The 60,948-nt window shown below is 38.3% G+C and overlaps 1 protein-coding gene across 3 annotated transcripts; it reads left to right on the forward strand.

The window, feature by feature from the left end:
- The first annotated feature begins 27,135 nt into the window (after nt 1–27,135).
- On the forward strand, nt 27,136–58,832 carry insyn2ab (inhibitory synaptic factor 2Ab). Of its 3 annotated transcripts, XM_058398393.1 has the most exons (5): nt 27,136–27,740; nt 28,245–28,380; nt 36,915–38,034; nt 45,895–45,969; nt 57,213–58,832. In XM_058398393.1, exons 3-5 carry the CDS (start codon nt 36,920–36,922, stop codon nt 57,394–57,396), a joined length of 1,374 nt encoding a protein of 457 aa, XP_058254376.1. In that variant the 5' UTR covers nt 27,136–27,740; nt 28,245–28,380; nt 36,915–36,919; the 3' UTR covers nt 57,397–58,832. The 3 variants fall into 3 exon arrangements, with proteins under 3 accessions (XP_058254376.1, XP_058254374.1, XP_058254375.1); XM_058398391.1 differs by having other exon boundaries at nt 28,245–38,034; XM_058398392.1 differs by lacking the exon at nt 28,245–28,380.
- Nucleotides 58,833–60,948: the final 2,116 nt, after the last annotated feature.

Consider the following 60,948-nt stretch of genomic DNA (forward strand, 5'->3'; position numbering starts at 1 on the left):
GATATATGGATTGATGCAGCTTTGGTAATGCTTTTCTGTAAGAAAGGTAACTATTTAGCATTTATGGAAGGAAACTCTAGTGCTGGCATCTAGGTTTTCCACCATGTAGAAGTCTTCCAAGCAGATCACTTATGTTTTTTCACAGTAAGAAGACAAACTGTATTTATGTTCTCAAGTGACACTTCAAAAGAGAACTAGGTAAATCAGTCTGCATTATCAGCATGAATCTTGACCAAACAGTTCATCTAAAATGGACTAAAACCACCAAAATACTTCATGTATGTCTGAAAATATGCTTGTTTCAACAGGACATAACACTGGCAACAATTTTTACTCAGAAAGCATACACAGTCACTCAAAACACAGTGACCTAAAATGCTAACAACACAGAGCGTTACAGAAATTGTGAACGTTTTATTTGATTTGATTTTTCACATAAATCAGTAATTAAGAATATCTTTTCAATTTATTGACTGCAATAAAGTAAATGTGTTGGTGCATGAACAGAGCAGAAATGCTGCAGTTTGCTTCAGTGTCCTGTGACTTTATTTCCTATATTTTTAAACAATATATCATTATCCCTCTCTCCATCACTATTCTTTTTCCATCAACCTGTGTTCCTTCAACCATGTTTTCTACCAAATCATTCCAACGCCAGTAGACCTTTAGCTGAAATTGCAATTATCTGTGTTGGAAAACATTTTCTATATATGTTCATATGGTTACTGACAAACTGTATAAAATTTTACGTCATTCTGTTTGGATTTTGCATTCTGTGTTTTTAACAATTTTGAAAGCAGTGTGTTAGTTTGTGCTGCAAATATACATTTTTGCAGGTGGTAGAGTGTGAATGACAAAAGAGTTCATGGATTTTAGAAGATTGAATGCATTTTGTGTGAAAGCATTGAAAAATGATTCACAGTTTGGTCTGCACTGACGTCTGTTCTGCTGACTGTGAAGAGTATTGCCAATGTGGCTTCAATTTTACAACAATGTATGCTAGCAATTGAAAAACACTGCAATTGCAAGGACTATCTCATTTCACAATAAAAATAGCAAGAAAAGCAAGTGTAACTACATGTCCACAAATGTAATAGATTATTAGTGAAGATGGCCATTCTTGATGGCCGTTGATTAATGAATGTTTCTAGGTCTAAGGACCTTGGGATATCACTCTGTGTGGCTGTTAGCATCAAAGCCTCTAGGTGTTCATGTGACAGCTTGCTCCTGTTTAAAATATGAACATGTTTGAGTGCTAGAAAGTGTAAAGAGAAACAACTTCTATTCCTTAATGGTGGTCAGCAAATTAAATCTTCTCAGACAATTTTTCTGTTGAATGGTTTAGTTGTGTGTTTGTAAATATTATGTTTGAGCAGTGAGGTATGGCTTTGGTTATGTGGTAAAAAAAAAAAAAAAAAAAAAAAAACTTCTCTCTATTTGCTTTTCCCTGTTAGTCTTAGTCCTAAGTAAGTCTTCAAAAGATTGGTAGCGTTCGAAATAAATTGGAAGATTTTAAGTAAAGCTTGAGATTTCACATTAAGTTTATCACATTCATTTTCACTAACATCTGTGGTCACAGTGAATCTGGAGTCTATCCCAGGACGTCTGAACAAGAGGTGGGAATACACCCTCCTTCACACATAGGGGCAATTTATGGTTGCTAAATCCAAATACTTGTTGTCATGGAAATCATAGAACCCAGAGGAAACCCACACAGAGCTAACCCAAGCTCAGGCACACTTTCACATTTATGAGAACAATTATCACTGTTTTCACAAAACATTGACAATGTTGTTTTTGTGTACATAAATTACAAGCATTGTTTCTCTCTAAAATCATGTAAATATGCTAAAGAAGCTACATTTCCAGTTGGACTGGAGGGCTTGATAGATTAGATTCAAGATTTTTATTCATGACATACACATATACATACACTACTCACAAAAGGTTAAGAATATTTGGCTTTTGGGTGAAATTTATGGAAAATGTATAAAGTTAACACTACAGTGATATTATATCATGAAAGTAGGACATTTAAGTAGAAGCATGCAATAGTTAATTCCTCATCTCAAACAATTTATTGAAACAAAAGCCAACATCAGTGGTGGGTATACCACAACAAAAAATGTCAATGTCTCAATAATTTGTCATGTGCCCTTGACCATCAATTACAGCTTGACAATGATGTCTCGTGCTGTTCACAAGTCGACTTATTGTCTGCTGAGGCGTGGCATTCCACTCTTCTTGAAGGGCGGCCCTCAGGTCATTGAGGTTCTGGGGTGCAGGGTTACGAGCCTCTACACGGCGACTCAGCTGATCCCATAGGTTTTCTATGGGATTCAGGTCTGGAGAAAGTGCAGGCCACTCCATTTGAGGTACCCCAGCCTCCAGCAGCCGTTCCCTAATGATGCGACCTCGATGAGCTGGAGCATTGTCGTCCATGAAGATGAAATTAGGCCTGTGTTGTTCATGCAGGGGCACAATGACTGTATTAATAATGTTATTCGGGTAGTATTGGCTTGTCACTGTACCATTCACAAGATGTAGGGCAGTTCTGTATTGAGTATTTTAAGCATGTTTCTTTTTTCATGCAAGTATTTGCAATTATTCTTGGTTTTCTTTAGGTGGAAATGGCTGATAGCCTTGACCACATAGATGGTGTTTTTTCAACATCATGTTTTTTTGGCACTCTTGTATGCCACACTTAGCATACAAGTAGAAAGAAATGCTCAGTGATAAGGTGGATGGTACCACTTGGAAACCATGGAGGTGGCTTTGAGGTTGTTTTTGCGCTTGGGTCTCCGTCATCAAACATTTGATGGCTTCGGCAGGAAGGAATTTATACTAAATCTGTAATGAATTCAGAAATTATGCTGATGCCCATATTTATAAGTTGTTCGAAAGTTTGGTCACACATTGTCTGGTCACACAATTCCACCTGACTACATAAAATTGTGGGGAGGAAATTATTTATTTATGCTATCCAGTGTCACTCTGGTTTATCTCAAGGTTTCTTCCTCATATCATCTCAGGGACATTTTGCTTGCCACCATTGCCTCTGTCTTGCTCATGAAGGATAAAAAAAAGTTTAACTTTGTAATCTTATTATGGATTTTTATATTTCTGTAAGGGTAGAAATGTCCATTGGTAAAAATGGTATACAAATAAATGAACTGAATTAAATTTAATTGAAAGCAGTGGCTGCATTCAACCCCTAATTCAAACACATTTAGCAAGATGGCATTTTGTGCTCAAATGAACTGAGCCTGACAGAGCATTTGGGCATCGTCATAGCTTTGATAGCTTTGCTGTGTTGAACATAGGCCTGCACTTTGTGTAAAAAAGTTCAAGTGGATGAGTGCAGGCTAGCACTGAGGTTAATGTGCTGTCTGTTCTCTTCTGTGATCGGCGTGACAATGCGCTGATTGTAATTGCAGAGCACTAATAACGAGGAGGTGCTCTGGTGCTAATTAACTCTCAGTTGCAGATTACAGGAGGAGAGGCGAGAGGCAAACAGAGAGGCGGCCCACTCTCTGCTTTCAAAACACACACACACACACAACACACACACACAACACACAGCACAGTTCATAAGTTCAGATGGTCAACTTTGAAGAAATGTGTATACTAGCATACTAAATACTATGTCACCTCTTCTTGTGCAGTCTCAATAAACATTTAGGGCATATATACAGAATCTATTAGAACCATATTGTACTCTATTAAACAGTATGTAAAATGCTCTAGACCTAATCATTCAAAGACAAAACCACTTCAGATGAACTGCTAGGATGAAATCATAATTGGTTAATTGCCCACGCTTACACTTCAACTTATCAAACAGTTTCTATAGTAACAGAGGACTTGCAATTGTACAGGTATGTATTTCTGAAGAGTTGACTGTATTTTGAATCTCTATAATCCACAGTGAGCAAGGCCGACGGCTACGAAGGTTCATACTTTGGGGTTCTGGGTCACATTTTCACAACACTCAAACTCATTTTCAGTAACTGCTTTGTCCTGGTCAGACAACACTGGACATGAGACACTCTGGCCTGCCCTCCTATCCAGGAGACCTCATGCCATGGGATTTTGCACACACATTCACACCTAGGGCCAATTTACAGAGTGGAATGTAGCTTCTTTCACAATGCTGTAGCTGCCCCCCTCCCCATCCCCCAAATCATTTCCCAATCTTTTACAGCAGTTATAAGGACTAAGGACCATTTTAGCTAAACTTACTCTTTGCTGTTATATGCAATACATTATACTTTCGATGGTTCACTTTGTCACTTTATACATTGTGCAATATGTCTCTGATAGTTTTATATTATGTGAAATATACACATTTTAATGTAAAATATATATGCACCTTATCACCATACGACATAAATAAACTCTCAATTCTCACATGTATGTGAAATATACGCTCTGTCACATGCCAGTCGATACCAAGCCTGATTTATTCTTTGCTTACCTGGTTTGATCTAGTTACTGTTTTTATCTTGCTCGTATATCACTTGATTTTGTCCACAATTAATAACACCATTGAAACCATTGAGTTTCCTGACAACCATGGAACAATTCATGTTCTACTTTTTGTATTTTAATTTTTTGGCCCAGTGATTCGGTTTAAAGTATGCTGGTATGCCGATTACACAATCATTGTAGGTTTTATTTTATGCAATAATGAATCATCAGAAAGGAATGATAGTCTTAGCTGGAGTAGCATTAATAAGCTGGCATTGACTGTGTCTAAAACCAAGGAGCTAGTGAGCCACCTTTGTAAAGTCAACAGCGCTCGTCCTCCTCAGACCATTAATGTCAATAAGAGTCTGAACTGGAAATGCAACTCAAATTGCACTGTCAAAATACTAAAAACTATGATGTATCCAGGCAAGAAGATCTATAAAGTTTTATAAACCTTTTTTTAAATCAATATATGGTCTCTCTCAGTAAACAATGTAAACTTTAAAGTTTTTTTAAAGTGGTATTTGATTTTAGTTGCACGTTATTCTGACACTGTATGGTTTATTATTACTCTATGGGTTTTTTATCCAGAGTGTCTTATTGCATTTCAAAGCATTTAATTCTAACACTTGTTTTTTTATTGTTCATGTTTTACTGTCTGCTTTTATGGTTGCATTATGTTTGTTCTTACTGTTTTATTGCATGTTTTCTATCTTTTGATTTTATTGCTCCGTTTCTTTTGAAAGGTGAAAGTAAATAAGCTACCTCTCTTTGTATGACAAAAATATTGAATCTAGTGGTGTCTTTTTTAAGTAACTCTAGAAAGATCCAGCATTCCTTGTACAATTACTCTTGCTTACCATCCACCCTGCCTGTGCAGACCAAAGTCTGATTCCAGTCCTGATATTCTATACCAAAGCTGGCAATACCTACAGTGAGTTTTAGCATAAATCATCATATGAAGTTTTTGTTACTTGCTTCTAGAATGAGAACAACAGCCTAGAAACGGCTGTATTAAGTTCACCTTAAAAGAAATTCCCAAAGAGTGATATGAATTTATAAAGCTGCAGTAGTTGCTAATGGGTATTTGTAAGTGCCCATGAAGTGGTTGCTAATGGGTTATTTTTTAAATACCCATGTACTGAAAATTGCTGTTTCAGTATAAACACATAACATGTTTTTGTACTAACACAAAACACTAAATTTAACATTAACACTACCATCCTAACAAGGATACCACAGATGCTTGTGGGTATATAATTAGCACCTGCTACAGAAATGCTGCAGTGCAACATTATTTTAATTATTATTTTAAAATATTTTTTAAATTATTTTTTTCAGGGAAAACTGAAAAAGATGACTCATACTGTACTCAGCCAATTTATCTCTAATTAAAGACTCTCTTGTTAGAACAACCAAACCCTCAAACTTCAAAGCTCATGATTCACCATGGCCTATAAAAATTGCTGTGCATGACTCTACTTCTCATAACATACCAGTGCTCATAACATACTTGTTCACACTTACTGGACTTCTGATCATACACAGTTGTGCTTAATTACACACACCAGGACTCTTTAAAAGACTCTCCCAGTCACCATCTGGTTTTTTAAAATCCTATTTTGACTAAGTTTCCATTTCTTGACATCTCTAGAATGCATGTGCCCCACTATACTATATGTATGTGTATGTGTACGTGGGCTCATTCCCTTTTCAAAATCTTGATACTGTACCTCTGATACTGTACATCACTAGTTGAATCAAGTAAATGTCCAGAAGGTATAACTCATTATAATTGCTGTGCTGTGAGGTTTCTGATGGAATTTCTCTATGCATGTAGGATGGAGTGGTAATGAGGTGTGTGTGAGATACAGAACAGCAGCCAAGAATCATCTTTTACTGGAAACAAGGTGAAGGAATCTTTTGAAGAAAAACTCATGGCATCCACCATCATGCTTCTATATTTAATTGAAATTGTGTTGCGTTTGCTAAATATAGATAGAATCGCAGTCTAACACCAGTTTCAGTATTGCAAATATGGGTATATCTTGTGGGTTGAATTTCAAACATGCCCATAGAGGCAACATTGGGCCAACTATTGGATTACTAACCAAAAGACTTCAAGACACTGTAAAATCCATTTTGCCAACTTTCTGCCAATAGTCAAAATAGCAAAATGTTGTTATGCCAATATAATTTTGTCCATTGAGCCAACAATCTGATTACAGGGGCCCACAGACTTAAAAGTGACAGACAGGGAGACGGATAGAGAAAGAGAGAAAGAAAAAATAGATTGTGAGACTTAGAGGAAGGGCTTATTGGAAAGAAATATGACAGATAGAGAAAGAGAGCTTTAAATCCAACTTCTGGTGGACAGTCTAAAATTGCTTCGTTCTTTTTTTTATATGTATATATATATATAGTCACTTCTGTCAGATTATAAAACAAGCCATCTCAAAAGCTTGTGATTAAGGTACTTATTGAAAATGTAAACCAAGGAAAACCACTCAGCTGTCATTCCTGTTCAAAATGAAACAAATCAAGATAGAGCTATGCCTTATTTGTTTTTGCATTAAGACATGCATTTAATCAAGTATACCCAGTGTGCCTGCGAACACTGCAAAAAAAACAATACAAAATATTGTGTGTGCCAAAAATGTCAGTCACTGACCAAATAGCCCACATTGCACAGAGAGAAACAGAAACTATTTCAACTTTTTGATCATATTTTACAAATATTTTTTTTTTATATAACACTTATATAAAAGAACAGATTAAACCTTGATTCCTAAATACATGTCTTTATTTGAAAGCTAAAAGGTTCTACTATTGCTCCATTAAAGGGCTTCCAAACTTTTTAAAAACACTGATTGGACTGCAACAAACACCACGATTATAGACGAGTATGTGGGCAGTGGAGGTGAGGTAGGGTCACCAATACAGAGATTATAGTCAGGCCAGTTTTTTTTTTTTTTTTTAAATATTACAGTATTATTTCTGAAACACAGTTCATACTCATTAAAGTGGGTTTTTATGATGTGTGAATCTTTTGGGATCTTTTAGCCTTTGCTGTGTTCAAACTGTGCAGTGATTTTAAAATGTGTATGCACTGGTAAATAACCAGGATACTGTGCTGTCTGTCAACATAAAGTCAGCATTAATTACATAATTGTCCTGTAAAATGGAGGTCAGTATTCATCAGTTTTAATTTCACTCAAACTCTGCATGAATATCTTATTACAGTTTAAATAACAGTAAAATTGTCCCCGGGGAAAAATAATTTGAGTACGATTTTGTATATCCAGTGACACATACTGCATCATATCAGAGATGTATTTAATCACACTTACATAAGCCTGGATAAACAATAACATTAGATAAATAAAAATAGGACAAGTGACCGAAGGCTTATCCCAAGCAGCATTTCATGCTATTCTACTCAATGCTTGTGGACATTTCCCAATGTTTCTGAGACAAGGTTATTTGAAATAATGGCTCATGCTGCTGCCATAGTTAAATATGATATTGCTATGCAGTTGAAAGATGATTATTGAATTTAAAAACTCGGCATTAAATTCCATAAATTCTCCGTCATAGACATTAGTAATGATTTACTTTGCCATGTTAGAAATTTGCCTAGGAATGTGAAGTTACAATTATATCATATTTACTTAAGAACATTTTATGTGTTAAATCAAAATTTCTTATGACTCTAGCAGCATAACTGTTGCTATATATGCTAAATGGAATGCTAAAAATATAGAACAAATACACAGTTATAAATATGTTTTTATTAAAGCAACAGTCCATAATTTGAGTGATAAACTACTTATACAGAGAGCTGTTGATTCAGCTGTTGAGCTGTAATTGTCATGCTTGTTGAGAGGTAAAGTGGTCGGCCACCATGAGCCACTAGAATGGCTTCAATGCATCATGGAGAAATTGAGTGATGAACACCATACTGATGGTGGTACTGAGTGATATCTAATACATTGGTCCAAAATACACCTATAAGTGTAACTGCACTAAGATCTGTTGACTGGGATGGGAATAGCATATGGTTTTATGATTTTCATACTCATCCAATCATTCAGTGAGTCCTTGTGTCCAGTGGATATCACAGGACAAAGGTGATCACTGAGAATAAGTTGAATTGCATTGAATTGCACTGCGTCTGCCTTCTAACGGTACATGTAGACTCCATAAGCAATATGAGAGCTGCAATTTCTTCCTTTATTTAATCATATGACTCAGTATCAGTTGCCATATTTGCAAAAGCTTCAGATCTATCAGGTAGATTATAATGTAATTGTTCTGTCATGGAGCACGCCAACACAAATGTAGATTTTGGTATTTTTGAGGAGGGACTCCTAACCAGACTGGAACCATATCCCATCCTTCCTACCGCCAATGTCACTTACACCACTCAGCTTTGGAAGTTTCCACTGCACCACTGAGAATATTTCCTCCTTGGTTCGGCTGAGGACATCGCACCTTTCCCCTGCTTTGCAGTGTACATTGCTCCCTCTCTTTATTAACAGAGAATATCATGCTCCCATCTTGCCCCATTTACACCTTGCACACATTTGAGATATATCTGGAAAACTCTTCACCAATAGCTTCTAGCAAGGCTTTCTAGCAGAATATCCTGAATACAACTTCCTATTAATAAGAATACCCAAAGAGTAGAAAAAAGTATGCATTTCCATCTGAACAGTAAAAAGCTGATTAGTGAAATGGTTAAAATACATTTTCCACTACTGCTTAATTTAAGAAACAAATCTCTCTCTCTCTCTCTCTCTCTCTCTCTCTCTCTCTCTGTGTATGTGTGTTTAATGTTATTACTCTTATTAATAAACACATTTTTTATAATGTAATGTAATTTGGTTTTAATCAGATCAGAGGGATTAGCAGTTTTACTCTGAATGCACTGTGCAATGAGAAGGGCTCTGAATCTGGAATAACATGATCTACTGGCCTATTAACAAACGGTGAGTAAAACATGCCCAAGAGGCCCTACCAGGCAGTAACATTACTACTGACAATGTACTGACACAGGCTGTGACAGATATTCAGGAGGACATGCAGGAGGTTTGATCTCATCATGAAGATTATCTCTAAAATTTCATCCCAACATGGGCAATGACATAGATATCAATACAGAGTGATTCAAGAAAAATTAACACTATATATCTTACTATATACACCAGTCAGGCATAACCTTATGACCACCTGTCTAATATTGTGTTGGTCCCCCTTTTGCTGCCAAAACAACCCTGACTGATCATGCAATGTGTATTCTGACACCTTTCTATCAGAACCAGAATTAACTTCTTCAGCAATTTGAGCAACAGTAGCTCGTCTGTTGGATCGGATCACACGGGCCAGCCTTCACTCCCCATGTGCATCAATGAGTCTTGTCAGCCCATAACCCTGTAACCAGTTCACCGCTGTCTCTTCCTTGGACCATTTTTGATAGTGACCACTGCAGATGGGAAGACCCCAGAGCTGCAGTTTTGGAGATGCTCTAATCCAGTCGTCTAGCCAACACAATTTGTCCCTTGTCAAACTTGCTCAAATCCTTACGCTTGCCCATTTTCCTGCCTCTAACACATCAACTTTGAGGACAAAATGTTCACTTGCTGCCTAATATATCCCACCCACTAACAGGTGCCATGATTAGGAGATAATCAGTGTTATTCACTTCACCTGTCAGTGCTCATAATGTTATACCTGATTGGGGTATAACACTTACCTATATTTATACTATATATATTGGTAGCTTAGTGAGTTCGAATCCTAGGTTCACCAAGCTGCCACTGCTAGGCCCTTGAGAAAGGCCCTTATCCCTCAGTCGCTCAGTTGGATGAGAGAAAATGAGATAAAAAAGTAAGTTGCTGGATAAGGGCATCTGCTAAATGCCATGAATGTAAATCTCTCTGTCTATCAGTTTAACTATGGTATGTCCAGCTTCATATAACGTATCCAATGGTTTAATCTTGCTTTCCCGACCTTCATAAGCTTAGTACACTGGCTCATAATCAATTTTACCAGCCTGGAATACCAGTTCAAACAGTTAAAGCAGGCTGGTATACCAATTTAACCATTTCAGGACCTAAAATAGATTTTGCAGCAGGGACTTCATTTATTAGCACATTTCTTTCTCCATTACTGAACTTGCATTTCCTCTTTTGCCCCAAGCTTTTTGATAAATCTGTGGTTCATCATTACCACTGCTTTATAGTAACTTTTAAAACTTATACAGAGTGCAGAAAGCAGTTCCATCTGCAGTTTGCTTGATGAGCCACGGCCTCAAAAATCGTTTGAATACCAATGTCAGGTGTATTTTATGAGGGCAGTTTTTGTGACCACATCCAGTCATGTTTTGTGTTGTAGATGTAAATATTCTTGCTGGGTAATTGAAAATTTCTGTAGCTTTGTAATATTACTTAGACAACTGTATAGAAAGTTCTTCAAACAAGTCAACTAAACTGGTATAGTGAAATTAATTTACTTTACAACTAAAAGAGAGGAAGACCACAGGATAAGTGGCAAAATCCATACAGGCTAAGACTAAGAACCTTGCCCATGGGTCCAGTAGTGGCTTTGAAGTAGATTAGAAAATAGAGTTATTTAAGATATATCCCAGCTGTGAGCAGATGAGCAGATGTACAGATGAGACTGTAGCATGTACACAACATAGTATCATAGTAAATGCTCATTACTAGAACTCTTTAAATGGATATTATTATACAGATATTTGTTGAGCTTGTAGACATAGATATTACATTATATTGCATTGAAAGTCACAATGACATTCTCATAAAATCCAACTTTCAGACACACACCATCATGTTAACCTGTGATATTTTTACAACACAGTTGCTGGGTTTAGCTTGGTGGGTCAGTGTGACACAAATTTGGTTGATAATGGGCAACCTAGCATGCTGGGCTGGGGATGTGAACCTGAAAAGGAACAGGCATGGGTCAACAGGCATGATTTTCTGGAATTTTCCACTGAGACATAGTAGCAAACAGAAAAATCTAAAGTAAAATAAAACAGATTTGTAGGAAAATTGTAGGAAAGGTTATACATACATTAAACAGAATATATCATTAAGTTTAGTCTGAAGTTTAACAATAATATATGTGCAACACTACGTAAGAAAATTTTAAGATTTAAGATTTTTTAAGAAACTTTTGCAGAACAGAATTGGGAAAAATGTTACAGTGATCAGTAATTAATCTGTAGTTATTCTAAGAGAGTGATAGTTTTTCACTATTTCGGCAGGTGAAATGGTAGATTAATAGCGAACTCATAATAACAAACTTATTTTATTATTCAAATGAATGACAGGTGTTAATGAGGAACTACTTTTTCAATCCTGCTTAGTTTCTGCATAGTAAGTGTTATTTTAACTTTTGAGTGGAAAATATGGTTGAATAAAATTTGAAGATTAGATTAAAATCCTGATTAAATTTACAGCTACGTATCCTCATTTTGACTTGCTACATAACAGTTAGTATTAGTTTTATCTAGTTAATAATGGCCATACTTTGTTCCCCTAACATTATTTGTGGACTATTGGCTAGCTCAGGACTTAGTTAATTGTAAAGTTCTATTTATTGTTCATGCTTTCAATATGTACATGGATGTGATATTAACATGCTTTAGTTGAGTAAGACTGCTTTCACACTGTGTTTTTGTGGAGAAAAAGAGCTGCCTCAAGCTTCTGTTGTGCTAAATAAAAATGGTGCTCACATAACATGCACACTGCAACCATAAATCCTGGGAGTCTAGAGTCCAGCAGTGAAGTCATTTCTTCCTACATGTTGGGTTAAAAATCAACACAGTATGTTGGGTCAACATCCTAACCTCCGGGTTATAAAACAAGCCATGCTGATTTGGTTCATACTGGCCCCAGCACTGGGAATCCAAATCAAACCAAACTGGGTTATTTTTAACCCAGCTTTTTTGGGCATGAAACTGGTGTAGAAAATGATCATGTAATAACCAAATTCTAATATGGAAATATAATTTATGCTATGATGAAATAAAGGTTATCTAGTCTCAAAAGTCACTTAATAGGTCAGTAAAGAAGCCTCATAATATATTTTTTGATTCTGTTATTTGTGCCACTAATCAGTGTGGGAAAAAGCCATTGACAAACTAAATACATGAATAAACCATCTAGAGAAAGCTTCAAAAAAGCAGCTCCATTTGAATCATAATGTTTGAGAGAACTCCACTCCATCTACATCCCAATCAACTACAGTCAGAAAGAGTCATTAAAAAATCATGTATTCTCCTTTCATTCCTGTCGACTGAAAAAAGCAAGGAGGATTCACTCCCCTGATGAGCAAATTACTAATGACACATAAGCAGAGGGATCTGGGTGTCATTAAAATAATGTTCATCATCACTTCATAAATCACTAACCTCGGTACACAGTGGCCAGGCCAGACCGCTTACTGGTGGACTAGACTCATCTCATTCAGTGAAACCCTAACCATAACCAGACACTATAAATATAATTTAGATGCATATAATGAAACCTTTTAGCAGGATAACAAGATTATATTACATAATAAGTTAGCTTATTAGTATATTAGTATTAGTATATAATGTTAGTATACATCTTATTTGGCTGTATTAGTCACTCAAAAGCAACATGGGATGACTGTGGTTACTACTTGTACCTAATATTTACAATTTTATTTGACAGGTTGCTTGTGCCACTATTAACATCTTCCAGTAAATGATTAATGAGGTTTTTTGAGATGGATCTGCTGGTGTTCAGCATGCTATAATTTTTATCTGTTTCTTACAGCATTACCTCTGAACAACATATACATAGACAGTAAAAAAAAACCCTAAGAGGACATGTTCAACCAGTACCTCTGAGGATACAGGTATCCAATGTGTAATTGCTCTAGCAGCCTTGAACTGCATTACAAACAAAATTAGACTGAATAGTTTTCTGTTGCTTGTTCCCCAGTGTAACAAGGGTACCTTGACAGCTGCATGCAGCTCTCCATCGGGAAAATCAAGCCTGGTGTATCCTCTGATAAAAGGATCTGTCGTCTCAACAACCTCAGTACAACAGTTTTTTCCAAATAGAGGGGCACAGAGATTCACCAGGATACACCATGTTTTACGTACTCAAGCATAGTAGGACATGTCACAGGATAGAGGATGCGTGGGACTGAATTGGAAATATTGTAGCCATTTGCTCCAGCAGTAAAAACTGAGCTTGTTACTAATATGTTCTGCCTAAATGTTAAAGATTTGCCCTAGATGCACAGCAGACTCCTGCAGAAATACGTTCCATTTACCCTACTTCCAACCCTAATTTATTTATCATTTATATCACAGCATAGCTGAATTGTTAAATCTGATTAGTCAAAAGAGTAGCTCTACATAAATCTAAATCTAACTCTAACAACAAACTCATTTAAAAGTGTGTTGTTTATAGCAAAGAAAAACCTCTAATTGTTGATATGGTGAACTTCTCTGTAAGGAGACATTTATTTGACATTTATGAAAGGAGTCTTGAATGACAGTGCTTTATAATGGGCCGGGTTTCTTTTCAGCACTGGAGAGAGGACATTGCACTTTATACCATTCTATAACAAACTGTAAAAGAGAGAGAGAAAAAAAAGAGAGGCCAGTGAGAGAAATCTATAACATAAGCAATGACAAACAAACTTGCTTCACAGATATTAGACAACATTAAATGTAACTATAAATGGATAAAAAAACTACGATGTGGTATTTTTCATTGACATGAATCTCACCGCTTACCCAATAGATCTTGTGTCTGGAAGAAAGCAAATGTAGGCCATATTATAGTATTATGCAGTGGTGGGCCATCAGGACCAGCAAGGCCTTCTCTGCTGGCCTAAACAGCGGTGATCTGAATCACTTACTTGCATTTTAATATATTTAATATATTTATGAATGTGTATTAAATTATTCCCAATAGTCTATTCTCTACATTTCATAGCTTTTCTTTTGGTTTCGCTACTTCCAGTAGTGTGTATTTATGATAAGAGTATTTATCCAATCATATTTCAGCCAGTGGCTGACATCATGTGTCGTCAGAGTGAAAATCTGCCTTAAGGCCTTCAGAATCAATAGTGCAGGCGCCCATAGCTTAAAATAAGTGGCAATGAAATTGTTACCTAAACCAGTCAGATTTCGAGTTGGTGTCACTGGGGCCATCTAGCAGGCATACGATTACGTTCGCAATTTCCTGTCCTTTGATTGGATAATTGGAGTAGTCAGAGGCAGCGAACCACACATATACATTGTCTCTATATTCACTGTGTCTCATTTCAGATGCTGCGTCCTCTGGAGATTAGAGTTTGCTGCATACGGCATCAGGAATGTCTTTTTTGAGAAAAGTAACTATCAAATTGACTATTCCTTGTGAGATGTGAAATACTGTAGCCTAATTTCTTTTTTACTTTGTTATTTAACAGTTGATTAGTTTCTATTCTATTTCTGGCACAATTTTTAAGGGGCCTCAGCCCCCAATGAGGGTATAATAGTAAAAAAAAATAAATAAATAAAAAAAATAAAAAAAATAAAAATAAAAATAAAAATAAATAAATAAATAAAATAGTTTGACTAACAGGGTAGGATGGTAAACTTATTGCAGCATTCCACTGTATTGCATAGATCACACACACTTGTCCTCTGATCCTCACTCTGTGACACCGCGGTCTGCAGGTTGAAGAAGATGGAGAGGAGCCGAAGTCTGCCACTGTTTTCATATGAAATTTAAAGGGGACTGAGGCGATCACCAATTTGTTTACAGTTTATGGAGAATCCCAGAATTTTAGGTGGGCTGAGTAGAAATGGTCTAGCGATGTCCATGATGGTGTCATAATGATGGTATAGAGGTGGATTAATTCAGGAAGGACACCAGTGAAGGCCTAGGTGTGAAATACACGGTTCGCCACTGGTATTATGTACTGTTTATAATTTTTATTATAAAGCACCTTTGGATTTCTTCTCAGCAGCCCTTTAACATTAGTGTCATGCTATATTTCCTCACATGTAATTGCACACACTTGAGATGTATATGAAATAATATTATTATGAATTTAAAAATTACAGACTTAATAAATCCCATGGAAGTAATGGGATTTATTAAAAAAAACAAAGGATTTATACCCAGAAACAATGTGACCACTCTCTGCTGAGTGGTGAACACAGAGCAACACAGAGGTATACAGCAGGTAATTAGCTCATGGGAGGACCTTGTATTAGTATGTCTCTGTATTTTACATTGAGCCCTCTCTCTGCCACCTCTTAAACATGAAAAATCTCTTTGTTTTTGATTGAAAGCTTTGAATCTAAAGAAACCACCAAAGTGACCATCCATTTGCTTTGCTCTCACTTTACAAACAGAAGACCTTGAAAAGCCTCCAATGCTAAAGTATTTGGGCTCAGCTGCTCTGGTGAAAACTCAAGGGTGGCATCTTGTCAGTTAGATATCAACAAAAAATATGTGAATGAGGGAACTCAATGCTTCTTCATGGCTGATGCTATGGGAACGCTCCTCGTGGAAGTGGTGTCACGGAAGTGCACCAGCAAGACCACAAAAGGGCATCTATGTCACAGTACTCCAGCTTCTTTGTCTTCAGAAGCATTCTGTATGTTGGTGTCTATTGTCTGTCTTATTGTCAAAAGAAGATATATAAAGACTAGGATATTTTGCTCTTCATCATGGCGAGCGGTTGGCTCTCTCATCCTCTCTGCTGACTCTAATGGCTCAGCTTCAGCTCCAGGAGCTCACTTTGCAATTTCTCATAGGACTCTGAGGAGGTAGATGTGTCTGCCACTGAACTGCTTGCTAGAAACAGTCAGTGGCATTCATGTGGTTGAAGGCAATTTTAAAAAAAAATCGTTGCTAAGCTCAAACTGTTTCTGAAACTGAAACTGTGTTTTCTGCCAAGCACCTGCATTGTGTGGCTCAAGCCCCGTGTCTGTTGAGGCAGTGGGCCAGCTTCAGTCAAGGAGGTTGCAGACTGAGTTATCGGAAATGGAACAAGAGACATGATGAATCCTTTCTTTTGTCCTCTCTGCTGACTCTAACTCCTCTGCTTCAGTGCCAGGAGCTCTTGATCAGAATGAGGAATTATTATTATTATTATTGTCTGTATTAGACTCTGAGGAGCTTGATCTGGGCAATGAGGAGCAAGCAGCAGTCGAATTACCACCACATTCTATGGTGTTCAAAAAGCTCCTGGAGGTGATCACAAATGCTCTTGCTAAGCTTAGCTTAGATTGGCCTGGTGAAAGGTTAGTGTTGTCTGCTCTGAGCTTGACAATCCCTACTTAACTGCATGCCTTCCCCCTCCATGCAGGCATCTCCCATATTTCCCAGACCTCCACACTGAGGTGTCTATGTTGTGGATTAATCCTTATTCTGCCCATTTGTTCTCCTCAGCCACTGCTAACTATTCAGCCGCTGAGGGCCTAGATGAACATGGGAATGTGGCAATGCCTAGGGGTGAAGAGACGCTTGTGAGCTATCTCTCCCCTTCATCAGCTGCATAGAGAAAATCTGCGCTCCCATTGAGGCCGTCAGGCCAAGTCGGCCTTTTAGGTAAGGCCTACTATCCCACAGGTTAAGATGGTGTGGTGCTGCACAAATGGCAGGTGGACCAAGCTGACCTACTAAAGCAGCTTGTCTGTGGGGAGGGGCTCATTAGGTGAGGTCTGAACTCTGCCAAGACACAGATTTAGCCCTCTGTGCCACAAAGCAAATGGCCGATGCATCGGCTGTTCCATGGCTCTATTGGTTGCCACAGAGAAGCAGTTTGACAGAGATAAAAGAAAGGGACAAAACCTTTCTTTTAGATGCCCTAATGTCTCCTAGGGGCCTGTTCTTTCTTTGCCGCAGTGAGGAGCTAGGCCCATCAATCATTAGCCACCAGCCCCAGCCTGGTCTGCTGAGGCAGGAAAAGAAGGCTAGCATTGCAGCCTTAGACCACCATGTCCTCTGCCCCTGTGGAAAATCTGGGTGGCCAGCCAGCACTTAGGGGCAGGCTCACCAGGCTAGAGACAATTAGGGGTTGGTCATCTGTGCCAGACAGGCCAGAAAGGAATCCCGATGGCAAGGATTACCCGATGGCAAGGGTTTTCAGGCCCTTAAGGGACATCTCCACTGCTGCCTACCAGGCCACCTCCGATGGTTTGGGGTTCAGCCATGACCACCCATGCTCCTGCTTCTTATGAGACACCACCTTCTAGGTTAGCCCTTGCCAGCTTGCTGTTTCAGGGCACTAGGCAAGGTGAGAACAGAGAGAGGCTAAAACCTCTTTCAGACCACCTGGCAGCATGGAAGCTTCTACCGGGTGTGTTGCTGTGGGTTCTGAATACTGTGGGAAAAGGCTACAGAGTTCAGTTTGCCTCCCATCCTCCTTCTTTTACAGTGAGCTGCCCACTGTTTCTGGCACAGACCAAACCTTTTTACTCCAGGGGGAACTTCTCTTGCATCTGGAAAAGTCTGGGCAGTAGAGAGCATTCCCCTCACAGGTTGAGCCTCCAGCTTTACAGCTGGCATTTCTTGGTTCCCAGTAATCATGAAGGATGCCTATTTTAACATAGGCTTATTGCCAGAGCATGGCAGTAGCATCTGAAGCTATTACTTTGGGTCTGCTACACATGAGACCATTTCAACTCTGGCTAAGGCAGGGGTTTTTCACCCCATAGACACCTTTCTCATGGTCACAAGGGTTATGCATCACAAGCTTCGTACCCTTCTTATGCGGACATACCCCGGTTTCTCACCTTAGGTCCCAGTCTTAGGGCATGTCAACATTGCAAGGCTCTTCCCACGTATGCCTCTGTCTCAGGTTGAGGAGCAGTCCTAGATGGCTGCCCTACCAGTGGCATTTGGGAGGGCCCCTGTCTTGGCACACAGATTGTCTGAAGATGGGGGTTGTGTTTCTAGTGCTGAAACACTTCCTCCTGAAACTTAGGGGTTACCTTTTTTGTGTCCCCTACATCAATTATTAGGGCAGCCTGTGTTTGCACCCTCTGCTCAAGTTTGATGCACCAGATCTTACCCTAGGTACAGACCAGATACAGATATATTGCATGTCATTGCAGATATATTGCATGAAATGTATTACTTAAACACACACACACAAATTCAAATTTTATTTATCACATACGAAATCATACACAGTATGACATGTAGTGAAATGCTTTTTACGACTGTCCTTCGTTTTGAAGAAAGAAGAGTAGAGAAAATTTAAAGTGTGTGGACATGAAAAATATAGGTGTCAGGAACTGCTGGACTGTTCCCTGCCTGGCCTGAGAAGGGCGCTGGCAGGTGAACCTGAGAAGCCTGCTTGTTCGTGTGATTACCTGTCCTATTGTTCTCTCCCCTGATTGTCTCACCTGTACCCAGTTTACCCTAATGTCTAGCCCTATAAATAGGGATCCTTTTGTGCATGTCTTTGTCTGTGATTGTTTACTGTTATTCGTTCCGTGGTTCCAGTCCGTCTATGCTCCTGAGTTGATCTTGTTACCTGTTCCATCTTTATTTTACTTTTTTAACCACGCCATGTCTCACATCCTGTTCGTCTTCCCATGTTGTGTCTTCATGTCAATAAAAGCAGCGCTTCGCTGAATCCTGTGTCTGGGTCTGTGTTCAGCCGCATCCTAGCCTGGGCACGTGCACCACGGACGGCCTGGGTTCGAGCCCCGCCTAGGGCGTGGATCCCGGCCGTGACAATAGGGATATAGATAAAATATTTAGAGAAAAATAGGAAAAAATAAAAACTCACATATTCATATAAATATTCAGTTATGACAATAAATACAGTATGTACAGTATGTGCATACATAAGATAAATATATAGAAATAAATGGCAAATATAGATATCCAGTTGTAATGGGAATATCAGGGAGTAAAGCAACGGTGCAGTGTGCACATAAAAAAGATGTACAGTGAGTGCGACCAATGCAGGGTAGTGTAGTTTATGTGTGTGCAACAATCAGCTGAGGTAGAATGTCATGAATGTCATGTGTGGGGGAGTCTAGAAAGTCCAGGTACTAGGTGTTCTGATTTAGGGCCCGAATGGCCTGTGGGAAGAAGCTCCTCCTTATTAAGAGTCCATTGTTGGGATGGCTACGGTCCTTCATTATCTTCCTGGCCTTGGTCCAGCACTGCTTGCTGTATATAGTCTCCAGGTCAGGAAGCTCGGTGCGGATGGTACACTCAGCTGATCGCACCACCCTCTGGAGAGCTTGCCTGTCCTGCTTGGTGCTGTTTCCAAACCAGGCTGTGATACTTCCCGTCAGGATGCTCTCAGTGGTGCAGGTGTAGAATGTCTTTAGCGCACACACACACAAACACACGCACACACACTTCTCCGTAACTTTTAAGACTGTGATTTAGTGTTTACCCTTGGTTAGTGTACACATTAGTTACAATAAAGGAGGATGGAGATCAAATGGAAAGCTTCTTTCCGTACAAAAATAGTTGAGTTAAAAGGTCTGACTATTTGAAAGGTATGACATATTGGCCAGTGGGTTTATATGAAAGAAAAGTCACAAATCTGATGTTCTAGACTTATTAAATATATCAGTAAATCCCTTTGCAATTATACATGTCACTTCATTGCATCTATAACAGCCTTCTTTCTTCTTGGAAGGCTTTCTACTACATTTTGTGGTGCAGCGTTGGGGATATGTGCTCAATCCACAAAATTTGGGCTCCTGGTAAGATAAGCTGGGGAATTTCAATTCATTCAAAGTTGTTCAGTAGAGTTTAGGTCAGGGCTCTGTGTAGACCACTTGAGCTCTTCTATACAAAGGTGGCAAATAATGGCTTCAAGGTCGTGCATTGTGCACCAGGGTATTATCATGCTGGAACAGCCCCTTTGTGGTAGTGAGGGGAAAATATATTTCTAATGCATTCAGTCTAAGACAGTCTATACAACTGTGCCTCAAACTTTGTGAGGAAGAGCCACATATGGATGTGATGATCAGATTTCCACATACTTTTGACCATATAGTCTAACTTAAAAGAAACCAGTATATACTTATTATTAGCTTATACGTTGTATATTCCTCAGTAGGTTTGATATCCTAGGTTTGACCTTAGAGAATTGTTGTAGTGGCTATTAAAGGTAACAAAAATCCATCCATCCATAGATATATAAAGCCATATAAATCTAGTTATATGAAATTAACTTTTTTGGTTTAATTCAGCAAAACAAAGTCTGTCTACTAATATATTGTACAAAAATGTATGATTCTATATTTATATTCAAAAGCATTATACTTTGAAGAGATAATAGTGCAATAGCACTAAAGGTGCCATGTAATATTACATCCTGTTTGTCTAGTCGAATCCCACCAATAGTGTGTTACAATTTGTTACAATAGATGGTTGATTTGCCCTGTCTGGACACCACACTCAAATGTCAGTGCATCTCCTGGGAAAAATTGGGGTCAGTGTTGCCATAAGTAGTACAGAAAACAATTAAAGTTTTGCCATTTGTGCAGCCACCATCTGTGTCTAATGATCCCTAAACCCCTGTTATTGCAAAGATCATTTTGTCTGGGTATTTGTGTACATGCCAGTGTGTAAACTGGTGAGAAATTGCTGAATATAGGGGCAGTAAAGCTTCAGTAGTTTTAAATGCACAAATGTTACTTTCCTCTCCTTTTCTCCATTACCACACAAACCAGGGGTTCTGCTTACCCTGCAAAAGAGGGAGTTAAGGTTTAAACAATCAGCAGTGATGCTGTTAATCACAGCCCATCTGCTTCACCTAGCCCGTACACTGCACTGTAGAGAACATTCAGAAGCACTCACTTCCTAAGGCCACATAACATCTGCCTAAACCACATAAATAAAGGCACACCTAGTAGTAACCCCAGACTTACACTAAAAGACCTGGAAACACCAATAAAGTCAAGCAGCCTAATAGACTGGGAGTTGTAAATTACTGTGTTTTCAAATAATAAGCTGATGATAATGTTTCTTTGAAGTTATAATAGTTATATATAGTTTTTGAAGTTATAATTGCTAATCTGAAATCTGCCTTGCCATTTTCCTGGTCTTCTGCCAATACATAGCTGTATTTTATGTACATTTTTTGGCTCATGGGCGGAACAGTGGTGCAGTGATTAGCATTACTGCCTCATAGCTTGAGGGATAGCTGTCGGGTTCTTGTCTGGTTTCTGGCAGGGTGGGTTGCTGTCTGTGCATGTTCTCTCTGTTCTCATGGGATTCCTGTTTTCTGGTTTCCTCTCACTTCCCAAAAACTTACCAGTAAATGGACTGGCTTCACTAAATTGTCTCTAGATATGAACGTGAGAAGATTCATTCATACCTAGCGGCAATTAAAAGTATCCAATCTACCCACCGGCATGTTTTAGAGATTAAACCCATGCGGCCACAGGTAGACCATCTAGTCCTGGGAACCCTGGAGCTAAGAAATGATAATGTTATCAACAGCACACACTACCATTGCACTTTACATAATACACAGAGAGAAAATAAACACATTACATAGACAATAATGGAATTGTGATAAAGCACAGCACTAAACAGCCGAAGGAAATACAATGAGGCATGAGTCAAACAAGTCAAGCATGAGCATCGAAGTAGAGGCTTTAGAGTAGAAGAGAGCAGATGGAGCAAAGAATTTTCCTTCTCATCTTCACCCTATTTTTAGTCCAGGTGTGTGGTTAAATATCGTTGTAATGCAACTGTAAAGAACTCAAAATCCTTTCTGTCTCTACACGTCAGCCATAATCTTCTTGGCATCTTCCAACGAGAGGATCAGCAATGAGAGCTAAGGAAGGATTTCCTCCTGGTAATGTTTTACTAGATTAGTTTACATCAAGGTCCTAAAATATTAGTATTTTACTCATTTTAAATCACTGATTACATTTTTTCCCTTTGCTTTATGTTCTTTTATTCTTGTTTGGCCATCACAGATAGCTTTAAAAAAATATAAATGAAATATTTACAGAACTGAACTGAGCTGAGCTGAAAGATTTGTTCCACCAGAGTACTTGCATGACCTCTAATAGTCACTTGTGGATCACTTCCTAGTTTAACCATATAAAACTTTTCATTCATATTTACTCAGTGCCTTTCTGTGCTGTTGTAAATCTTTCTGGATGACCATCAAAATACAGCTGTGTCATCATAAGCATGATGACTGATGAATCATGAGAATAAGAGCCAGGTTATAATAAAAGGAGACAGGTTTATTGCAAGGAGACAAGCTGAGAGTTCTATGGTTTAAAGTTCAGCACAGGTTGCTTTTATACTGATGTGTGCGTGCAAGAGGACACGAGCTAGACCACAGGTAATGCCCAAGGATAAGAGAAAAACACATGCAAGGACAGAACATTATGAGCCAAGAAACAGACCAGTGTACATCACAAGTGAACCAAGACAGTTACTGCAATCACATAAAATTGATTTGATCTTAAAATGAATAAATCATGTATTCATTACCAAATAATCTTGGAAAATAGAAATATAATCCCACAATACAATTGTGTGAATTCCAAGTATTGTTTGTTCTGATTGCTTTACCATGTTGACCACTTGCCTTGTATTGGATTTTGTCTCTAGATTGCCATTGAGTAATAATATTTATAACTGACCATGCTTTGATGTTTTGCTTGGTGGTTTATGGTTTATTTGCTGAATTAAACAAATGGATCCTCATTTTGCCTCATTTAGCTATATGTATAAAGATTAGTCTGTATTTTTGCTCTTTCATAGTCACCAACAATGAATATCTGGTTGAGGTGTGTTGAGCTAGAGAGAGAAAGGGAGAGAGAGAGAGAGAGAGAGAGAGAGCAAAAACAAACAAACAAATAATAAAAAAAACTAACCACTTGATGGGTTTCTAGAAGCAGATGAGGAAACAGTCATAAATCTTAATGTGCTGAGAAGGAATAAAAGTTTAATTAAAGCAATTTCATTTGCAGAGAACTAAGTGGCCTTTGTTAGCTATGTATCAATTACCAACAACCTTTACAAAATTATGTATTCCTTAATCACACACAAAATTGACATGGCAACATTTCCATTATATAAATACACTGTAAACACACTCCAAATAATAACACCAATAGAAATTCTATTCATGAGGAATTGTACTCCAGATTCTTCAGTTAGTGAAGAGATGACTGCACTAGATCTCTAGACAGTTCCACTCTAGGGGATTTTGCCGAAGAGCTGCTTCACAGCAATAACTTAATGTCCTGAGAGAAAACAATACCGTAAACATCTTGCTTGCTTTTCTTGGAATCACTTCTGGAGGTCCTCACCATGAAGTTCTTCATTTCCCATAGCTGAGCAGTTGAGACTGCGTTCACACCAACAGACAGACAGAGAAAAGCAGCAGAACCTCGTCCTCCGCCTCTAGCAAAAAGAGACGTTTGACAGACAGCATTGCTAAAACTCTCCCACAAGTCCCATCCAGATTTTTTTTCTTTATGAAGGTATAATAATTACTTTTTAATGCTTTGTACATACTATGATATATTAGGCCTTTATTAGCTATTTTGAAGTGTAGGAAATAACATATTTCTGGGAAACCCGTGTGTGAATATAGTAGATGCTTGGAAAAGCAAAACAAAACAAATGGTTCTTCCAAAAGTTAAGAATTTTTGTTAGCTTTCTACAAGAACTTAACTTCTCAGAGTAGGGCACAGTTTTCCCAAAAGAAATCTTTAAGGTCATAGATTTAACATCTTTCCCTTAGGACCATTTAGTTACACTATATTGCCAAAAGTATTCACTCACCCATCCAAATAATCAGAATCAGGTGTTCCAATCACTTCCATGGCCACAGGTGTATAAAATCAAGCACCTAGGCATGCAGACTGTTTTTACAAACATTTGTGAAAGAATGGGTCGCTCTCAGGAGCTCAGTGAATTCCAGCGTGGAACTGTGATAGGATGCCACCTGTGCAACAAATCCAGTCGTGAAATTTCCTCGCTCCTAAATATTCCACAGTCAACTGTCAGCTGTATTATAAGAACGTGGAAATGTTTGGGAACGACAGCAACTCAGCCACAAAGTGGTAGGCCACGTAAACTGATGGAGTGGGGTCAGTGGATGCTGAGGCGCATAGTGCGAAGAGGTCGCCAACTTTCTGCAGAGTCAATCGCTACAGACCTCCAAACTTCATGTGGAGGTTCAGATTTGCTCAAGAACAGTGCGCAGAGAGCTTCATGGAATGGGTTTCCATGGCCGAGCAGCTGCATCCAAGCCATACATCACCAAGTGCAATGCAAAGCGTCGGATGCAGTGGTGTAAAGCACGCCGCCACTGGACTCTAGAGCAGTGGAGATGCGTTCTCTGGAGTGACGAATCGCGCTTCTCCATCTGGCAAGCTGATGGACGAGTCTGGGTTTGGCGGTTGCCAGGAGAACGGTACTTGTATGGTACTTTTGGGGTTGTTTTTCAGGAGCTGGGCTTGGCCCCTTAGTTCCAGTGAAAGGAACTCTGAATGCTTCAGCATACCAAGACATTTTGGACAATTCCATGCTCCCAGCTTTGTGGGAACAGTTTGGAGCTGGCCCCTTCCTCTTCCAACATGACTATGCACCAGTGCACAAAGCAAGGTCCATAAAGACATGGATGACAGTGTCTGGTGTGGATGAACTTGACTGGCCTGCACAGAGTCCTGACCTCAACCCGATAGAACACCTTTGGGATGAATTAGAGTGGAGACTGAGAGCCAGGCCTACTCGTCCAACATCAGTGTGTGACCTCACAAATGTGCTTCTGGAAGAATGGTCTAAAATTCCCATAAACACACTCCTAAACCTTGTGGACAGCCTTCCCAGAAGAGTTGAAGCTGTTATAGCTGCAAAGGGTGGACCGACGTCATATTGAACCCTATGGATTAGGAATGGGATGTCACTTAAGTTCATATGCGAGTCAAAGCAGGTGAGCGAATACTTTTGGCAATATAGTGTATTTTTGACAGAAATTAGTTGAAGCTAGCAGTAAGTAAAAATTCAATAAACAAACACCGAACCTCTGTTCAGTGTTCTAACATCCTTTAAAAGGTTTTCTTTTGCATTCTCCAGAGTTACATTTTATCTCATAGGTACTGCGAAATGTTTGTACATATTAGATTAGAGGGAAGGGGCCACTACCTGACTGTAGTTAACTAGCTGTAGTTAGCTTGTATTGTGTTCTCCATGCGAGTGTGATGATGTAAGATGAATACCAATGCACCAGGGTTCTTAAAATAGAATCAAGTGAGTCTGAAATCAGAACAATGCTGCAGGGTCAACAGGAACAATCACATTCAGATTCGGACCACCAAAAGTTCCCCAGTTTGAAAACCCACTTAGTGAACTAGAATGAGGATGTGTATTTGATAGACTTCTGCTAGATAGACAAAGCACTGCTGCATATCTCTTTGGATAAGATCATCTGCTAAAAGCCATGCTTGAAAATTCCTTCCAGTCTCTTATACCCACCAGCTTATACCATTCTTCCAACACTTCATTCTAATTATTTTTCCTGTTCTTTGCTCCAGCCTGGCCATGGCCCTTTATTAGGAGACAGCAGGAGGATTTCCATTTCATAGAGGAATCCAAGGAGTTAATTGACAGGCAGGTAGAGAAGGCTCCTTGTCCTGATTAGCTAGATGTTGGTGGTCCATATAATCTTTTCGGTTTACAGAGCCTGGGGTGCTGCAGAGACAGGAGATTTTCCTTTGAGCAGATACTTTATTGACAGTTCTTGAAATCTGAGGGAAAGTTCGCAGAATATTAAAAATGTAAAAGGTATATAGTATAAAATAGGGATGCAGCTGAATGTGAATACATTATTTTATTCTGAATCAAAAAATGTTCTTAATGGGTATAAATACAGATAAGACTAGAAGATTTTTTAGAAAGCTTCACAGGGCAACTTGAGGTGTGCATTTGAACTGGGATCCCATAGGACAGAACAAAGAATTGCATAAGAGGGAGATTTTTACTTTCATGCATGTTTAAAAATAGATAGAGATACAGATATGATATGCATAGATAGATATACATATATACAAACTGGAATTGGGATACAGCCATAATGTAAGGTATTTTTCCTTCTTGATGTTCTTGATGATTCTTCATTGTAATCACAAATCCATTACCGTTAAGCTGCATTATATCAGTTCTTAAAATTATCATCTTAAAAAACACTAGGCTTTTATGAAGAAAAACAAAATCCTACAGTGAGGCATTATGTGATCAAAATGGTGTTGCAGAAGGTGAACAATGATATGCATGAGGTGTGTGTGTGTGTGTGTGTGTGTGAGAAGCAGTGGTTAAGAACAATGTTGATCCAGTCCCAAAGGAATGTTAATTACTATGCACATAAAAGACACACATTAATTAACAATCCAAGTAATGCTACGTCCACCTTTCTCCTGTCGTTTGTCCTCTCTTCTTATCCCTCTCCCTTTCTCATCTTCTAATAAGCTAAAATCAGACAATGCAGAAGACAAACAAACACACAGGCATCCACACACGCACACACATTTCTCTCCTCCCTGTTCAGTGATTATATAACTGCTCACTGATCAACGCATGCTGACTAGTCCGGACTTCCCCAGAGCGCTCTCTCTCTCTCTCTCACATCCACACGTCTTCTCCTCCTCCTCTTTCTCACACTTCCCCCTCTCTATCTCTCCATCCCCTAACCCTTTCCAACTCAATCTCCTGTTCTGCCTCCCTGTCCACCCCCCTTGCTTTTATACCTCTTCTCCTTACATACACATTCACAAGACTGCAGCAGTGGGAGACAGAGAGCCTCCGTGAATCTGTGCGTGAGTGTGAGTGTGTGTGTGTGCGTGCGTGTGTGTGGCGTGTGCCGAGAGCGTGTGGATGTGTGAGACACCCTCAGTGATGTGAGAACCTGAGAGAGATACGGAGAGAGAGATAGAGAGAGAGATATCCTGGACTTTTCTGGAATCTGGACTCTTTTCCCAAGCTTCTTCAAGCAGATCCTCACTCTGACACTTTCATCTGCTGTGGATGTGCAACAGCATCCGTGTCTTTGCACTCACGCGCATGCACACTTTCTGTGGTGTGTGCGTGTTTGTGTGTGTAAGACACAGTTCCGGCGTCACCTCGAGCAACACTGCGAGTGTCTCGGCTCCTCGAGCCTCCCCAGAGTGATGCGCTAAGTGAACGGAGATGTCCCAGCGCATCGGGAGGCTGCAGCTCTCGCTCTGCTCTCATGCTCCTCTCAGGGTAAGTGTGTCTGCGTTTCTCTTTTCCGCTCGCAATCAGATATGAGAACCGCGCGGCTCATGCGGACAAGCCGATGTCCGAGCAGTCAGTGAGTAAGTGCTTGATGGAGATCTGCTCAGCAGATGGTTACGTACCTTTTTTGGGGCTCAGTGAGTTATGCTTCTGCTAAATTGTACTTATTCTGTTTATATAGTTATTTTTTTTCATTTTTTTTTTTGCAGTTTTAATTTTCTTACGCATCAAAAAATATACAGCATTAAAAATTGCTGAATTAGTGTTATTAGCTGAAGCACTGATTCACTGTTTTATGTAAGAGGTTTCACAATCCATGGATTACCTGCTCCATCATTTCTTACTATCAGACATTTGATTTAAAAACATTTCATTTATTAATGTCACTAATACAAAAATATTCTCAGGCCCATTTTGGTTGCGTATTTTATTCTGTAGTCCAATAGGGTGCATTGTAAAACACCAAGTGTTGTAATGCTTTTGGTTCCGCAGTTTAACCCAAGAAAGAAGTGGTTGGATTCAGCAATATCCTGAAGCACCAAGGGGTTACTGGGGCCAACTCTGAGTGATGGCAGCTTTACTGGAACATTTACCAATACAGATTGGCTGTGTGTGTGTGAGTGAGCAGGTCTGTGTGTATGTGTGTGTATGAGAGTGTGTGTATGTGAGTAAGAGAGAAAAATTTCCTTCTTGTCACCGCCTGAGCATGTGATGATATCTTTTTCTCTGTTAGAGAATGATATAGTTCTTCTGTATGTGACAGTGGCTTACATTGTTTCCTCAGAAAAGAACTTTCTGGCTTGCTTGCTAGTGTAAAAAAATTCCCATATTACTTTTCAACCTTTTGTCCAGGAAGACATGAAACTCACCTCTATTTCTCCTTCTCCTTAACCATTTCATTTCTCTCTCTCTCTCTCTCTCTCTCTCTGGTGGTTTCCTGCTCATTCTCTTGCCCTCCAAAAGGTTGTATGTTGAGGCTTTTTTTTCCTGTCACACCTTTCAAATGTCCATTCCTGGCAAGATAACAAGGTTATATCACTGTCAAAACTCACCCAAGAATGCAGGGTTTTTTTTTTTTTGGTTCATTTGTCCATGAAGACCAGATATTTTAATTGCAGTTAGATGAATTAAACACAAAAATCAGTACTGATCAAGTAATTCGCTATTATATAGATAGCTACAGCCTTGTTCACTCTCACATTATTTGCTTTCTTCCTCGTTTATTCCATTAGTCTCTCTGCTAGATATTCATCTACGTCTATTCAGCAGGAATTACTGGGATTCCACCCTTGTCGTCTATTTCCATTCATCTGCTTTTTTAGCAGGATTAGCTCCTGCTTCTGATTCACATCCTTCCCCACTGAGCAGTTGTAATAACAGCCATTTGATCCTACTGTGCTCCTCCTCACTTTGAAACCGCGGTGTCTGCCAATAAGGCGGCTAATCCGGTGTCATGAAGAGCGTCTTCATGTTGGCAGCAAGAAGAAAAAACAAGGTCAGCTGATTCCTATACAGCAGGAATAGTCTGAGAATACTCATTCATCTCCTAGGCATAGGTATCCGCACAAAACCAGCTTTATAGTGAGCTTATAAACCCAGCTCTGCTGAAGAAGCAGCTAGGTTTGATCAGCTATCAGCTGCCAAAATACAGGCAGAACTGGTAAGCCATTTTAACCAGTTTTTAATCTTCCTTATTGCTTGAATAAATTGATTAACAAATGTTTGACATTTTCCAGTTTCCTTACTATTTTACATTGATAAAAATAGCTTGTACTACAAACTGCATCCCAAATGATGTACTACACACTATGCACTATGCACATACATGTCTAGTGTATGAATTTTAGAAGGGTAATATAATCTCCCTTGGAACATTAAAGTTTTTTCCTAACAGGAAGTTTAATCCATTTCCCATTTGATGGCAAATGTCGTCAAACATACATGTCTAGTGTATGAATTTTAGAAGGGTAATATAATCTCACTTGGAACATTAAAGTTTTTTCCTAACCGGAAGTTTAATCCATTTCCCATTTGATGGCAAATGTCGTCAAACACCAGTAATTTAGAAGACATTTCTATCCAGCGCCAGCCCCTGGTAGCCCAGCCCCTCTTCTGCAACGTAATCAAAGCTGCAGCTGTTGAGTGTATGAAGTGTCCATCATTCCAAACTTTTGTTTTTGGTTGAATAAGCACACGATTCAGATAAGCTTCATTTATGTCAGCCTAGCAGTGCCGAAGTGTGGTGGTACTCATTAGTACACAATACTTGCATTTCTACGTTTTGCTATTTTGAATACTTTTTCATATAACACTAATACTAATAAGATTATGTCTGAAATGGAAGTTTATAGCGTATAAGAGGTGTGATTGTGTTATTCATATTTAAGTGAATATATATGCGGATCAAAAATATTTCAAGTGAAAAAATCTTTATATTTATAGTGAACATATCTTCACGTGTGTGTGAGTGAAAAACTAGAGACAGCTACAAATTCAGTGTGTCACAAGGCCTTGCATTTTATCCGCCTCTAAGGCAGCTGGTGTGGAATGAATCGTTTAAAATGGAAGAGTAACTGCTGCATGTGGCACTCATCAGAAATGTTTGAATTGGCCTGAATGGAGCCAGAGGATGACATAATGTCAGCTTGGAATGAGAGTGACCCTGAATTCACCGGATGCGTCACATAAGGGCGGGTTTATACTTGCCTTTAATTAGGCATATGCAAAATGGTAGCAACATGTATCCGGCATTTTTTTTTTCTGTGCATTTTGTGCAGTACTAGTATAAATAAAAGTGGAGGCAGTAAAATGAGACAATGTGACACCAGATTAAACAAACAAGAGCTGTGCTTCAAACTGCACACTTCAGCACTATTACAGACTTTATAGATCTTCTATATTAGTAAATAAGTGTGAATGTATGGTCATGGTTCTTGTTTTGAGAAGCAGTTTAGGACAATTATCACAAAAATGGCATAAAGTTTTAAAGAGAAACTATTATAGTTCTTGCACTGTTTAACATTTATGCGTACTGCTGCTGCTGCTGCAAAAAAGTGTTGTGATAAAATCGATAAAGATGTTACACGCTTCTAAGGGTTGCAGCTGCTTGGTAAGAGTGGCGTGTCATTTCTATCGGTCCAATCCACATTTCACGTGTGCTACTGGCATGTGCTGGTTATCAGGAAAACTAATGCCCAAAGGCACAACCTTGTCAGTGAAACATGACAAACAGGGATATCTACAGCTGAAGCTGGTCCAGCACTAATTATAAAACATTATGAAAACATGGCATGAGACTATGAGACTGTTCATCTTGTTCTTTTACTAGATATTTAAGATTATTACTAACATGCAAAAACTACATCATGGCATTTTTTTAGATTGCTATTTTAAATAAAGCATATAGGAAAGTCGATTGTGTGATTGTAATGAATTTCTACTGAGCTAAGTGAAAAAGAAATAGAGATGAAGCCTAACTGGGATACAGCATGTTTTAGTTTGACACACCTCTAAAATCTGTCTTATAATTGATGTGTCACATGAGATGTGTGGGCCCTCAGGGTCAAAATGATGTTACAACAAAAGACACAATCCTGCATTAGGCTTTGTATGGTTGTCCATCACCGCTTTGTGCATAGGAACATTTGTGTATCTACATAGTAGTGGTACATGGAAAGCACAACAAAAATGGAGGGATTTAGAGAGACTGCTAGCAAAAAAATAAAACCTGAAAAACCACTCATCCATGAGGAACTATATAGACAATCCCATAACTTTTAGACAAAATTTTTTAATGTAATTACCAAAATCCAGTCAAATGCTCTGGAGTTCACACCAAGCTAACTTTTCAGCTAACTTCACTTTTCACTTAATGGCAGTGCCCTTGGGACTTTAGATTGGTCGACCATGTGGAATAAGCTTAACGCTACACTAGCTTCAGAAATCATTACACTTTTGGCTAGGCTAAGGTTTAGGGCTACTGCATCATCAACACAGAGTCCAGTGGAGGGGGAGAGATCAGCTCGAGCCACTCACACACCACCTGCAACCTGGGATTATGAAGAGAACGATAAATGAGGAAGAGGATTAGATACATTATGTCTAATGGGAAGGGGGGGGGTGGAGAGAAAAGCACCATGAAATAGAACTCTGTCAAAATGATTTTGCTTTGTAGAAGGATTTTTTTTAAATAAAACATTTAAGGGACTTTGTGCACAGAGATTGTAAAGGGAAATGATCATCAATGCCAGTAAATGAAATGTGGCAACAGCCTCCTTTTAAACAGATTCCATTCTTTTGTACTACAAGTATACAGATGTACAGATTAAAGCAGACTGAGGAATAGCATTTCACTTAACACACAGTAATATGATAAAATTAAGAATTGTAAAGATAATTGCAAAAACTCCTCCAAACAATGACTATTGTTATTAGCAAAAGCTTTTTTTTTTTTTTTTTTTTAGCAATAAAGCACATGCCAATAAATCAGTTAAATCAGTACAAAATCTGAAGTCATCTAAGTGTGCCTTCTAAATTTGCTAGCTGTAAAGGGCCATTCTGCTGTAAAATGTAAGGGTGGGGTTAACCTAGTCTAAAATGAATGGGTGGGGCTATTCTACTGTAAAGAGAATGGGTGGAGCTATCTGATTGTAAAATGAAAGGGCCAGGGCTATCCTGATGTAAAGGGAATGGGTTGGTCTATTCTCTGGTAAAGTAAACGTTTGTGGCTATCTATCACCTGTGAAAGGGTGGATGCAAAACTGGACTAAAGTCAGTGGGTGGGGATATCCTGTTATAAAATGAATAGGTAAGACTAACCTGCAGTTAAGTGAATAGGTGGGGCTATCCTGCTGTAAACAAAATAATGGGACCCTTTTAATGCCATATGCATGTCAAAATGTGTGTCTAGAAATAACCTTTACTTTTTAAATACAGCTTCATATGTAACAAAATACGAAAAAAAAAAAATCCATCCTGCTGATTTTTCTGTGTTCTAGCAAATACTCTCAAGTTTAGATTAGATGGCTCCTTTAATCTTTGCTCATGTTGCCCTTGCATGTAAAATGTATGTACTGTGCTGTCATATAATTATTATTTTTTTATTATTTATAATTAAATGATCTGTGATCCATGTTCATAAGAACTAATAGCAAGCCAGAACAATAAGTGATAAACAGTCCACCAGGTGTTGCTCAAATGAAAATACAGATAAATTATGCATAATGAGTACATAATGTCTTATATAAAGATGACAGTACAGAAAAGAATAACATAAGTAAGATTAATTTTTCTTTAATCTTAATTCAAAAATAGCGCCACCTCACAGGTGTGCCACAAGCATGATGTTAATTGAATTATCAAATCAATGAATCAATCAGACATTGCCATCTGTTTACAACAGATAACAGATGGCATTACCAAATGAGAGATAGGTGAGGCTGCAGAGGCTGATAGGAGCCTTGGGCAGATCTTGAGCAAAAGTTAGCGTCTATGTGCAATTCTGTTACAGTTCATACATCTAACTTCCATCACTAAATGTATGCTGTATGATCATATTATTAGATTTGGTCAGTATCATTTGCCATATCACATTTTGCAACGTATTTTGTGAGCAGTACATTAAATCTCTCCTTTCATATTTTCACTGGTTATCTGTTTCACAGAGCTGTCTGCTTACTATTTGAAAGGCTGAATAGAATTGATGGTATCAAGAGGACAGCTTCATGATATAGTGAGGATAAGTGTATTACTGTCTACTCAGATGAGCTTACACAGTGAAAATCAGACACCTAAAGACCCCGAGGCTGCTGGGCAGCTAAAACCATGGACATTAATAGTCTAAGTAATTAGGTTGTCCAGAGATGGTCTAAACTGATATTAATTGATGAATTAAGAGTGGAATGTCAAAAAATCTGAGAAGTCACCTAGCAATAGCAAACGTTGTACTGTGAATCAGTCAGAGAAATGAGACTGACATGAGTTTGCCATAAACCTATTTCTCCATTCACTGACATAGATAACATTGTTCACAGCATATCAAATCATATCATTTGGATGGTGAATTAGATCTTCAACAATGAGTAGGTAAGTTCTATCCTGATGTTTCTTTCATTTGTTTTATTTCAAGTTCATGCATAGTCAATTGTGTGATATTGCATATATTGCATGCATAACTTAACATAACAGAATAGTACACTGAAGGATGCTTTATTGATATTGGGCCTTTTTTTTATCATAAATGCTAGTGCACTCGGGAAATCTGTGGCTATGTTTTGTTTTAATAAGAAATACATAAGTGGCATCACTGAGCCAGTACAGGAATCATACCCTAAAAACATGCCGTTCTTGTAGTGCGACGATTCACTCTGAAGCCTTTTCAAGGTGCTTCATAGTAATGCAAGGAAACCATGTTTTTATAATTGAAAGGGAAATATGTGGCTCCTCACCAAGGAAGTACCAGAAATTTAAGTGAAATATACCTCCTCAAACTGGAAGCCAGAAATTGTATTTTTTAATTTATCATACAGGAAGCATAAAAAAATAGCGACTGTATGTACAGTGTAGGTCCTGTAAATCTATTTAATTAACCTGTCTCAACTTAATAGTCTTTCTAATGAATCAATTTAGTTAAATAAACAGTCTCAGTAATTATGTATCTTACATTTTATTGATTGATATGATTTAATTCTTAATCTTTAACTAATAAAATAAATAAATTAAAATAGTTTAACTTCCAGCAATATTCGAGTATTTAGACAAGTCAACAGGATTCAGTCTAGCTGAAACCTCTGGCACATTTAAGACTTTCTGAAATTTGGCCTGCCTTGACGTATTCTGTCTTCTTAAGGTGTTATCGATCTGTCTCAAACTGCTTACGGATTTTGTAAGGAAAAGTGTGTTCAGTTGACACATAACGTGATTTTCAACAAAAATTGCTCTGCTTACAATTAAAACAGGCTAAAAAATAGTGAGAGTCAAAATAAAATGCAAAGTGGAGTTTAGTATTGTTATATTTGCATAGTTGCACACAAAGATTTAGTGAAAACGTGCAAAATATTTTTTATTGTGATTCAAAATTTACTTGATCAGAAAAGCATAGATTTGTCCATTGCATAATTAATCAGAATGATCTTTGGCTGCAGCTTTTGGTAAAATGGCTTTTAGATGCACTTGCAGCTGCAAGTGTTCTGGGATTATGCCTATATCAGCTTTGCACATCAGTGTGCTGATATTTTTGTCCATTCATCCTGGTAAAATTGTGTAAGCTGTGTCATACTGGATGGAGATCTTTGGTGAACAGCAATTTTCAAATTTTGGGTTCTTGGTTTTTAACCACTTCAGTGTTGAATTATGCTTAGGGTCTCTGTCCTGTGGGAAATAGTCTTTGACCAGTTTCATATAATGAAACGCATCCCCACACCATGAGGCTACCACCACTATGCTTCAGGGAATGGTCTGCTCAAAGTGATGAACAATGTTGCATTTCTGCCAACTCCAAACAGAAATTTATATGAGTCAAAAGCTGTTCAAAGGACATAGTCTGAACATTCCACAAAACTGGACTGTATGCTGGAGTGGTGACCAAAATCCCATTTGATGTTTGCCAAAAGGCGTGTTGGAGATTAAGCATCTGGTGCTAATCTGATTACTGTGCTCTACATATCTATTTATATTAGCAACCAAACATGTCTACACCATAATATGAGGTGGTTGATTTAGATCTTGAGCAATTACTTCCCTTTTCCATACTCTTCTCTTTCCTTCATTCTGGCAAGTTGATATTTGACTCATCTGTTCACCGGATGTTGTTCCAGAACTGCTAACGCTTTTTTCTTAGAGGTTTGGCAAACTCTGGCCTTTCCTGTTTTTGATAAACCCTCTGTATATCATGCTGGTAAAGTGTTCGCTTGATTGTTGCTTTTGACACAGATACACCTACCCCCTTGACACAGATACACCTACCCCCTGGAGGGTGTCCTTGACATAGCCAACTGTTATGAAAGAGTGTTTCTTCACCACGGGAAGAATTATCATGCCATCCACCACAATTGTTTTATATAGTTTTCAGGGACTTTTCTGGGTGTTTCTCAGCTCATCCATGTGTTCTTTCTTTTAAAGAGTGCACTAAACAGTTGATTTCACCACAGATAACATGACATACTATATATACATGAAATGTAATTGCAGGTAAGCCCATTTCAATTCCAGGATCTAGCACGACAAAATATGGAAAAGATCAAGTGGATGAATACCAATTCAAGGCACGATACATCTCTAAGTTCTCTAAGGGACCATTACAGTGCTAAAATTTACATCTATTCTAAATCTTTCATGGGTAGCATGGCAAACAAACAACAGGCAGGCTGAGGTTCACGACTATGTATCAACTGCCATGTCTTCATCCCTCTTTTCTATAGTCTATTACTCACCAGGTTATGTGATTTTTTAAGCAGTCACTTTATATTCTCCTAATAACAGCGCTGTCACAAACTACAAAACTGACACATTTTGCCTGTGACAATTTGTCCAGTAAACAAAGTCTATTTTTGCAGCAACCCTCCCTAACTGCCTGGCTGTGCAAGTGAGTTTCCAACCAATTGTTAATTTTTGAAGCAAAGGCCAGGTGTTATGTTCTCTCCCTCAATAAATTAAGTCAATCAGAAATTCTGAGACATGATTATTTTAATGGTAGATGTTTTACTTGTGATACAGTTACAAATGTGGCAGTTTAATTAGAAACATATGAAATACTGTACTATTCAGGAAGATTTTAAACCTCATCAAGCATAGACCCTCATCTCTAATGCTACCAGATTGTCTTAATCTTAATTAATGTTTTCTGTTTCTGTATTTGTTTAAAAAAAATAATGGGAATAAATATTCTAATACCACAAAAGCCCTATCAGCATGCATGTATCTACTTCATTCAGCGCTTTTCTACACACCAAGCATAGCTATAGAGATGAATCTAAATTCAGCAAGCTCAATGTCAGTTGTGACTTCCACCTCTAAATAAAACAGGGAGAAAAATGAGCTTTGACTGCCAGGATGTCATGAGTTAAGCAATAAATAAAACTAGGCCATCTGTGCTGAAGCTGCAATCACTGTCATTTTATGCACTGTATTTCCCCATCTCCTTCTATCTCTCTCCCTCTCACTTAGGAGTGATGGTTAGTAAGGAGGCAGGCCCCTGCGTCCTGTCAAATTCAGAGTCGGACTCAGAGGCCGGAGGTCCAACCCTTGGAAGTGAGAGAAGTAAAAGTGGGGACGTAGTGCACAAAAGGAACAAAGCCCTGCAGGTCCGCTTCAAGGACATCTGTGAGGCCCAGAATGAGGCAGCACGTCTAGCCCGGGGTGCCAGGGCGCGCTCTGTTTCATGCAAGGTCGTACATACAAGGTACATGACCATGCCGGCACGCCGCTCCATACCTAATGTGACTAAGAGCACAGCAGTGCAAACCTCACCTGAATTAAAGAAGCATTATCAGACCTTCCCCTTTGAACGCAAAAAGGGGCACACTATCAAACACACAGCACTGGTGGAGAACTATGAGAACCAAAACAATGGGTTCTTAAGTGAAGTGCAAGCTACTGTAGAGGAAAGGCCACGTGGGGCAAGGGTTCAAAAGACTCGAGTGCTTCTGCACAGTATGCCACCATGTGCTGATGTGCAGGATTTGTGCCCAGATAGCAGCCTTGATTCTTCAGGTCAAGGCCGGGAGATAGATTCAAACCTGCACCAACCAGACTCAAAGGAAGAAGAGTGTGCCCCAGGAAGTAGCTCCAAGCACAAAGGATTAACCAATCAGGGTGAAGTGGGAGCAGAACAAGAGCCCAACTGCACCAAAAGTTCCTCCTCATCTTCATCAACACAACCTCTGCAGGACAGAGGTGCCATTTCAAAGGTCACAGGCCCCATTGCATGGACATCTTTGACACAAGTGGAATGTCTGGACAGTCCCTCAGTGCAATGCAAGCGTAAGAAAGAACCTGGGCCATTGAATGGTCTGCAGTCTCAGACCCTACCACGTGCAGCCAGCTGCCCCACCCAGGATACCAGTCAGGCTCACTTCCATGGTAGCTATGGCTTTGGTAGTACGGATACCCGAGGAGTCACCAGGAGTCATGTGTGCGGGCAGATGATTCCACTGCCTGGGGCAGATGGAGACGTGAAAGCCCGACTGCAGGCCATGGAGACTCTCATCAGCTCAAGCCAGGAGACCATTAAAGTGCTGCTGGGGGTCATTCAGGAACTAGAGAAAGGAGAGGCACAGCGAGAAGGGTGAGTCACACTCTATATATAAACACATGTGCCACTCAAAAGCTACACTTGCACAATCACCATATCACAGCAGTTTTCTGTGCCTTCTCAATGCAAAGTTTAGTGTTCATGGAAGGATAGATGAGTTTATGTGAATCTCAATAATTTGTCAGGGTAATACATGACTTATTGTTGTAATAGCCTGTCAAAAGAGTGCCATGGAGTGACAGCAATGAATACATTTGACTTTAGCTGCCAGAACACAACCATAACTTAACTTAGCTTGCTTATAACTTGATTACTTTCCAGAAAAAATGGCTGCATTTGAGCTATTTTTGCCTAGATTCCAAATGCCATTAAAAGACAATAAATGTAGCAGTCCACAATATATACATAACTGCGTAAACTCAACTAAATATGAACTAAAATAAAATCTTTGATGAACCAGTAAGGGTTCATAAAGCATGACCACAGTATCTGTGATTTTTCAATTATTGTTACATTGCTGGAAATCACAAACTACTACATGTATATCACAAGTGACATGTACTGTCATTACGGTGGTACACAGTGAAGACATCAAAACAGTGTCAATTTAGGTTATGGGCCACATTTCACTTACACAACGTCAAATAAGTTGGACCAAAAAAAAAAAAGGCAAAACAAATCAAAAACTTTTCTTAAATTTGTTTATTTAATGTTTTTCTTTATTAGCATTTACCAAAAAGTATATCCCATAATATTGAGGGAAATAAATCAGTATTATATAATGGGGGAAAATATGTATGTACAATAAGATTACACATAAAAGTTAAAAATATTGTATAAATATTTACCCTGTTCTTTTTGAAAGAGGCATGGTTACAGCATAACATTTTCAGCTTACTAATGAAGAACTGCATGCATGGTGCACTGATGCATGCTTTTTTGAATATCCCATTCCAGATTTAGTCCCTCATTGCTATTAAAATAACCTGCAATTTCTGGGAATGCTTTCCTACAGATTTTGGAAAGTGGCCACAAGAGCATTAGTGAGATCAGGCACTGATGTTAGACAAGGGGGCCTGGGGTGCAGTCAACATTCCAGTTCAAAAGTGCTTAGTGGGGCTGAGGTCAGGACAAAGTTCTTGCTTTGTGCACAGGAGCACTGTCATGTTGGAACATGTCTGAAGGGTTAAAGCTGCAGCACACAAAACTTTCTAGATAATTGTGTGCTTCCAACATTGTGGAAACAGTTAGGTTAAGTACCACATAAGGGTGTGATGATTAGATGGCCACAAACCTTATGTCCATACTGAGTATCCTAAGTACATTTTGTCAGTAGCTGAGATTATGGCCTAGTGGTTGGTGGTATCTTTTGCCCCCAGTGGAATCGACAGGGATTAGCTCTTTTTTTAAAAAAGAGAAATTAATTGCAGTTATATTCCAAGACAAATTTAATTTACACGAATACTATATTCATTTGGTTGGCCAGATTAGAAACTTTATCTAGGTGGTCCCAGCTGGGCAAAGACCTTGGGTATTGGTGCACCTTTTACCCAAAAATACATTTTTCCTGAAGTATATTAAATTGGCTACTCACCCTCAGCAGTGAACCTGGGCTGACTCCCCTTGAATCAGCATTAAAGGGCCATCAGGACTATGTGTGGGGTAGCTAATGGCTTTAAAACCTGCTCCACATAGACAGAGAAACAGTGGAGTACTGGCTAATTCTTCACCAAAAGAGAGGCAAAAGCCCTGCCTGGTCTTGGAAGCACAAAACCACCACTCAAAAAGCCTCAATTAGTAGTGCCTCATCAGGCAGGCCTTTCATCTTCCAAAAGAGTATGGCCCTCTGTGTGTATGTGTGTGTGCATGTTAGAGAGCCTTCCTACCATTCTGCAGTTATTATTAGAGTGACACCCTCTGATCCCCTACTCAGGCTTGTGCTGTGCTTAAAGCAGCTGTGTTCATGAGGGGAAGCAGAGCAGCAGGGGCACATAAAAGCTCCTGTTTGTCTCAGCTGGCCAGGAGAGCTGCCACTGAGGGATTTTCTATGTTTCTCAGACTGTGAGCATTGAATTGAACCAAATGGCAGCATGGCCCAGACAGGCAAAGTGGACACGGCTGAAAAAGCATAGAGTCCAGCAGTTTTGGTATTATTGTAGAATCCTACACAAGGGATGTGTCTGTTTATAGGGATCTGTTTTTATATTATTTGTCTCTCTCTCTCTCTATTTCTTTGTGTATATATATACACACACACACCACTGTCAGTATAATCTATCATTTTTGTTTGTACCATTATCTTGTGTTCTATTTCACAAACTATATACAGTGCCCTAATGCCACCCTGAGTAGGTCACTGTTTCACTGTTTCAGTTGTCCATGGGATCCCAGTCCGGCTACACACCCGTATTTGATACCAGATTCCATGTGAAACTTTCTTGCAAGTTAAAATTTAGTAGTGTGCCACCTGTTCATGCATCCCTAGTCCCAAACATCTCTAGTCATTAGTGTTTTATTTAGTGAGTACTTCATGATTTGTACAGTAGAAATTTGGCACTTTTATTTTACTGCACTGTTGTGCCACACTCCCCATGCTAATGCCTTAGCGACCCACACATGATTCTGACCTTATTTTGACTGTCTCACAGATGGCTGCAATACTTAACTGTCTCTGGGAGTAATCATTGTGCTTGATTGTATTCATTTTGAGGGTACATTAGCTAATGGCAAGCTTTCTTGCTATAGTACTTTCCAAGGACTGGTGTTCCACAAATGTATCCAAAAATAAATTCAGCAGCCCAAACCAATTTCTGATCATTATCACGGCTGGTTCGTTAGCATGTCAATTACTCAACAGTCTATCCAGACTGGCAACAAATTACCTGTAGCTGGCAGACAATAATGCTCACAAAGCAACCCCTCTCCACAGGGATGCCATATTTGAGAAAACCTGTATATCTTCAGTACATTCTCATGTGTTCATACACAATACACACAGGATGCACAGGATGTGCTACAGCTGGTATATGATTATAGATTGTAGAGTCACTTGCCACCTATGAAATCAAGGTGAAATGTTGCCAGTGTTGGGGAAAATCAATAAGCCACGGTTATTTTGTTACTATTTATGTTGAAACTCATTTTTGTCAAATAAAAAAAAACCTAAAATCAGGATAACTTTGGGCTTGGTGGGAAGCAAGGGTCATAACGTAAATCAAAGTGAATAGCCACCAGGTTTATAAGTAAATAGTGAATGTTTTAAAACAGATAAAGATGATGTTGGACAATCAGCACTGTGGTAATGGCAAAATATGAAACAACATATCACTAACTGAGATTTTAAAAAATTGACCTACCTTAAAGACAAAACAAAAACAATAAACAAATACTGCACACTTCTTCGCTTTATTCCTATATGAGCAAAAAGCAGGAGAAAATGCATGATTCTCAACAGTAAAGTCACCACTATAATTTCCAGCAAGCTCTAGTGCACAGTTTTACAGATTTACTATATCTGTTAAAAATATAGGCAAAAGAATGTGAATGCTGCACCATGACCCCTATATGTGGGTTTTCCTTACCTCAAAATTGGAGGCACATGATTATCTTTGTACATAAGAATTTCCCTTCATTGTAACCAAGGGGCCTAGTCCAGTATGATGATGCTCTGTGCATGAAGCAAAGCCCATGAAGACATGATTTGCCACAGTTTGTGTGAAAGAACTCAAGTGACTTGTCCAGAACCCTGACCTCAACCACAATGAACACCTTTGGGATAAATTGGAATGCCGACTGCACACCAGGCCTCCTCACCCAGCATCATTACCTGACCTCACTAATGCTCTTGTGGCTGAATGAGCACAAATCCCCACAATATCTAGTGAAAAGCCTTCCTAAAACCATCTTTGTATTAATGTCCATGATTTCACTAAGCACACATGGGATTGATGATCGGGTTTCCCCATACTTTTGACTATATAGTGTATGTCAGGTACATTGAAGCATAGTGCCTATATACAGAATTCACAAAGCTAGCATAAAGCTAGAGCATACATATTTGAATCATACAGATAAAAATGAATGATGAAATGAAAAATGAAAATATGAAGCTAGCATAAAGCTGGGATATATGAAGACAGGGTGGTTTAATGTATAACATATAGTATTTCATAACAAACTACAAACATTTCTATTATTTGATATGTAGCACATGCAACCGAACCCCAATCAGCAGTCATTACATTCTCACTGGCATTGAGGTTTGGTATCAGCCAAATATCACAACTGTCAAAATGCATTCCGGTATTCCAGCTCATTTTGTCTCAGAACACTAAACAAAGATGACAGCAAATTAGAAGTTATTTTAGCTCTTATGTAATTTGTGTCAGCGTTATCTGGAATATGTGTCAGGTTTCCAAGAAAAACCTTTGAAGGTTGACGAAAAAGTGTGGTACACCAAACCACATGCGTCATAGACTAAAATGTTTCCTTAGTTACCATTGTTTACTGTAACATGTGCCTGTTTATTAACTATAATATTCTTCACATGGATTTCTAAAATGATAAATAAAATTGTAGTGATAAGTAGAGTGAATTTAAAGCCCTGATTATAGGTAGTTCAATAATTAACGAGTAGTTGGCAATCTTGTACAGTGAAGCAGGTGCTGCCTTTTTAATTTTTTTCAAGCAGCATTGTTTTTTCAGCCATCGCTCTTTTGCATAATAACACAAGCAAATAATGAAAACGATGCCTCCATGACCCATATCTCAGCAGCATGCTGAAACATTGCAGGATTCCACTGTAAAGCAACATGAAAATATTTTAATGCAGTGTGTAATGTAAGGCAAACTGTAGCTGCCAGGGAGCTTTTCACAGGTTAATGGTGAAGCATGGTGTCATGCTTCTCTACTGTAAACCCAGGGCTCCACTCCAAAAAGTCTTTCCCAGTATGAACTGAGCTAAAGCCTGCCGTTAGCACAAGATACTGTGCCAGATCCCTGCAGCACAGTATAGTGGAAAGACAAGAGCCTCTCTATAAACACATCCAATAGCACATCCAAACATGTCACATCCCCAAGAATGCTTACTTCATTTAGCATGATGGGGTTTTTTTCCCTGCATTTTGACAGATCGAGTGCTTAAAGCCTTAGGAGTTCCCATGTAAAATGATACAAAAGATGTTTTGTTGATTCACACATTGGATTCTAAAGAGAAGAAACAAAATGTTTTTATTTATTTATTTGTTTAAATTTTTTGTTTAATTTTTTAAATTTAACACAAGGTTATATACATAGGCTTCAACCTGTTTGTGAATGCTCATTAGAAAGATTCTACTGCAGACAGCCATGGTGCAGAAATGATAAGGGGTTCCATCAAACAGTGTTTGCACTTATACAATAGTTATATATTGTATTATCTTATATAATATGATTTCTTATTTTTGTTATAGGGTTGCACAGTTCCTATTAGAAATCTCCAACAGAATCAGTAGCCTTTTCAGTAGCCTTAAGACTGAAATTTGGAAGTCAGCACATATTGCAAATAAATTGTGTAGATAGAAAAAAAGACTCTTACTCATGAAAAACAAATACTTCACATTAAGGGTTATGCAACATCATGTGTTTGTTTAGTGATCCAAATATTCATATCAGTATCTGTATTTGGATTTAAATTTGGGAGTGACCTCTAATTCTTTTAAACACTGGAAAGCACTGGAGGAAAAAAGCATGGGCTGAATCCTGGCACAGACAGCTCCTCAGCTACATCATGTGCACTGGACCGTCCTTTAATAATCTTGAGCAGTGATTATTTTTGTTTATACTATAAATTACAAATTAGTGGCCAAATTTAACCTCCTGTGACTCTGACCAGGCAGTTAACAAGGAGGAATTAATGTTAAATGCATTGTGCGGCAATTCACGTCTACATTAATGAACATGGTCTTTCCTTGTCCTGCTAGACACATGTAGGACTCCCTGCTTGTGCACAAGCTACATATCTTAGCACTCATCCATTTGAAACTAAAAGCCTCCAGCTTGTGTCCTGCATGATTATATTACTGACAACAACTTGAGTGAAAAGTAGAATATTTGAAATATTTGCATGAATTTCAGAGTTTCTTAGTATTTGGTATGCCTTGAATACAGTGCGCACTCAAGAAAGCAGTGACTCAGAACCTCAGATCCATCTGAGCATTATCTGAACAAATGCTTCAGTTGAAGAGATTAGACATGAGGAAAATCTGACCTTTTATGCAAAGCAGTTAACATGGTAAATATCACACATTTACAGACATTTAAATAGGAACCAGGAAATTGTGCAGATTCTTGAACATTAAATATTCTAGATATCAAGTTTTTGCTTTCTTTCATTACATAATTCAAAATTCTAAAACCTTCTGTTCATTTCCAATTTTAAATCTTTTATACATATACAAGAATTATTACACTCAACAAGCTAAGTTTTTCCATCAATTCTTGTCAATCTTGTCAGTTAATTGTTATAGTTTGTCATGCATGTAGAAAAACAAAATGATTTCCATATTTTTTAATTATATATATAAAATCTTACTGAGACCACTGTATGTAGTTATCTTTATAGAACAAACAAATGTAGGGTAACATGGCACATACAATATCACCAGCTGTTTTACATAGAACTATGTACAGAATATCAATGACCACCATGACGCTCCAGTGCACTGACAAATAAAGTGATGCAATTAAGTTTTCATTAAGCTTTAATGAAAAGGCATAACTGCATGGCTTCTGGGTGTTGAGCATTATTTTCTCAGGAGAAAAGAAAATCTCCTGTCATGGCAGCACACAAATAATACATCAAACTCGGAAAACCTGGCCAGGGTGATTCATAGCCAAATTTCTTGCTGTGAATATTCACATTAGCATAGCCATAGCCATGGGGATGTCATAAGAACACCGGGTACTTGAGCACATCTGTAATCCTGAGATCATCTTGCAGCTAATTAGTATTAAGCAATCACAGGCATAATGTCAGCTTGTTGGTTTCAAATTTAGTGCATTCACTAGCTACATTAGTTACCTGGGATGGAGTAGGGTTGCAACGGTGATTGGGTATTGCTTCAATTTGGAAAAGGATGTACCTTCAGCTGAAGACAACATACATTTTATTTCCCTAACTGCATCAAGATTGACAACCCTTGTTGTCAATCACTGAATGTGGCTGATTATCAATAAAAGTATACTGCTATAAGAGCTGTTATTTCCACTCTCATACACTCACATACATTTATTTCTCACCTGTTGTCTGTTTATTCACACAGCAACATGAGCTTATGTCCAATGCCACAATTTTCACATGGTCTTGGATGTTGGTATCGGATTAAGTAAAAGTATGAATATGATAAGTGTGGTGTGGGAGTCATACCTGATCAAACATTGTGTGTCTATATTTCATTATGAATATTGATCTTAAATGTTGGTGCTGCATGTGGCAATGCTAACTCACAGCACCAGGGTCCATGATTATTTTCTATTCTGTGTTCTCGTGTGTCAGCATCAGTTTACTCTCCAGGTTCCTCACACCTCCCAATAACATGCTTGGCAGATGAATGGCCAGTGTAAATGACCTCTAGGTGTGAATGAGTGAGCATGCATATGTGTGTGTGTGTGTGTGTGTGTGTGTGTGTGCATGCACTGCATTTGACTGACCTCCTGTCCAAGATGTATTTCTGTGTTGTGCCCAGTGTTCCTGCAATAGGATCCAGATGCATTGCCTGAGCGGGCAGTTAATCAAGTTATACCAAATGTCATCATTAACAAGAAATAAATTAAATCACCTACTGTAATTTATGTCAGTATGAATGCTATTAGAACTAGGCAGATCTTTCACATATTTTTTTTTTTCTTTGGCAGCCGACTATCATACCGAACAGGGCAGGATACAGCCAACTGTGACACGTGCCGCAATAGTGCCTGCATCATCTACAGGTGAGACACTATGAGCTGTGGTTACCATAAATATGTATACAATTAACTCAATATTACAAAATACTGTACTTTATAATAAGAATGTTATTTATGTTTCTGCCTAGCATTTTCACACACCCAATGGCTAAATTATTAAATTAGGCTTATTTTTGAGCTTTGGTTTTTACATGGGCTCATACATTACAGACATGCATGCACATTTTACTAGAAAAAAGCACAAAAAAAGAAAATACAGACAGAAAGCCAGGTGCAGTGAAGGAGTGGTTAGATAGGGGATGTTTTTAATCCAAAGTCAGAGACAAGCTTAAAGCAAGCTTTACAGTAATAAAGACCACACAACTTCAAATTGTGCATGGGAATAGCAAGACTTATAAAGTATACAGTAGGAAACAGGGAGTATAAATACGCAGGCTAATGAGTCGTTAAATGGGGTGATAATTATAAGCCTGGAGATGGTGAATGCTGATAGGTTCAATGGGAGTTGGGAGTGTCTTAGGGCTTGACAGCTGCTCACTCCACCAGACTTATGCTAAACAGTGGATTTCATATAGCGTTAGTGTTTTTGTCAAAGTCAACAGTCGACTTATTATTCTGCATATTATGAGCCATTCAGCATTATATTACACACTATTACAAAGTGAGACATATCACAATGGCTGGACTCTTGATAGCATACAGACAATGTATAGTCCCATAATGCACTGCAAACATACAGACAGGTAACAAATGGCACAGATTCTGCCCTGTGAAGTCTCCAGAGATGAACACAATTCTCCCAAAAGATATTCCCTCAGTAAGTTTGATCATGATGATGGAGTGATCTAAGATGTAGATTTGAAATCTCCCATACGTGTCCAATTAGGTTGAGATCTGGTGACACCGAAGGACATAACATATCTATCGTTTAGAATAAATTTGTGTTTATTTATAATGACTTTCCTGTAAAGGGATAAAATCCAAGCCATGTCCAAAAAATGCCTCCTATAGCACATCAGAGAAACTGTTTTTTCTTTTAATTTGTCAACTGTCTGTACATCAATTTCAACACCATGCTTCTGAAATTCCTGTGATAAATTACAAGTAGGCTAAAAAAAGCACAAGGCTACCAATGCAATTTGAAGCGATGAGTTCTCAGACTTTATGTAAGCATGTTGATTTGTGTAAATTTATAGTTATACCTTCCAGTGATACTTCTTCGTGACTTGATATGTACACTTTCTCAAATCTTTAAACTTTTCATCACCATCATTTGCTAGAAATTCCAAAAACACAACCTGTAGGAGGTGGTCTGAGTTTGGTTGCTCTGGAATGCAATTTAAGTGAATGTGAATGCAACTTGTAATAAGTAAAGTAACCTGCCTTAGTCTTTAGCTGATGATGACATTATTAGTTTGCACAACATGTATGTAACATGAGTTGCTGGGGAACATTGAGCACTGGGGTGAGGTAAGATGCCCTGCTGTGCATAATAGCACAAAAATATGATCATTTGTGATGATGTAAGATGAAATGAAATGCACATGGGTTCAATAGAATCAAGTGAGTTTAAAAACAGAACAACGCTGCAGGGGGGCACTCGGAACAATCACACTCGGATTCGGACCGCAGCAAACATGCCCAGTGTGAAAACTAACTCTCCTGCCAACTCTGAACTGCTTAATACAGGGTTATTCTAAAAATTCACTACATACCAGTTGAGAGCACAAGTCAAATGTGATATTTGAAACCATGATGTTATTTCATCTTGTTCAACCCTATCAAAATCTATACTCATGAGCCGCTCTGGATAGTTTATATCTGGGAATGTGTATGTAGTGTATTTTGAATTACCTGCATCAGTAGTCCTTAAGGTCCATTTATGTACATAAAGGTATACTATATTTATGTTTCAGGAACATAATAGTTATTAAAGGTGCAAAGATACCCTTGATAGTACCTTTATTTATTAAAATGTACACAGATGAGTCTTTATATTATTGTTCTAATTCAGCAGCTGGAAAAGAACAGTTTCTACCCATCAGTCACACCACTAATGTGCAGCATTCATATTTCTACTTGGGTTCATGCTCATACACAGAATAGCTTGTCCAATGTAATCAGTAATCGAAATTGTGCTATAGGGAAGTAAAGAAACCTAAAGCAAACAAACAAAAATTGTGTAAGAGTGTTGTTGAACAATGACGTTTTTTTAAACGAATAGAGTATAGAGGAACATTTTTCATGAAAACGAATGTACAGAGCAGCCTTTCCCTCCTGTGATCATTCATCTTGTAAGTGTTTATATATGTAATACAAAGCCAGAGGACATTCTGTCTGCAACACAAAGCGTTGGATTGCATCATTTTATAATCACAGGATGACCTATAAGACGTGTGTGAATGTGTGTACCGATGGCATATGGAGTATGAAACAGAGTGGAAAGACTTATAGTTGAAAAACACTGAGGTTCCTGATGGGGAATTTTATATTCATAATGCATAGTGCTGTTTTTGTTACCAAGACCAACAAGGTTATTATGGTTCAGTGCTGTTGCACGCATCCCAACAAGCACACTTATACGCTACATTTGAATGTAAACAGTTCGATATCTATTTATGAATGTTTATGTCAGCATGTAAGCATATGTAATGCACTATGCACACACTTTTTTATATGCAACATTTTTTTCATTCATTCACTGTACATACCAAAGGAGCTACTCTGTTTGTGAGCTTCCTATTTATCATCAAAAATGTGACAGTCCAGTACACAGCAGATGGCAATGGGAATGCATTTGTCTAGATAGATTAGAAATGAATTTAAATGCATTCGTTACAGCCAGGGGAGTCAGTTAACACAGTTGAGACAAAAAAATACAATTGTTTCTCATGTTTGTATAAACTCAGAGCTTATGAATGGCATTTAATTTTCTTTGTTTTGGGGACTGATTTTCATCAGTTCCATTTGATAACTGTTCAGCACATTCACATGTATCCAGCAGTGTGATAGGATTTATATAACTAAAGAAAACAAGCAATTTGCAGGGCAATAATTACCCTGGTTGTAAAACTAAATTACAGGCTACACAAAACTAGATCTTTGAAGAGGAAGAACACAGGTCTAAAAACAGGATCCACAAATGCTATAGATATTTTTGAGTTTTGTTTTGTTATTTTTTTTGTTACCTTGTGCTTCAAAACATCTTAAAAGAATTACACCTGCCTGCTAAGCTACCATGGGATGTGAGACCTGGTGACAGTGAAGGCCACAGGATATCACTCTTTCTAATCATCAGGATAGAAATATTTCATCAGAGGTTAAAGATAAGCCAGAATAAATTTGTATTGATTTATAGTGACTTTCCTGTAAGGGCATAAGATCCAAACCATGCCCACAAATTTCCCCCACAGCATATCAGGAAAAACAGTTTTTTTCCCTTTAATTTGTCACCTTTCTGTACATGAATTTCAACACCATTCCTGTGATGAATTACAAGTAGGCTAGAACATTTAAAAATAAAAAAGCACAAGGTCACCAATGCAATCTGAAGCGTTGAGATCATATTTGTTCTGAGGCTTATTTAAGCATGTTGTTGACAGGAATTACACCTGCCTACTAAGATACCATGGGATGTTAATTTGAAAAATAAAGCCTCCACTGCATCTGCCCTCTTCCATATACATCAGCTCACAGACACCTAAGATTGTATAGTGTTACTCTGGATAGTGTCCTGAATGTCTCTATACATTAAAAGTAACACCTTTCAGCAAAATCTAACTTAATTTACAAAACATCCTCCATATAATTGACATTTCTTTGTAAACAAACACAGAGTCATTTTCCCCCCAGCTTTCATTCCTAGTTTGACAGTGTTGTGTGTGATTTGCTTGCCATGTTTCCTGTTAAAGTCTATTGCAACCTTACGACAGCTTCGTGGATCCAGCTATGAGAATGATTTCAATGATCTCAATACGTTCTTTTGTCAAAGGCTTTCTTTAAGGCTATCTGAAACATATATAATAAATATATTTAAATATGAAAAAGTTTGGAAGCTATTCTGCTGAAGTGTTGATTTACATATTTGGCATCAGAACAGCACAACACATGGAGCAATTACGAGGACTAAGGCTTAACAATTCACAAGAATTCACAATATACCACAAATAAAAGAAAAACAAACAAACAAACAAACATATATATTTGGGACTCAATGAATTGAAGTGTGGTACCGTTATAGGTTGCCACCTGTGCAACAAGTCCATTTGTGAAATTTGCTCACTACTAAATATTCCACAGTCAACTGTTAGTGGTATTATAACAAAGTGAAGGCAATTGGGAACAACAGCAACTCAGCCACAAAGTGGTAGGCCACGTAAAATCACAGAGTGTCAACGCATGCTGAGACACATAGTGCACAGAAGTCGCCAACTTTCTGCAGAGTAAATAACTATAGACTTTTGTGTGGCCTTCAGATTTGCTCTGAACAGTGCGTAGAAAGCTTCATGGAATGGTTTTTCATGGCCGAGCAGCTGCATCCAAGCCGTACATCACCAAGTGCAATGCAAAGCATTGGATGCAGGGGTGTAATGCATGTTTCTCTTTCTGGCAATCCGATGGACGAGTCTGGGTTTGGAGGTTGCCAGGAGAACTGTACTTGCCTGACTGCATTGTAAAGTTTGGTGGAGGGGGGATTATGGTGTGGGTTTTTTTTTTCAGGGATTGGGCTTGGCCCCTTAGTTCCAGTGAAAGGAACTCAATGCTTCAGCATACCAAGACATTTATGCCATGCTCCCAACTTTGTGGGAACAGTTTGGGGATGGCCTTTTCCTGTTCCAACATGACTGCACACCAGTGCACAAAGCAAGGTCCATAAAGACATGAATGAGTGAGTTTGGTGTGGAGAAACTTGACCGGCCTGCAAAGAGTCCTGACCTCAACCTGATAGAACATCTTTGGGATGAATTAGAGTGGAGACTATGAGCCAGGCCTTCTCATCCAACATCAGTGCCTGATCTCACAAATGCGCTTCTAGAGGAATAGTCAAAAATTCCCATAAACACACTCCTAAACCTTGTGGAAAGCCTTCCCAGAAGAGTTGAAGCTGTTATAGCTGCAAATGGCTGGCCAACTCCATATTACTCTATGGATGTCGGCGATGTGTGTATGTACGTGCAGGGACACAATGTAAAAATCAACAGACATGTCCATCACCTCAAAAATCCACTTAACTCCTTGCCTCCAACCTCAACCTCCCTGCTGACTTCTTGTAGAATCAGAGATCAGTGGGCAAGAATGACTTCTTGTACCTGTCCCTGTTACAACTAAGCTGCCCTAATCTACTGGAGAAGCAGCATCAGTGTTTGGCCAGTATGGCATGGAGGGTGTTTGTCCACCATCTGACTTTCCACCACCACCTCCAGGGTGTCTGGTTCGCAGCCATTGTCTGACCTCACTAATTATTCAGTAATTATAGTACCAATCCCAAAGAGTGTGCAAGATGTCTAAAACCTTGCTAGCTAAGCATAATGTTCACATGTTATTGGATAGTTACACATGTAGTGAAATGGACAGAAGCCTAATCAGTTCAGTTTGTAATCAGATACTTACTGTCAAAATATCAGCGATGCTCTGCTGACCCATCATCTTAAAAGCATGAGTGTACTCACATACTACAGACAGCAGAAACATTTAAAATGACCTAATCAAAATATATTGATATATTTGTAAACAGAATACAACTGAGATACTCAGTGATTATTTTCTTGCTGATGGGCTCTGACTTGTCAAATGCTTTGAGCGATGATGCTAATAACCAGAATAAAAACTCATTTTCTATTGTAAACTCACAATAATTTTTACTATTCGTTTTTTTTTTTCAAAGCTTAAAGCTTCACATCAGGTTGAGATAATGCAACACAGGTCAAGAATGCATATAATTTCAGAACTATAAATTATAACATTCCAAAATTTGACCATGTAAAGTATTCACCACACATATAGGAAAAGTGACTAATGTTTAATATGGAAATTCGAATCTGTTGGCTATTTAATTTGATACCTAGTGTTTTTTCTCTCTCTTTGTACAGCCAGTTCATAGTATACAGTATATAGCATGGACAAACAAATCCATCAAAAATCATGCTTTGTTTCAATTTTGTTTCATAGCATCCATTATCAATCCAATATGACTGTCCACAATAGTGCTTGAATAAAGGTTTAGTTTAAAAGGTTTGGTGCCCACTATCTTCACATCTTGAGCTATGGGTATCCACTTATGCAGGCAAAACAGGATGCATTTTTAATGAGGCAAATTCCACATTCCAACATTTTAACATCGTTGACATGCGGTTATAAGTCGTATGCAGCATTTTGCCTACTTTCTTTGTATCCAGGACAATTATTGCTACTATCCTGTTGGCATTAATTATGAACTCAGTGGTTGATTTCTTTCCCTGTCTCATTTATGGACTCTGTTTTTGTGTTATTAGTCATAAGTCTGTTTCCAATAAAGAATTTATGACAGTGGAATAAACTGAGAAAATCCAATGCTTTATAACGGGTGAAGATGAATTCTTTCAGCTGTAAAAGCTCTCTTTCACTCTGTGTGATTAGCTTTAGTCTGCTAAGCTGTTAGAAAAAGAGATAAAGAGAGAAGATACTGTGTGCAGCTGGGAGCCAGCAATGGTTTGAACGCTGGGTTGTAGTCAGCACTAATGAGCCCTGCTGACTCACTGAAACAATCTGAAACAGGAAAAGGGGGAAAAGAGGATGTCTGATTGCTCCAATCTGTTCCTGAGCTGTCTAGAGAGCATGACCTGACAGTTGATGGTTAGCTCTGCATTTTAGCCTGAAGTGCCAATCAGATGATCGGGCCGTCAGCCGTCCTGTAAACCTACCTCCCTCCCCCTCCCTCTCTCTCTCTCTCTCCCTCTCCCTCTCTCTCTCTCTCTCTCTCTCTCTCTCTCTCTCTCGCTTGGAGTGAATTCTCTTCTGTTTCCTTAACTTGCCTTTCATTGTATCCTCTATCCATCCCAAGCATCCTAGAGAATGGACACTGATGGCTCATTACACAGACAGGGGGAGTACAGGAGACGGATAGGGAAGCAGCAGAGATAGCCATGTTTTGCAACACTGCTAGAAAGCAGAACCATAAACTACTTAATATGGCAAGATAATTGCAGCATGCTTGTTTAAGAGTTGTTTCTGAATAACAATAATGCATCACCTGACAAGTTTGATAACTATGATTATAGCACAGCACTTAATGTTCTATAACATGGTTCTGACCTAGGTACCAGTTGCAAAAATTATATCAATATACATCTTGTAATGCATTCACATTTCTATAGTAACAACATGCACTTGTATGGTGGACACTTTAAATAAATGAAATGTGTATTAGCTGAGATGATAGAGTTGTCAGTATATTATTTTGAAGCAGTCTCCAGTGTCAACACTTTATAACGAGCAGTAACTGCAACGTTAAGCTTCTCAGTAACATGACAAGCTTTCTGTCTTATTCATTTCAAAAGGCAGAAAAAAAGAGGCTGGTGAAGGAACAGTTGTTTACAGCTGCTATAACATAAGTGTTAACAGGAACCAACTTGATTTGCGGATGTTCCACAACACTAATAAAAAGTATGACAGTTCTTGGCAGGTATTTATATTTTTTCGGAGAATACCTTGTACTCCTCCCTGTCTGGTCCCAGCTTGCTCAGGACATATCAGTCTTGTCAGACAGGGATACAGTTTTGACTCCAGAGCTTTTCTTCCTAAATAACTCTTCTGAACTGGCACAGTAGAGAAATTTATTTTAACTGCTTTTACAGCTGCAAAAAAGTTGCTGGGACTCCCATATTTAAAGAGCAGATGTGTATGGGCCTTATCTCTACTGCATATTAATGTGTCCATGTGTGTGTGTGTGTGTAATAACACATAAATCTGTAATTCTAATCTATATTTCATCTCTGTACTGAACTGATTGGTTAATGAAAACAGTTAAAAAATGAATAAAAAGTATGATAACAAAAGGACTCTGGTGTTGAGAACTTATAATGTCTTAAAGTACAGAGATAAGGCACAATGTTTGTGCACCACTTAAGCCAAGCCTCCAGAATAATCTGTTCCTCAGAGTAACCTACTGAGATAGAGACAGCTTGTACTCCAGCTTGCCCTCACTTACTCCTAAAGAGCCAGCAACTTGCAGAGTAAACACCACACAATCAATCTCAATCAATCTTCATCTAACAATCTTGCTTTGTGCCAACACAGAAGCAGTGGCTTAATAGAAAAACCTATTGTTCAAATATTTATGGCAACGCACAGAGGTGGACTAGTCTGAATTTTGGCAAAAAAATGCTCAAAGGGCAGTATCTAAATCCCGCTTTGTGAGTGTGTAGTTGTATGTGAGTGTCAGCTAAAGCATCAGAGCATATAATTGAGAGAGACCTGGGGTTACTTTTATCTGCTGTTAACAAAAGGGAGAGTTTTATGAATCCATAACTATGCTGCCAGTCAAGGTAAAGTAATGTATGCTGGAATAATACAAACTTCTTGTGTAGGGACTGGAATGTGTACCTTAAACAGGATATTATCAGCATAATTACCAGTTAAAAACCATGAAGATGGCTTTGAACAACTGATACAGATTTGCTACAATAGATTAGGATTACAATTCCTATGAAAGCTTTAGGACAGCAAGTGGTTTTGCATTCAATTCTCCATCAGTGAACAGATGATAACTTCAAAAAAACAGATTTAAATTTCAACTAAACTAGAGTGAATAGAACACCGAAGGGAAATTATTTATAATTGCGCTCTCCGATGTCACCCAGATGAGTGCCATTGGATAGTGACATTCATATCGTTTTAGGGAGTTTTTCTGTAAAGATGCTTTCTGACAATGTCCACTGTTAAAAGAATTGTACAAATAAAATTGAATTGAATAAAAAGTGATACATTTTGAGGAAATAGTCATTCAAAGTCATTTGACTGATCAACGAAGAACAATTGTTAACAGGCATCCACATGACCTCAGTCACGTACAAAACCAGGAACCTGTGCATAGAAAGCAACTGTCCTGACCTACCCAATGAATAACTGCTAAGTACAGTCTTGCTGTGGAACAGTGCACTGTTACTCCATTCTCTTCAATCTGTAAGAGTAAAAAATTGCTGAGCTTTCACAAACAGTGCAGGAAGAATGAAACCATCCAATCATTTGCATGGATATGTCAGTCACTAGAACTGCGTTGGTTGTCAAAGCACAGTCACAGGAAAACAGAACAAAAATTTAGAGGACACATATTATTTGTATAGATCATCACAGGCTGCAGGCTGACACTCACATGCTGTATCTTCTAGTGCCAAGTGATCTCATAACAAGCAAAATAAACCATGGGCTTTGTGCATTGGTGAATACAATTGCCTGCCAACATGGTTGTAATTTATTTAGAGCACCCACTAATCTTAAATAAATAGATGTAATTGATGATCATGACTGTACTCATATCCATCCTGTTATGTGTGTTTGGATTTTAATAAATTTGGTGATGGAGGGGGTACTCATTTATGGACTGCAGAGCTTTTCCATCTCAGGACTGTTCTTCAATGAGTCACAGTATGCAGGGCACGGCTGCATGCAGAATGATTTTATTTAGATCAGATTAAAGCTGGAGCAGGACACTAATATGAGGTTTTAACTGCTCCTGTCCGGATAGATCATCTTATCAGCTAGGTATCATAACTGTAGGGAGGAGAGTGGGTCAGATGGCTCACACTGACACAAACACCCATAGCACAACATGGTACACATATGGAACTGTGTGTTTATATTGAACTTGATTTACGGTCCTTTTCTATTGGCAGTTCAAAATAGGCACAACATGACTGAAAAACAAACGATAAAAGATAGATAGAAACAAAAAAATAGATAGAGAGACAGACAGATAGATAGATACTGTATAAGTATTTATTTTAGATCAGCCAATGCTTAACAATTCCTACCATGTTGTTATCCTAAGATCTTTAAAATGAGAGTGTAATGGCTAATTTACTTAATATTAAACAATATGTTGGTTTCTACTGTGTCTTCCTACCAATTAACTCCTTGGGCTGAGTTTATGTTTAAAAACAATTTGCCATTTAAACAGTATTTTTAATAGACACAAGAGAGTGACTGACCTGAAAACACAGGGCCATTAAAAATTAGTGCAAGGTACCGTGTTTTGCACCTTGATTCGTGAGCAAAGTAGACCCTGCAGACCCTGGTGAGTGAAGAGAAAGGAATGTTGCTCTCATGTGCAACATTTAATACAAAGCTAATAAAGAAACATGCTGTTTAAATGGCAAAAAATGTTTTTTCAGGTCATAAGTATTTAGGTAAGGTGCTGTAGTACTTCCTGCTGATGTACAGTGGGGTCTAACTGAGATCTGAGAGCACTAGTGAAAATGCTTCTGATATTGAACATAATTTTTTTCCATTGCAAATGATATTGTCAGCAACAACTTCTGAAATCTTTGAGTACTGGATACATCCTTGTTTTGTGTTAATGACAGTGTGCACTTGAGCTGGCATAAACTCATGTTTCTTTAAAACCTGATGATCCATGCTAGATCAAATTCATCAGCATGTCATCTGAACACATGCTTCAGTAGGAGGGATATGACTGGTAGAAAACTGGAATTAATGTCCAAAGCAGTCAATAACACAAATTTTCTTAGGTTTAAATAGTGACCTAGAATTGTGCCCCAGCTTGAATATTCATATTCTAAATCAGTGAGATTTTTGTTTAATTTACAGAAATTTTAAATAAACAGTTAAAATATTTTCGGGGGGAAATTCTTAGACAACAAAAGTAAATTGTGCAACAACTTGAAATAAACAGACAAAATAAACAATTTTCAATTTTCAAGAATAATTAAGATGTTACACATTGTTGTTTTAAAAATGTTTTGAATTCTAATTATTTTATTTGTTTGTTTACAGTTTTAAACAACAAGAACAATAAAATGGCAGAATTTCAACATGGTCTCAGAATTTTGGACCCTGATGTATACTCAGAGCACATTTTTTGCCGTCATTAATTGTTAAATACGTCCAAATCACTGTCATTTCGTGTTGTAGGTTCATAAGACTGCAACAAACCCTAGGCTTATATCACATGGTATTGAAAGTATGAGTAAAAATACTTAATACTAGTATTATTATTGATGCATTATAATCATTGTAATCACACCTAAAGTAAATGTGTATTTTTTTTTTAGTGTGGAGCTGGACTTTAAGTTGCAAGAGGATAAGCTCCAGCCACTGATGAAAAGACTGTGTCCAGCAGTAGACCCGCCCTACCCTTCTCTGCCTTATACGCATGAAGTGTACACTTCCACCCCCAAGCGCAAGTCAAAGGCTGAAGCCAAGAAGCATGCACGCTGGAGACTCTGGTTTCTCTGAATCGAGGCTTTCACCTCTTTCTTATTTCCAGCATTCATGCGCCATAATGCCACAAGAACATCCAGAGCCCAATCTGTCAAAATCTGCACTAATACACAGAAATACCACAATCCAGTGTTTGGAGGTTGCAGCACTTGGGTTGCATTTAGACATTGGATTTTAATGGGGATTTGCATTTGTTTTCATTCTGTCATCTTTAATAACGGTCTGGAATCATGTTTATCAAAAGTTTTTTTTTTTTTAAATATATAAAGTTACATGTGATGAGTATGGTAATGATAGCCAGCAATTTGGATAGCAGAGACTAGGGCTGCTCCAAAAAATCTCTACTTTTCTTGTCCTAACTCTGTCTACTTCTGCAGGGGCTCTATAGAGTGGAACAAATAACCTTCATAAGTAGTTCACCATAATTCTACTTTGGACAGTCATCTAAGACATCTAGTCAGGAAAGCACAAACTTTGGGAAAAATATAATGAATGTTCAATCTAAAGTTTTCTTTCTTTCTTTCTTTCTCTCTTCCTTTCTTTCTTTCTTTCTTTCTCTTTCTTTCTTTCTTTCTTTCTTTCATTTATTGAAATTGTTCATATTTTTAGTTGTTTTGAAAGATTTTGTGTAAATGCAGAATTAATTGACTGCATGCACAATACATGGCTTTATACATGAGTACTTTAGTTCATAGCTAACTTTATATAGCTTCCGTTACAAATGTCGAGACTTTTATGTTTATAATTAGATGTTGGGGAGTTGGCTGTTGAGAAGTAATTATGTCAGTAGTTTGTAATATTCTGTGAGCTCAAGAGGAACTGACTTTCTCAAAAAACATTTTCTATAAATTGTACTGACTTTTGATTTCAACAGTAGTCTGTCTTTCATACTGAACAACATCGATGGTAGTGTGGCCGAGGATTGTCCAAACATTATTGTATGAATTATTGTATGTTTTCAGGCGAATTTACATGGTATTTTCTACAATTAACGTCAAACACTGGGATAAAAACACAAACACTGGAACGGTACCTGCTTATTTGTGTACAAACTCAAAACCTGAAATCCCTCAAGACCTAAAAAGTGAAACAAGACAGACAAAAAGGGCTATGTAAATATCGTATTTATATCAATTTAAGCAGTTATTAATTGTCAGCTTTGTATTAGCTACTTGAGAAAAGTCGACTTCCCTCAAGCCATTACATAGCCTACATCTACTTCAATGCTAAATGCAGTATATTGTTAGGAACCAATCACTTGATGTCTAGACATCGGTCAAACCATATATTTTTTATAATTCATACACATATTAGTTTAGATTTACAGTTGAATTGCACAGTGTGGACTAGCTGTAAGTGTAGCATAATGAGACACAGATGCATTGCTTAACCTTTGAGAAAGTGCAATTGATTTATATTGTGCAATATTCTACATTTTATACTCTTTCTACCCACAAACAATGCATTTACAATAAAGAAACTGCTGCAAAACTCCAAGCCTCGGCTGTCATTTTCAAACTGAATCACTATTTAATTTTTTCCCCCAAAACCGACTAAAGGAGCACTGTCTTGTTTGCAGATACCTAAAAAGTAGATCACAGCACTCCACGCATAGAACAGATTGAACAGTGCTCTGAAAAGGACTCAGCTGCAGGATTTAGAAGGTGGGAACTTTTTTCTTGCTGAAATTGATTGGCTCCAGCTCTGGCATGCTCCACAGACATGCCCTGTGATTGGACTCCCTCCAGTGAAACACCTGCTTCCCAGATATTGCCAGTGAGTGCATGGGGATAAGATCATCAGCTAATCTCTCTCTCACACTCTCTCTTTCTCTCTGCTCTCAGCTAGCATAATGCATGGTATCTTTTTCGTGTGTAAATGCATATTATATAGAGTTTTAAAACACGCCACCTGTCATTAACCAATTTCTGTACTAAAACAGATATAACAGGGAAGCGTTGGTAGAAACCTTTGGAAGATTCTGTTAGCAGAAAAGCAGAAAGCTATTTTAGCACGGAACTGATAACAGAGTTCTATTTTAATGTTGAAGCCTGTGAAATCTAGATAAATCCTGTAGCTTGGAATTTTGTCTGTTATCTGTTTCTATGACTCAAGGATCCATGATATTCATTAACGTTTACTTTAAAGAAACAGATTGCATGCATAAATAAAAAACATAGGGAATAAAAAAGCTGTATAGGTTATTGTTAGTTTCCAATGAAACACTCCACTTTTCAAATTTGCAATTCTCAAATGTGCTGCTTGAAATCTACTTTCTCTCTATTTCACTCAGAATGACCTCCAAGATCTTAACCAATCTGCTTCAAAGTAGCACATTCCACTGCCCTTGTGGCCATCAGTGGGAAGCTTCACACTGCTAGATCAGTCAATTTGTCATCACTCCTCATTCTCTTCAACCCTTGACATAGTCAATCATAAGGACTCTCCTGTCTATCCTCATGAGATCATGGTACAGCATGGCAATTGTTAGACAGAGAAGAATAGATGGAGGGACTCCACATGTGCTTCATGTAGATTCTTCACTGGTGTCCCACAAGGCTCAGCACTGGGTCCTCTTATGTTCGCAATTTATACCTGTTCTCCCAGTGAGGTCATTTCCACACATGGGTTTTCATACCACCACTGCTATACTGATGCCATTCAACTCAACCTCTTCTTTTCCTCAGACACTAATGTTTCTGCACAGATCTCAAAATGTTTGGAATGCATCTTGCCATCAGCTGAAACTAAAAACAGTTTTGTTTTTTTTTTACACCATATGGAGGATCAATCTACAGAGGTGACTGTTCATCTACAGGGGCGGCTATTCATCTCCTTGTCATTTCGAGACTGGACTGTTGTCATTCATTTTTAACAGGCCTGTCTCTGTGTGTTATCCAACCTCAACAACTAATCCAGAATACTTTCCCAACATTGGCTTCCTGTAGCTGTAAAATGCTTGCTTGCAAAGCCAAAAATGGATGTCTGCCTACCCTAAAGTTCTTCTCACGCCCACTCACTCTGAGTCTCTAGCACAGCTTGACTGGACCCATTATCTCTCAAGGTACAAGGAGGACATGCATAAAGACTTGTCTTTGTCCAGATACCCAGGTGTTGGATTGGTCTCCCCTGCATCTGATCAATGTGAAAACTGGTCATTTGCAGTACACAAAGGCAATGTCAGTAAAAGGAGGTAAGGAAAAATATGGAACGATTATTTTCTGGGAGTTTTGCCTGACTCAAGTTTTTACAGATTTTACAGTGCTTCCATCTCCCATCTCCATATTTCCTTTACATTCATGTTGTCAGGTATGCAGCAGCATGGTGGACAAGAACCACTTAACCATGCTACTGATATGTATTCATATGACCACAGGTCACCTGATGGAGAGTGATGTGAAAAATATAAAGAAGGCTTTCTAATACATTCTGCATAATAAAATAGGCTTTATAATAGGGTGCATAATAAATTAAGCTATATCTTATAAAATATTGTTTATATTAGATGAGCTGAAATAAAACTTTAAACTCAGTCAAGTCCACAGTCATGCATGCTAGCATACTAGC

The sequence above is a fragment of the Hemibagrus wyckioides genome, linkage group LG09, assembly GCF_019097595.1.
Source record: "Hemibagrus wyckioides isolate EC202008001 linkage group LG09, SWU_Hwy_1.0, whole genome shotgun sequence".
Lineage (NCBI taxonomy): Eukaryota > Metazoa > Chordata > Actinopteri > Siluriformes > Bagridae > Hemibagrus > Hemibagrus wyckioides.

Excerpts from the sequence above, each read along its gene's own strand:
- insyn2ab (XM_058398391.1), top strand. The coding sequence starts at position 36,920 with ATGGTTAGTAAGGAGGCAGGCCCCTGCGTCCTGTCAAATTCAGAGTCG. Across the intron at positions 38,035-45,894 it reads GGAGAGGCACAGCGAGAAGG|CCGACTATCATACCGAACAG; the intron begins GTGAGTCACACT and ends TTTCTTTGGCAG. Across the intron at positions 45,970-57,212 it reads AGTGCCTGCATCATCTACAG|TGTGGAGCTGGACTTTAAGT; the intron begins GTGAGACACTAT and ends TTTTTTTTTTAG.